Source organism: Ochotona princeps, chromosome 23, assembly GCF_030435755.1.
Source record: "Ochotona princeps isolate mOchPri1 chromosome 23, mOchPri1.hap1, whole genome shotgun sequence".
Lineage (NCBI taxonomy): Eukaryota > Metazoa > Chordata > Mammalia > Lagomorpha > Ochotonidae > Ochotona > Ochotona princeps.
This window is the reverse complement of record NC_080854.1, coordinates 37908333-37980421: the sequence shown is the minus strand read 5'-3', so window position 1 is coordinate 37980421 and position 72089 is coordinate 37908333.

Sequence of the window (72089 nt, the reverse complement as noted above, 5' to 3'; positions counted from 1 at the left end):
CCTTAGCCTCACGGCAGAACCGATTCACTCTCCAGCAGTATTCCCAGCTCCCTCTCTTTGTGGTCCTGAGTGGTGCTGAAGAAAGGCCGGAAGTCGGTTCCTGGCCTTTCTCCACCACTGTGGTTTCAGGAGCCAGCCAGCCCTGAGCGGCGTCTTTGTGAGATGTGGCTCAGCTTGCCGGGTCCTCACGTGGAATGGCTCAGAGAGTGCATGGTGGTTGCTCATATATCCTACTCAAGTGAGTCAAAACTCATCCCAAGCCACACATCCTGCTGGAGCCTAGCAGAAAACCATGTGACTAGCAAGCTTCCAGCTGCCAATGGGCCAGATAGCAAGGAGCAAGGCTGAGCCACTTAGATGTGTGATTCTCGGGACCTCGACCTCTGCACCAACAGCCAGCATAGTCAGGGCTCTGTCCATGATGGCCCCTGGCGTTGGCTTTGCTTTCAGGCCAAGCAATGTGCACACAGCCAGCCCCATGGACTGCCCCCTGCTGGTCAGCCAGTAGCACCTTCCCAAGCCCGCTGCCTCCAGTCAGAGCACACCTGACACTCTGTTTTCACACCACCAAACCTTCCCACTCCTCTCCCTGCCTTTGCATCTCTGGTGAACAAAGCTGTGACTACTGCACTGCTTGCTACAGCAATCTCTGAGCAAACAATCTTTGTGTTCTTCTGTTTGCAGGGACTTTGTGGAATCCAAGCTGTCCTGAGAAGAGCCCCAGTCTTTAACTCCTTTTGGGTCTTGGCAACAGAGCCGCTTCTTTGTCTGGTAGGAGCTGTGTCCCACCAAACAGAGTTGGGAGAGGGTGTGCAGTGAGGCACTGCTGCTTAGGTGGACTGGTGCTCGTGGGCTGCAAGAGTCTCACCCCTGCCTTCACCATCCTCCATGGCTCAGTGTGGCTGCACCCCTGCCTTCACCATCTCTCTTGGCTCAGTGTGTCTGCACCCCTGCCTTCACCATCCCACCAAACAGAGTTGGGAGCGGCCACGCCCCTGCCTTCACCATCCCTCTTGGCTCAGTGTGGCCACACCGCTGCCTTCACCATCCCTCTTGGCTCAGTGTGGCCACACCCTTGCCTTCACCATCGCTCTTGGCTCAGTGTGGCTGCACCCCTGCCTTCACATCCCTCTTGGCTCAGTGTGGCTGAACACTCAGCTTCTGCCCTGCTGTCTGTGACAAATCACAAAATAACCCACAATGACCATCACCAGCAGACGATGTGGGATTTTCTAGGTCCATGGTGTCACAGCAAGCTATTTAAGGGTTATTAATGACCACATGAATATTAATGTCAGAAAATCACGGCAATGATAAAAGTTCCAAAGCCAAAACTTCATCTGTCATGAGTTCCTGATGTATTTACTGGGAGCTGCAGGCCTGGTGATTTCTGTAACGTGGATGTTACTCTTCTAGATTCTTGACTTTATACCCAAGGCAAGAAGGCATCAACTCCACACACTTCCATTCTCCTTCAGTTCCTTACTGTGGACAACTGTCATCTAATAAAAGATGACATATTTGGGTTCTTTAAGATGAAGATTTACCAGTCACCCAAATCCCAGGTGTTTAGGCCAAAGTGGACTGTCTGGGAGAAGTGCCATGCACAGCAGTGTTGGGGTGGCTAGCAGCTTCTAACTGATTTGAACTCCTGAGCCCCCAACAAGCAGCCCCAGGTAATTGGGCAGACATGTTTATCAAGTTAAGCTGGGAGCTTTTGACAGAAATTGGGAGCAGAGGAAAGCATCTCTGGTTTGTAAAACCACGGCAAGAGGAAGATGATCATGCGCGTGTCTGCAGCCCAGCCTCGCCTCTGGCAGGTTGCCCTGAGGAGGAAGAAAGCAGAGGCCTTCGGGGCATGGAAGGGCAACACTGAGCCAAGAGAGGCTGCTTGCCGCTCGCCTCCTGCCACGAGGCCATGCCCGCAGTCCACACCTTCTGACAGCACTGAGTAGTAATATCGGCAGCAGCTCAGCCTGCAAGATGAGCTGTGAGAGGAGGCCGACAGGGCAAGATGGGAGGTGTGAGGATGGAAGTGTCAGACCAGCATGCATTAGCTCCAGGAGCGGTGCCTGCAGCAGGGCCAGGCACCCTGGCTGTCTGGAACTGGAGTCCAGCAGGACTGGACTCCATGACCTATAAGTGGCAGTTGGGGCCTCTGTCGCACACCCCTCCTCTTGAAGCATGTGCAGCCACCCTCTAAGCGGACACCTGCTTGGGGTGCTCCATGGGAGAGCAGCCTGACTTCCAGGAGTGAAGGACAATGATTCCCAATAGAGCATTGTTGTCTACACCCTGTGACAGTGAGAAATGCTTCCAGCCTCTCTCCTGCACACCATGGGACTTGATTGTTTAGTGCAGAGAGCACACCCTCAGCAGAGAGCACACCCTCGGCAGAGAGCACACACAGCTTGGAGCTCTGTCCTCTGTGACTCTGAATGTGGACATCAACCCCTCGCCCGATGGCATGGCTGTAACTGTGCATGCCTGGAATGCAGAGGGGGTATTTACGATAATTCGCAATAATCAAACCCAGACCAAGGAAATAGGTGCAGGAGAATGTTCAGTAATTTGTAGCTAAATGACTTCAGGAACTTAAGGTAAAATGTCCAGGTGGTGCTTACAGGACTCATAAACACTTGATTTAAAGGGGCAGTATTAACATACAGGTTTATGATCAGAGTACTGAAATTAAATTGATTATGTCTACTCCGGCTTTAAAAAAATTGAAATGAAATAATAATTTGGCTACCTGCATTAAAAGCCTGCGAGCTACGAGCAACCCAGCAAAGCCACACCTGCCGATAGCTGGCTCAGCACCAGAGAACACGAGACTGGGGAAAGTGCAGGGGTTTCAGAGCCCCCGACCCCAGCCCAGATGCTGCCCGTCACCTGGGAGACCTTGGCTGCTTTGTCCCCTGCTGGAGGCTGGAGCTGGGATATCTGAACCTTAAGCCTTGGGGGACACCCACCCAATGCGTGAAGGCAGCTTCCCAGTGGAAGCCACTCAGACCCTGGAGTGGGGCTGTCCCACACACTGGTGGGGAGCTGGCCAGAAGTGGAATGAGTAGGACTCCAAGCGGCATCCATACAGGATGCAGGGGTGGCTTTGCTTCCGGGACAGCAACCAATTTTGCTTTTACAAAAGCAGCTCTTTACCTTTTCTCTGTTTGAAAGCTCAAATTCTGAGTCATTTGGGGAAAAGACCTTGTCCAAGCAGGTGTCCTCGGAGTTACCTTGGTAATGTTTTTCTTTCGGCCAAGGCTGACCATGGACTGGCTCTGCTATTCACAGCACCTCTGAAATGTGACAGAGGCGCGTGACATTACCTCTCTTCTGTGAAGTATTTCTTTCTGGGTCCCCTGAACTTGAAATTCCTCTTTAAAATTTCCTATTAATCCTGTTAGGGAGCTACTAGTAAAGAAAATTGCATGTTAGCTTTTATCAATCTGTATGAATAAATGTTAAGCGTTCTCGGTTAGAAGGCCTCTTTCTAGCTCCACTCATGTGCGAAGAGCCTGAGCAGCGGGCACATCAGCAAATCATTCGGAAGACGAATGCACTCGGGCCTGCACAGACAGTCAGAGATGTGTATTAGCATTATAGATTTTAATTTGAAATAATGTCAGTCTTTTCGGGACTGCATTGTGGTGCATGCGCCGCCATCTGCTCATAATAGTGAGTCTGACAAGCCACGTCAATGTGATTTGCCGCTTCTTTTGCCAGCGTAATGGCCGGGATATTGATCCTAATGGTGCAGCTCAATGGAAACAGGACAGGCCCAGGGGCTGAGGCTCCTTGAGGCTCCAGGCACTCCTGTGACAACACTGTGTAGCTCCAGGCTGGACACCTCCAGCCTGGCTGCTGTGTCCCTCCTGGCGCCATGTTTATGTGCTAGTCAGGAAGCAGTCAACCAAAAGGGACACGTGGCTGTGTCAAGGATGCTAAACTTTCCCTGCCTGCCTGCCATTTGCTCCAAGTGGGGTCGGACATGAGATTTGCCAACCCGGGGACTCACAGGGCTCTGTGGTCCAGGAAGACCTTCAAAACTTACTGCCAAATCCAGTGCAGTTAGCCACATGCCACTAGCTGCAGTCAAATTATTTAAAATGACATGAAATTGAAAAATTAATTCCCTGGAACTCAAACAGATATTTGTGCAGCCATGTGCACAGAATGAAAGCAGATCCTGGCACATGCAACAACGTGGTTGGACTTTGAGAAAGTTGCGTAGAATGAATGAATTCAGTCACAAAAAGAATTTTTGTTTTAGGAGTGGATAGAGAGGTTGAGTTTGGTAAGATTAGGAAGTTCTGGAAGTAGAGTGTAACAGCTGCGAGCTCCTAATGCACAGGGTTGTGCTGGTTAGTTCAAATGTAATGGCTGCAATGGTCCAGGGTTGTTATTGCTACTGTTGTTACCTGCATTTTTACCCTGCTCCAACATGGAGCTCCTTGTTTGCTCCACAGTTGTGCACAGCCAGTGGGCACTGCAGTGCACGGCTCCGAGGAGGGTGGTCTTCACCTGCCTCACCAGGCACTCCTGGGCACTGTCACTTGGGCAGAATGCTGAGCTGTCACAGGAGTGCAGCAAGGGGTCTGTGCCTGCAGCCCTGCATGAGGCAAAGGTGGCATCAACCACCACTGACAGCCCCTGGACAATGCTGACATGGCTTGCAAAACAGTTTTACTAGCTCTGGTTTAAACTGCCTGTTTTTCTGCAATGCATTTTGCATAGAAACATGCAAGACATTTGAGCCCACAGGTGCACTAAACAAAGCTCCTCTCATGGCCACCATGGGCTCATGTTAGTCCCAGGGACTGCAGAGAGCTGGGAATGAGCAGGCCACTTTGAGAGCAGCCACCTCAGTGAGGGCTGGGAGGGCCCAATGAATGCCAATAGCACCTTCTACACACAGCGTCTTAGAAATGTAGGCCATTCCACAATGATAAGAAAGTCTACCCAGCTACATGACCCAGTGTAGACAGTGAGACTGTGGGGCTGGGTTTCAGGTTCATTGAGGCAGTCTGCTGGTCTGGTAGGTCCAGAGTCATGGTGGGAGCTTGAAGAGCTGCAGGTCAGATGCAGGGCTTGCTCACTGGCTCTTTGACCTCCCTGGTCATGCTCATGTCAGCCCATCAGAAGCCTCCTCCAGGAATGTCAGCTACATGTTTGCCAAAACCATCACCATCCGTCCTCTCAAAGTGTTATGTGATTGCCGTCACGTCCCCTCTGAGGCCTTGAGTGGCCCTGTGGCCTGGTGGTGAGCACCCACTGTACTGACGCTGAGGTCTCCTCATCTGTGACTGGGGAGAATCCAGCCTGCTAAGCCAGCTGCGATGGACAGCCTGCTAAGCCAGCTGCAATGGACTCAGCAGCATCAGGGTGTTTGTCCATAGCTGACAGGCAGTGGGTACACGAAGGAAAGCCGCCACCATAATCATCTCAGTGTATATGCCGTCTGCCTGCACCTGGGGTGGCTCTGTGGGTGTGGGCAGGTGCAGGCCTCAGGAAGGCTTTGCTAACCTGGGGACCAAGGAGCAAGAGCAGGGTTGTCCCTGGGCTGTGGCATCAGGCATGTGTGATGATTTCAATCTAGCAGGACTGCGACAGGCAGGCATGTTGGTTCCGGGCTGGATGTGCTGATCACATACGCATGCCGTGAAATTTGAAAAAAAGTGACAGCTGTATGCGAAGTAGAGTGAAATAAGTCAAGGCTTGAGTTGGGGGCAGTGCTGCAGAGTGAGTCTGTGCGGGACCTCAGGGGAGAGGGTAGGACTGGGTGAGGCCTCAGAAACAGCGAAGCGACATGTTGTAGACATGCATCAAGTTAGGGTTCCCATGCAGCGGTACAATGTCTGTGTCAGTTTCAAGCAACCTAAAATATGATGCTTTCATGACATCACTTAGGACACCTATGTTCTCTACCAGAGAAACTTGTTAAAATCCTCACTATTCCACTTCGCATGTGGCTCTCCACTAATGTACATCTGCACTCACAGTGGGGAGACCTGGGTTGAGTCCCGCTCTCCTGGCTTCACAAGACCCAGACCTGACCAAGGTGTCCAGTCATGATGTGTCCACCCAGGCATGGCACACGTGTTCAGTCTCCACACATGTGCTTAGTCAAGAGATGTGTGTTCAGTATGACACGTGTGCCCAGCCATCACATGTGTTCTCAGCTATGACACACGTGTTCAGTATGACACACGTGCCCAGTCATCACATGTGTTCTCAGTTATGACACAGGTGTTCAGTCATGACACATGTGCTCACTCATGACACGTGTGCTCATCATCACATGTGTTCTCAGCTATGACACACGTGTTCAGTCACGACACATGTGCTCACTCATGACACGTGTGCCCAGTCATCACATGTGTTCTCAGCTATGACACAGGTGTTCAGCCATGATACATGTGCTCAGACATGATGTGACTGATCAGCCATGACATGTATGCTCAGTCATGACACGTGTGCTCGTCATCACATGTGTTCTCAGCTGTGACACGTGTTCAGTCATGACACATATGCTCAGTCATCACATGTGTTCTCAGTTATGATACGGGTGTTCAGTCACGATACATGTGCTCAGCCATGATATGACTGATCAGTCATGACACACATGCTCAGTCATCATATGTTATCAGTTATGACACGGGTGCTCAGCCATGATGTGTGTTCAGTCTTCACACATGTGCTCAGTCATGACACATGTGCTCAGCCATGACACACGTATTCAGCTATGATGCATGTGTTCACTCATTACACATGTGCTTAGCCATGACACATTGCTCAGCCATAATATGTGTGCAGCCATGACACATGTGGTCTCAGTCATGACACACATGCTCAGTCATCGTATGTTATCAGTTATGACACGGGTGCTCACCTATGACATGTGTGTAGTCATTCATTCTAGGTTGTGAATTAAGTTCTGTGGCATTATCCTTCTGTTTTCCACCTACTTAATTGAAAGATGGATGCTTCCTGGCTCTCTCTGAAACTGTGCCTTTACAGAAATGCTGGCAGGGGCACTCGCTCACCTGCAGTGCCCTGCTTGGACTGCCTCCCACTTCCAATGGCAACTCTTTCACCACAAGCCACCCTGCACAAAGCCCTCTTGGATCTGACATCCCTTTGTCTGAATTCTTTCAGACTTCTTTTCATGGGAAAATTTGTTCCTTTTTGCTTTGTTTGTCTAAAGAGACTGTAATACTTCCAAAAGGGAAAAAAATCTTAATAAGTGTTACAGCAAAATGCCTTTAATTTTTGTAATGAGTCTGAAAAAATTTTTACTATCCTGCAGTGCCAGGCAGCCCTTTTTACAAGGGCATTCTCATTACCCAAATTTTATTGCCAAGAAATGAAGAAAGGAGGAAATTATAGATAGTTGGGAAAATCCACTTTTAATAATGTTCAATCCTGTGTATAATTGAAATGTCAGAATTTGTAATCGAATTGCATAATCAGAGGGCCAGCTATATTTCTATAGGCACGATCATGGCCAATGCCGATTTTACATGCTACACCTATTCTCGGGAATGATTTTCGCCTCCTTAAAAGAGTTTTGAGACATTAGCTCACCACAGCATTTAACCACCTGCCAAGCGTTTTATTAGTCTCTCTCACCACCCAAAGTAATCCTTCAGGTCCTTTTGAATAAAATTCCAGGCATTGCATGATAGAAAATAGTGTTAAGTTCCTTTAAGAGTCTATTCAAGATGGGGCTATAGAAAAACATACTACCTCAGACCTGGAGAAGAAAGGGTTGGAATGAAAACACACTGCTTGCTTGGCACCAGATCAGGGTTGCAAACCCTTCAATTTGGTGCCCCACGTTCCTGAGCACCAGGTGGCAGACACCAAGGCTCAGTAGGTAGAGGCAGGAGTGCAGGGCCCTGTAGCTGGAGCAGAGAAGACCCCAGGTGTGAGTCTTCTCCAGCTCCCTGTGCACACCTCAGTCCACCAGATGTCAGCATGTCTGATCTGCCCTTCTCTGCATCCACACTTGGGGAGGACAGGGTGCTTAGGGTTGAGAGTTCCTGAAGGGAGATGGAAGCACTTGGCACAGCAAGCAGCGAACCTCTCCTCTCCTGCTTCTCCTTTGTTCAAACAGGCTGGCAGTGGATGTACCCTGGTCGCTTCCATTATGCTCAGCTAGAGACCCTGAAATTAATCCGTCCTCCATGGCAATGCCCTGTGCATCACTGGCTGACTCCAATGAAAGGACTTAATTAATTCAGTCTTCTTGTTCGGTGGTACTGTGTGTGAGGGAGGTGAGAGACTGACTGTCATTGAACTCACAGAGCCTGTCTTTCCTCAGCCTGCAAGTCTCCAGGTGTCGGCAGCACACAGTCTTATCCAACACTTTTATTAGAGCTAGCCTAGCGAGTGTGTGTGTGTGCATTTCATGTGGGTTTAGGGATCTGTGATTAAATGGTTGATATCTCTAGAGCTGAGACAATGGTGAACACAAACATGTCTGGGAACCCAGAGGTGACCTCCTGCATGGCCCTGCCACGAGCGGCCTTTTCTCTTAGCCCTGGAGCTGACCAGATGGTCACCTGTCCCACTGATAATCTAGCATGTGGCACAGCAGCTCACAAGCTGCTTGGGCTGCCTGGAGTACATATTGGAGTACCTGTGTGTAACTCCTGGCTTGGCTGCCAATTCCAGCACCCTGAGAGGCACCAGATAATGGGTCAGTGAGTAGGATACTGCCACTTGTGTGGGCAACCCTGAGTGGGGTCCCAGGTCTTGGCTCAGCTGTCACAGGCAGTTGCAGAGTGAACAAGCAGGTGCAAGATCTCAGTCTGTCCAAGTACCCCTCTTTCTGTGCCTCTCTGACTCTCAGATAAATAGTAGTAAAGAAGATTTTAAAAAACTTTAAAAAACAAGCAAAAAGACTCCAAAAACAAAACCTAAGAAGAGCTGACTTTATTTGGAGCCATTTGTACTTCAGGTTGCTTTAAGAGACTGTTCAGGGTAGAGTTATAGAAAAACCTACTAATATATATGTATATGTATATATACATACTACCATATATGGAAAAACCTACTAATATATATATATATATATATGTATATGTGTATATATACATACTACCATATATGGAAAAACCTACTAATATATATATGTATATGTATATATATATACATACATACTACCATATATGGAAAAACCTACTACAGTCGCTTCTCAGCCTTTGGCTAAGATCAAGTGCAGAGAGACACGCTACCTTTGTGATAAAGTCTGGAGCAGTGTGTGCTCAGTGATGCCCTGTGGTCAGAAGAAATGTACAATTCTATGACAGCCACTTTGGGGTTTCTGAGCTGTGCTGCTATAAAGAGAAATCTGTAACAATTCTGTTTTGTGAAAAGTTAATTTGTTTCTTGATGCATCCAGTAGAGATGCAGACAGATAAGAACTAAAAATCTGCAAAGTACACAGGATCGCTCATGGTCATTCTGACTGCTGACGATGAGTGCAGGCAGGATTAAATCTTGTGGTGCCCAGGCACATGTTTGCAGCCTAAGGTGTAGGCACTGCAAAGCTGTTGGCACTCAGGACAGATGCCAGCTCATTTCTTCCCCATTCTTGCCTTTAGAACAAGATTCAGAGCTGCCGACTGAGACCCAGGGTCGCAGTAAAGATCGTGGCCCAGGTTATCTGTCTTGATTTCATTGTTTTAATTCAAGAATGTTTATATTAATGATATCTGTGCCTTTGATATTAACATAGCTGTAAGTCATATTTTTAATTAAGATTTACCTTTTTGTATCTTACAGGCAGTGGAGAGTGGAGAGAGAGAGAAGGAATGAGAGAGAAATAGAGGTTGAGCTTCCATGTGCTGGTTCGTTTTCTAAATAATTGGCCACAGCAGCGGCAGTAAGGAACTTCACACAGGTCTCCCACTCCCTGCTGGTTGGCCGGGTGCACCTGCAGGGGGCTAACACAGAAGTGGAGCAGCTAGGACTTGAACTGCTGTCTGTGGGATGTCAGTGTGCCGGTGGCAGCTTCCCTTGCTGTGTCACAGAGCTGGCTCTGGTTACAAGTTGTTTGTTAGAGCATTGAATCACAGTCTTAATAGGCTTTGAACTCATCCATCAGGAGCTGTCCATGCAGGATCTGTGTTCAGCAGCCCCGTATGAGGAAGGTCCCAAGGTCAGCGGGTCATGCCCCAGGGAGCACTGGCCACCAGTGGCATAGACTTGGGCCACTGGTGGAGCCCTGTATCTGTCACCTTGCCCCGGGGAGGCACCCTCTGTTGGAATGAGCAGTGTCCACACGGCCTGGGAAGTGAGCATCATGGGAGCTGGGCCGGGGAGGGCAGGGGGAAGAGGAGCTGTACTCTTTCTGGGGCTGCCTCCTCTTTCTCCCTGCACTAGTGAGCCGCAGTCCGCAGGTGTACCCCAGACTGCTGTCATCCCATGGCTGTCAAGCATTCATGTGCAGGCTTCTCGTTTATCTGCCTAGTTCACCAGGCAGCTGGCCCCTAGCCCAGCCACATGGTCCTCTGCCACCCAAGTCCATCCCAACCTTCTCACCGGGGAAGTCCACCACAGGCCTTTGGCCTTCCCCGAGTCACCCAATGGGACCTGTTAGGGGACAGAGAGCAAGTAGATCCTGGGGATAATTTGTCCCACTCCCATTCAGTCACCCTGGCCCAACCAGGGCTGGTCGGGGCTGCCGACCCCTCCACCCTGCCCCCACCTCCTCCAGGGAGGAGATAGGGCTCAGGGGCAGGGAGGGCAAGGGGCAAGGTGGTTGTGCCACCTTGTTTCTCTGAAACAATGGGCAACCCTGATGGGGCTGTCAAGCAAAGTAAGACAAATGCGATGTCCCGACTGATTATCCCTTAGATACTGAGTCGGTGAGCTCATTACGTCTGCGATTAGATTACTAATGTCAACAGATGCTGCAGGAGCACGGAAGGTAGCAAGCAAGTGGCTCCTGGTGCTCAGGTCCTGGTCCCACCTGCAAGCAACCTGTGTGGACAAAATAAGGCGGTGGACATAGTGGTGGGCCAGGGCCAGTCATCTGTCCCTCTAGGACACAAACATCATCATAATGACCATTGCATCACTGAACCGAGATGGCGTCCTAACCGATGCCTGAGCATCCCAACCATATGGCTTAGAGGCTGTCCTACTAGCCAGCATTTGGGGACAAAATAAAACATACCTAATGACTACAGCAGAATGACCCCTAGAGACCTGGGGTGGACAGCTGGCCAAGTGTCTGCTTCCTCTTGGGGCAGTCTCAAGTGCTCTCCCAGACACAGGGCCCGTGGGCCGAAAGGGGGTGGAAGCCAAGGAGACAAGATCAACGCTCAGACGCCGGCATTTCAACCTACGAATTCACTTCAAAAACATCTTCAAGTAAACTGAAAACAAATGAATCACAAGCCCACTGCTTCCCAGCATTATGTGCAGGAGAAGCTTTCTGACGCTTGGAATCAGAACTAAGTCAGGGAAACCACGTGCTGTCTGTGCCAAGACTGGCTCTTCGTGTCTCTCCTGCTGGCCAGCTCGTGTCTGCAACATAACATGGGCACAGAATCACTGGTTGCTTGGCAGCCATCTCAGCACCCACAGAGCGTGGCCAGGTGTTGCTGTGCGGCCAGGCTGAGCTGTTCCCACTGACCGTGGTGACCCAGGCCCAGCCCTTGGTGACTGTGGCAGCCTGGGTCCACCTCTGAACGTGAAGATTTCAGCACAGGTTTGTTCTGCGCTAGATGGGCCTGAATCAAGGGGAAACTCTCTAGCTAATGTTCTAAAAGGTTCATTTGGGTGGGTTTTGGTGATGAGGTCAGAGGGGTGACAGGGAAAGGATTAACAGAAGTGACGGGTAAGAAGAGGAATTTCGCAGATATTTGAGGTGTTTTGAGGGGGCTACTGCAGACATGTGGGGAACTAACCAGAGGAGGAAATTCTCTGTCCGTGTAACTCTGCCTTTAAATAAGTGAAACAAATTTTTCAAAGAAGATACGCCTCTTTCGGTGTAAAACTTTGGAAATATGCAGATTGCATTTTTGTAATACTTTTTTATGAACATTTGGAAATGTGTGCGTGTCAATATAGATACACAAAATCACCATTAATATTGGTTTAATAGATTGAATGTCAATTTAAAGGAAAGCAGTTTAGCCGAAAATAGGATTGCAGACTTCCTGCCCTGTCCCCCATGAAACAAAAAAAGATGGAAAATGGAGTAGATGAATCAACCACCTCAGCTTTATGCTTGCAGCGAAAAACTGGACAAGGGGAAACCCTAAGACAGACTATGTCAATCAGTGGACTCTGCACCAGCCTCATCATACCTGGACTGTTGCTGATGATATGTTGGAGCTTCTAATTGATCGAGGTGACGCTCTGCTGGCTCTGCCTACAAACCTGAGAGGGCCTCCCTAAGAGGCCATTGAACTTGAACTGGACAAGTGGGATGCTGGACTCTGTATGGTGTAAACTTTTAATTAGGGAATCTCAACGGAACTTGAGCTGTGGTTATGCATCAAGGTGAAGGAATTCATGATGGGGGAAGGGTTTGGGGTGAAGGGGGGGGAATCCCAGTACCTATGAAATTGTGTCATGTAATGCAATGTAATTAATGAATAAATGAATATTAAAGAAAGAAAAAAAAAACAAACACACTTGCAACAGGTGGGGAAAGTGTCCTACTTGGCCTTTAATTACATTGACATTGAGAACGGCGTGGAAATAACCCCGCCTCGGGCCGTGAGTGGAGGCGTCTTCAAGACACACTTTCAGGAAGCGCTCCTTCAAGGTGGGATGGTTGTACTGTTAGGACCACCTCATCAGCACCCTCTGTGCCCCGGACCAGGAACTGTGGATTCTGCAGCTCATGTCAACCATTGTTTGCACCAGCTGTGTGTTTCAAAAATCGGTGGACAAGTCCTTACCTCAGCATTGACTCAGTGGCCCTGAGAAGATGGGGGTAGAAGGTGGGCATGAGTGATGGGCAGGAGGCTGTGGACACTGCTGAGAAGGGATACTATGCATTATCCCACAGGCCTGGGAGCCAGCTCAGCCCCCCTGCTCTGCAGGGGAGAGGCGTGCAGAAGTCTATTGGGAAAAGGGTGCTATTTTGCTTTCTGCTCCCTGCCTTTGCAGTGCGACAGTACAGCACCTCACCCAGTCCAGGAGGTCGAGGACTCCCAGGAGGCAGGGCTAAGGCCCAGCTGACACAGGAGATAAGCAGGGAGGGGTCCCCACCTACGCATACCATGTCGGAGAAGAAAATCCAACCGTCTCCACTGTGCCAGCACCGACCTGTGGTGGCATCTCCCCAGGGCCGAGGCCTGAGTGCCTTTCTAGGCTCTCCCGGGCCCTGAAGGGCCCAGACAGTCACTGGGTGGCTGTGGCAGAGGAGCAAAGCAGCACACAGTACCTGCACAGCAGCTGCTGCACCTGAGAGACCACCCTCATGACAATGCCAGGGCACCCCCTGCTCTTTGGGGAACTTGCTGAGGGATTCCCAGGTGTAGCCCGAGGGTGGGCTACACGAGTCTCCCCAACTAGGAGGCAGGGATTTGCATGGCCATGAGTAAACATCTAGTGGTTTGCAATCTGAAAAGGAGGGTTTCCGCCAGCAGAGTTGGTGGAATGCCCCGTCAGAGGCCACTCCCTGCAGCTTGTCCAGAGAGCCAGCGGGTCCTCAAAGCCCCAGGTGCGCAGGGCTTAAACTACACTGTCACATCCGAGTTGTCTCTTCTCACCGACATGCACAAGTGCAGACGTCTGGCTGGGTCTTTGTTTTGGAGCCACTGTTCACGCCAGCAAGGGCTCAGCAGGCTCGTCAGCGGACGCAGCCAGAGACACAACGCACCGATCCACGGCGTGTCCAGGAACAGGCAGGGAACGCGGCGTGTGTGACACTGCGTGGCGACTGAGAGGAGGCATCTGACCTCTGCAGAAGCCCAGTGCTGGTGGGGTTGGGTGCACCTGCTTGACTTGGCCTTGGCCTGCTGCCGCCCAGGCTCCTCTCTGTTCTGCTTTGCACTGGGGTTGTGGCGGAGGAGAAAGCAGCACACATAAGTCATGTCTGCCTAGGGAATGCGCCCAGGAGGCTCCTTTTGGAGATTTTCTATATTTCCCCTCAGGTGATGGAATTTCTGGATTTCCTGGGAGAGCAAGCCCTGCCTTGTTTATTTCAAGGCATCCAGATGTCATAGCTCCAGTCAGGGGTCCCAGGCAGCTCTCTCTCCAGCTCAGTGAATGTTCGTGGCCCTCTGGATGATGGAACCTTGCCCAGGGGATGACCCAAGAGGTGCTGGCATCACCATGGTGGGCCAGATTGGCAGGGGTCCGGCGCCCAGGCGAAGAGCTTGCCTGGGCTGCGAAGGTGCAGTGGTCAGGGTGGGAGGAAATGAGGGAAGCTGCCAAGAGGCCCCAAAGTGGAGGAACCTGCCCGGCTCTGCTGCCCCACATTCCTGCAGCCTGACTCCAAGCCACATGCTACCTTTGCTTCTGCATCAAGCAGGTCAAAATGAAGATGACTGATGGAATGAAGACAGACTCATTCTGGGAACATGGGCGTCCATGGGACACCTGTGGAAGCAGCCCTCTACACTGACATACAAGAGACCACTCAATTTGGTCACCCTGGCCGAGTGACCAGGAGAAGCGTCCCTGTGCCCTCAGCTCGGGGCCTGCAGAGTGGCTGCCCAGGTTTCATTTATGAGGGTACTTCCAGAGAGTCCTGGCAGGTGCAATCAAAGGAAAGTTTATTTCAGTGAAGAATCTTGTATCCAATCAGGTTGCTCAAATTTTAAATTTTTAAAGATTTACCAATTTTCATTTGAAAGGCAGATTATAGAGTGAGAAAGAATAAGATCTTCCATCTGCTGGTTCATTTCCCAAATGGCTGCAGTGGCTTTTGCTGAGCTGATCTGCAGCCAGGAGCCAAGAGCCTCTTCCAGGACTCCTAAGTGGGAATGGAGGCCCCAACATTTGCATCATCCTCCACTGTTTCCCAGGCCGTTTGCAGGAGGCCGGATTGAAAATGGAGCAGCATCCCTAACATGCCTCCTCACCCCCTGACACCGTCCAGGTATCACCACTCCCTGACATGCCTCCTCACCCCCTGACACCGTCCAGGTACCACCACTCCCTAACATGCCTCCTCACCCCCTGACACCGTCCAGGTACCACCACTCCCTAACATGCCTCCTCACCCCCTGACACCGTCCAGGTACCACCACTCCCTAACATGCCTCCACACCCTGACACCGTCCAGGTACCACCACTCCCTGACATGCCTCCTCACCCCCTGACACCGTCCAGGTACCACCACTCCCTGACATGCCTCCTCACCCCCTGACACCGTCCAGGTGGCCTCGGCTTCGTTCAGCTGTTACTTGTTAGGCTTTTGTTTCCGTTTGCACAGCTGCTGAGGAGACAAGGTCAACTCAGAGTGATGCCTGAGGAAAAGCTTGCTTAACCATATGCACAAGTGCATGGCCACACCCACCGTTGTATGACACAGCAGGTGGCTGGGTCTTTTTCAGGCTGCTATTTGTCCAGTGCAAGTTCAAGTGCTTTAAGACAAGTGAATTTCATACAATTCTTGGTTCCCTTAACTTTCACACCAGGAACTAGATGAAAAACGTGCTTTTAAAAAATGCTGCCCCGCACTGCTGCAGAAGGAAAGCTCGCTCTGTTCCTCATCACCTTAGGCAGAGTTGTGATTTTATTATTTTATATTGAGAGTAACTGTGTTCGCTTCTATTGAGAGAGAGAGAGCAGCGTCCCGCACCGCGAGACAGGTGCTTCTCCCACACATCCTTATTGAGTCAGCTCTTCACATCCCCACGTTTGTAAACAAAGCACTTTAGGAAGGGGGAGCCGACTGTGGCAGCTTTAAAGGCATCCTTTTAGGCTGCAGTTCTGAATCTAACCCCCTGGGTCTCCAGCCTGCGACGCTTCATATTTTCTTGGGAAAGCACAGAATCACATCATTTTCTGGCAGGTTTGCAAAAGAGTTGGGAAGACTATAAATATTCAGGATTCCTCCAGAGGATTCACACGCTCTGCCCCACTTTCCCTGTTGCTGGGTTTTCAGAGCGATGCTGTGTGAACCCGAGCTTCAGCTGTAGAACAAGTGGAAACAAGGACTGCACATTTCAAGCGGATTTCATCAACAAACCATTCTGACTTCATGTCAGGCAGGACTACGTGAAATTTGGTTTTCTCCACCAAATTTGGCTCCCAGCTGTGATGTGTCAAGTCAAACAGGCACAAGTAATTGTATTCATCCCTTAAAATGCAGCTCCCAGCTGACATCTTGGATCAACACAACACTGGAATGCAGGTCGCGTTGCCTACCACACCAGAGTTGTATGCCCACGTGATGTTTCTAGCACCACGTCCCGCCTTGTACTTCACGGCAAGCCCCCATCTGGAATCTTCCATCTCCCAGAAAGAGTAGCTGCAGAGGCAAAGCCCGTCTTTCTTCTACTGAAACCAATGAAAATCTCAGCTAAGAAGAATGCCCCGGAACAACGTAGAATCTGTGCTGCAAGTGTTGCCTCTGACTCCTGCTTGGAATGGGGGCTTTCTCCCACAGCTGCAGGAAGGGTGGCGAGGCAGTGTCTGAGCAGGCCCAGGAGCCCCTTGGAGGCTTGCCGAGCTGGTTCCCCAGCCCCAGGCTCTGTTTCCAGCCCACAGAGCACACTGCCCAGGTGGGGACACAGCAGCCTGGCCAAGGGCAGATCACAGGCTGGTGACCATGTCAGTGCAGTAGCTCAGGATACACAAAACAGGGGGACCCCCAGACCCCCAGGGACACACTGTGGGGACCCGTGAAGCAAAGACTAGAGGACAAAATTCAGACAGAGGGAAGAACCAGCCAGGAAACCTCAGGAGAGCTGTAGGGGCTGTGTGTCCCACCTCCTGGAAGGCCTTGCTGCTCATGGGGCTCCTCCCCCTACGATGACCCAGTCAGAATGGCACACACCACTAGTTCAGTGCAAGTTAAAATGCAGAGAGGAGAAAAACATTCTCTTTTGGTGTCTAAATGCTGTTTCCCTGAATCACCGTGTGGACATGGCAGTCCACCCCACTTCCTTACTGAGCATCACTGTCGGGCACCCATGTTCTGTGACAACAGTAGCCCTGCGCTAACACAGAGCTATATCATATCCACGTTTAAAGTGACTTAAATCTTCACCTAAAAAGGGGGGAGAAACCCATGAAATGAAGTTTTTCCACAATTCTGTAAATGCCGTGTTTCCAAGCCGCTGTTCCAAGGGATTTCACATTCTGGGGGATGCCTTGAGTTTGACTTAAAAATAAGAATGACAGACTCACATCACCTTTCTAACTTAGTGGTGAAGAGATACAGTTGATCACTTCTACAATTTAGCAATACCAACCTAAAAACAACAACACTGGGGAATAAGATTATGCAAATTACACTGTTAACAGAATTTACACATAAATGAGAACATTTTTCCCCATCAGGGTTCTTATTATAAAGAAACACTGTGAAGTAAATTGCCTGCAGAAGAGTACAGTATAAAAATGTATTAAAAACTGTAAGAACTAAATTGAAATGTCAAACACAGTTATTTATAAGAAAGCTCAATGTCGCCCAACAGAACAGGTGATGGGCCCATCACAAGTCACCCACGGGAGCCAGGGGCTGACAAGGACTCCGCCAGGCCACAGGAGTCCCTCGGCCTCCACACACAAGAACTCCTCCTCCAGGCAGCTTCACTCCTCTGTTTGCTCCTAACCCGGACAGGCCAGTGCTAGTTTGTTTGAAGGACCTAACTGCAGAGCCACTGGTTTGGTAGCTTCCAATGCATTTTCTAGACAAGGACAGCACTGCCAAACATTCCTGGAAAATGGAGTTAGGAGAGAGCTACAGGGTCGCGTTGGATCTGGTGGCTGAGACGCTGGCCTCTGGTGCTGCCCCCACACTGCGGCCAGCTTGCTCTGGACTGCGAGGCAGCAGTGTGGCGTGCAGTGGTTGGGTGCCTGCCACCATGTGCAAGGGCAGGTCCTCAGGACATCCGGCTGAGCTGCAACCCTAGCCCAGCCTTTGCTGTGAGTCTGTGTCTGTGGACTTCAACTCTCAAATAAATAAACAGACATTTTCTTAAAGACAATATAACCTGTTTTGGTGCAAAAAAAAATTAAAACCCATAAATAGCTTTCTTCCTAATGTGCATTTTTGCATATCCTTTCTGAAGGCTACTTGTAACACAGAAATATCAAAATTGGGGGCATCAAAAAAAGTATCTTTTCATTCAATTTTTCAAAGTATGTGCTTGTTTTCTTCTTAAAGTCATAGAGTGGAACTCAAAGACCGTGGGCGGTACATGAAATGTCCCCATGGAGGCAGATGCCAAACTCAGTGTAAACTCTGAGCTCAGAAATAACTCATTTGTGCACACAGCATGTCTTTGGCCCGCCCTCTGTCTCTCGGGCCCCTTTGCCGGCCCTCTTTCTTGTACACTTTTGGGAGCTCAGCCACGCCCCCTGTTCTACCACTTCTGCCCCCAGACAATGGGGCCTGGAAGCAACCAGCACAGCCCTGTGACCCGGGGTCCCACCCACCGGAGCTTTTCAAGTCAGCGGGAAGGAACCAGGCCTGGGCGGGACATGGTTGGCTGGCTGGACCCTGACAATCAGCTCTGTGTGCTCCAGGATGTGTCTGACCTTTGTGCATGCCCGGGGCGGCATCTTACAGGGGTGCCACCGCTGGGCAGCTGCATCAAGGAAGCCCACGAAGCAGAAAGGGCTCCCCCAGGCTGGCCTCTGACCGCTCCCATTGAATTACCCCATATCCGTTTCCTGCCCTCATGGAGAAACTGGGACTGCCCCACGCACCATGGAGCACTGGGGAAGCACTGGAGGTTCTGATAGAGCCCCTGGAGAGAGGCACAATAGCTGTGCCCCCCTGTGCACGGGGAGCCAGTGTGGGCTGCCCTGCTCCAAGGGTCTTCAATGGGAGACAAAAGGGAACTCACTTGCAAGTGTCAGCCCCAGCTACTAATGGAAAGGAAAACTTCATTTAGCTCATTGCACCACGCCACCTCCAGGCGGGGGAGAGAGGAGCTTCTCCATCTCCTTGGAGCTAGTAACACACCCACTGAAGCTGAGGTTCCCTCACACCCCAGGAGCAGCCGTGTGCCCCCTAATCCTGTCAGGTGTGCTTTCACCTGCAAGTCGACTTGAGTGCACACGCCAGCTTCTGACGTCTTCTGGAACTCAGGGATGAACATGGCTTCCCAAACATTAATGGAGTTCCCAAAAGACACAGTCATGTCTGTACATTTAGACAGAAAACATGGTGCCACACCCACATTTGCAGAAGAGTCCTGCGCAGTGCCACAGGACAAAGTTCAGTTGACGGATGGCAAGGCGACTTAGGTGGCAAGCCTGGAGAAGCCATCTGTCCTGGCCCGGGGTTGAGACTTGGGCAGCAAGCGCGGTCACCTGCCATGCCCCTGGCTCAGCATCTCTCACTCTGCAGGTGCAGGCTGTGCCCAAGCTCTCAACGCTAACAACTCTCAAGGAAGCAATTAATAATCTCTATCACTCTCCAGCTATGATGCTTCCGTGGAGCCTAGAAACAGACACACACAGATCGGTTTGTGTGTTCATTCTGCCATCAGATGACCCCAGGGCTTGGTCCACAACTACAGTAGACCAACTGTCATTAGGCAGCTCCCTGCAGTCCCTAATGGGCCAATGATGTGGAGGGGCTGTGGTCCCTGACTGCAAACAAGAATCAAGCAGGAATGACGTAGTCTTCTTGAAAAGGGGGCGTAAGGGCCATGAGGACCTTTTTGTGGGTTGAAAGAGAACCTTCTTGGGCAGGGGTAGGCATACCTTTATCTGGAAGGAAGTAGGAATCCCACAGTTGAAAGGTAGCAGGGGGCAGCTTGGGGTAGAAATACGGGCAAGCTTGTGGACAGGAGTGCTGGGGACACTGACGCCTGAGGGACTCTCAGTCTCTGATTGCTGGGGTCTGTGTGTGTTTGTAGAGTCAGGAAAGGAAAGAAACTGGGGTATTTACCAAGAAGAGACCGTCTTACCGCTCGGCATCAAAAAGGCTTGATGGAACTTGGTTTTCAAAGTGGAGAAATGTGGGCTCTGTGATGAGTTGCACGCGAGCGCCTGCGGAGGCCCCAGGAGCAGGGCGAGGCTGTGAGCAAGGCGCAAACCAGACCCCAGAGCACAGCTTTGCTGCTGCAGCTGGAGACAGGAGCCAGAGCACCTGCAGAGAGAGGGCAACCAGGCACCGAGCTGGACAGCTGAGTCGACTCGGAGCAGGCACACCCTGGGCTGTGGTTGGCATGTGTCTGAGCTGAGGGTAAAGGTTTGCTAGTTGAACATGGACTCGTGGGCACAGAGCTACAATCTTGAGGTTGCCATTTAAGAGAGTCGCATCGTCCCTCTAGAGCTGCCAGCAGGGCCTGGCAGAGGAAGAGCTGTCTGTCCAGAGCAGCTGGCATTTCCTGACAAGAGAGTGAGCAGGCACAGTGGAGGGGCTTTCTCCCGGTGGGATCCTTATCCATTCCACGAGAAAATTCAGCCCTGTTCTTGCAGAATTGTAGTCAATGAAGAAGAGCCATTGGGGGCCCGTGGACTGTTGGTCCTTCACAACAGGCAGTGACAGAAGAAAGGAGGACTGGAGGGGCCTCTGGTGAGGATCTGGACACGTCCACTGTCTGATCCTGTGTCCCAAGGGTCGACATGCTGCAGGAATACGGCTAAAAACAAAAAGGCCATGGCGGCCTCCTTCTTGCAATTGTGATATGATCTGAAAAACAGATAAAGGAAGCAATGTGTGATATGAGAGGGAGAGAGAGAGAGAGAACTGTAGCAATACTGGGGTTGAGGAGGACAGCAGAGAAGAGGTGAGGTTGGAATTTTGCAATAATAATAATAATAATAATAATAATAATAATAATAATAATGTCATAATCTGCCATACAGTGCTGGAAGTGTGGTGACGTTCAATTTCCCTGAAAATGTAGAAACCAAGGCTTGCGTGCTTGCAGTAAGAAAGGCCCTGGAGGCCCTGCCATGCGAGGTGAGGGCCCCACGCGGCCTGGCCTGGAGACCCAGAGAAGGGCTCTGGATTTTAGTCTAAGAGGACAAAGAAAGCTTTAGATTGCATTAGGAGGGAAATCTGTAAGACACATTGCTGCTGTTGAATGAAGATCAGCTTCAGTGGTCAGGGATGGGTACGAGGATGAGAGCTGAGGGCAGTGAGAGACACTCAGCAAGGCCATGCCCCAGGGACCTTGTGCACGGGCTTGTCCCTGGTGGGAGGACCCTGGTGGGTGCCTCGCTCCTCAGCGCACTTCCTGTGACACTAGAAGCACCTCCGCCACCGCAGAACTGCCAGGTGCCACGTCACTGCCCTCTCCACCACCCACCCCCTCCAGACATGCCCGGTCCACATCACAGCCCTCTCTGCCCGCTTCCCCCAGTCATGCCTGGTCATGTACTGCCCTTTCCACCTCACCCCTCTCCAGACATGCCCTGTCCACGTCACTGTTCTCTCCTCCCCACACCTTGAGAACTGCCCAGTGCCACGCCATCACCCTTCTGGTGAACACCTGCCAGCCTGTCCCCCAGGCTCGCTCTTGTCTGCCAACTCTGTCCAGAAGCCTGGCCCTCCCCGCTCCTGCACTTTTGGGAGCCCCTTGCCAGCCCTGCTGTGTGGTTGCTCTGCTTTCTGTCTTGCCAGCTAAACTTCCTGCCATTCACCAGGGTGACCCCAAGACCTCAGGAAGCTGAGGACGAAGCTAGATCTCTGTCTCCCCTGTGCACAGGCTGTCCTGCACAGACTCTGCCCTCAGCCTCCTCTAACAAGGTGGTTGTCTCTCCTCGCCGGCCAGGAGGGCGGAGGGAGCCAGTGACTCCACACGTTGCCCTGGCCAGAGACTGGCCATGGGTCTGCAGTTCTGGGATGCACACATCCTGGAGGTGCGGCACAAGGGGCTCCATGGGTGTCTGCTTGTCTGCCTGCTCCCAAACTGTCTGCGATGGCCAGGGCTGGTGCCTGTGTGTCTTCCCTGGTGCTTGATTAGAGTTGATCTTTCATGGTCTGTCCTTTGCCACTCCCCTGACGCAGAGAGCTCACCAGTAACCAGCAGAATTTGAAAGTCAGCTGCACAGCCAAGCACCCCACGGTCATGTGAATGGAAGCCCTCCCTCTAAAAACAGCAGTGAGTTGAGGAAGAAGCAGAAGGGAGAGATCGGACAGGAGCCCAGGGAGCCCCTAGGTCCGGGGCACAGGGACACACCAGCACTGCCTTAAGTTTCAAAGAGGGCCTTTAAGCAAAAGCCACTTCACAGTTCCTGCCCAGTGCATCTGTTTTGGTTTTTCTTTCTGCTTTATCTCCAGGAACTTAAAGTCTAAGAAGCCGCTCTCCACCCCAGAATCCAACTTAATCACTTAAAGGTAAGTGGAGTTGCAGGGGAGCCCAGCACGCCTCTTCCAATTGCAGTACAAACCAGCTAATGAGGTGATTAAGTCATTGAGAACCCCGTCTCAGCCCTGGGGTGGGCGACAAAGGGCAGCTCCCTACCTCCTCCTCCACAGATTAATCCACTTAGCGGCGGCCTCTTGACTGTCTCCTCTTCCTCTTTGTTCTTCTGGCTTGCCCAGTTTTCTTTCTGGGATAGAAAAGGAGTGGCTGCAGCAGGGCAGCTCTTTGGCTGAGGGTTTGAATCCAGAGGGTCACAGATGCCTTTTTCCCTCGAAGGGCGGGATCCACAAGTAGCTCCTGGGGACAATGGCAGCCCCATCATTACATGATTGCTTCCCCTGTGCCTTCTGGTGGATGCCACCCCTCCAGAATGGACTTGCTGGAGTTTCTGGGCTTTTTTCCTGCCTGGAGACTGTCTGGGCCTTCGCGTAAAGGTAGGCTCTCGGTCCTGGTCCTCATCCCTAGGTGCCCATCCATGGAAGGAAACCCTCTGTGGGCGCAGGGGCAGCAGGAGGAGGGGCAGCAGAAGGAAATCCTGTGATGTTCCGGAGGCTGGTTCTGTCGTGAGCTGAAAACAGCAAACCCATTCACAGAGGATGCTCATTGGAACTTCGCTTGGTCTGACAGTTGCAGAGATCAACATAGCATTAATAAATATGCTTCCATCTCCAACGCCAGATGCCTTTTGCTGTACAACACGCAAGTAAGTGTGGGAAAGATGTCTCCAGCCATGTGGGAGACTGACCGGCAGTTCAGAACCCCCTCTCCTTCCATGGCAAACACGACAGATGCGTGCGCTACGTAAGCACAGGCTGAGACACCAAAGTGTAAGAGTGTTTCTGATGTCCAACCTAGGTTCAGATGGACATGTTCTTCTCAGGCCCTTGGTCCAGAATTTGGCCCTGAGTGACTGATAAAGTTCTGAGCCTGCTTGCAAGGCCAGATGGGAATGCAGACTAGGGCAGAGGGGCAGGGACGCATGGACACACTGGGTGCTGGTCCAGGGCTACCTGTGTCACGCACTCCCTGCAGACCACATGGAGCTGCAGGAACACAGCACGGGTTTGAAGCACACAGGTGGCATCTCTTAATGACGGTTCACTGTAGACAAGGGCCGACTTCTCTTGAGATGGACGCGTCATCAAAACCATTGCTGGGGCCTGGCGCGATAGCATAATTGTTAAGGTCCTAGCCTTGAAGCTCCGGGATCCCATATGGCAGCTCCACCTCCCATCCAGCTCCCTGTTTGTGGCCTGAAAAAGCAGTCGAGGACGGCCCAAAGCCTTGGGACCCTGCACCTGCGTGGGAGACCTGGAAAGAAGCTCCTGGCTCCTGGCTTTGGATCGGTGCGGCACCGGCCATTACAGCCGCTTGGGGAGTGAATCATTGGACGGAAGATCTTCTTCTCTGTCTCTCCTCCTCTCTGTACATCTGCCTTTGCAATAAAATAAATAAATCTAAAAAAACAAACCCCAAAACCAAAAAACAAAAACTGTTGACTGCTTCCTTCTGCCCCCTACCAGGATGGTAAGCAGGAAGTCAGTTCTCACCCACTGCTGTCTAAGCGTCATGACAGGCGTGCCGTACGGATGCACAAAAACATGCCCGCTCTGTGTGGCCTTGTCAGACCCACACGGGAGGTTCCCGGGGTCCAGACTGTACCCCAGGCTCCTCTAAAGCATTGGCACCTTGGAACCTTGCTGTGGGAGTCGCTCAGAGGCACCTGGGTGCAGTGGGACTTGGCTGCCTCACTCTGTCATCTAGCTTCTTGCATCAGCTCTGTTTGGGTTACGAGGGCCTGAGAGGCCACACCACAGAAAAGACAACACGCTGGGGAAAAGGGCTGCACTGTTTCTGAACTCCACACCCATCACTCCTCGCACTGCCAATGGCCTGCCCCAGGATGGCCCAAGACCACCTGCTAAAACACGTTCCAAATGGCCGTTATGTGTGGCCCCTGACACTCAGTGAGAGACCCCAATCCAGATTCTGGCTCCTGGATTTAGTCTGACCCACCGCTGGCTGTTGTTGCCATTTGGGAAGAATCTCTCTCTCTCTCTCTCCTTCTGTCTCTGCAGTTCTTTCTTGCTCTACCTTTCAAATAAGCTAAATTAGCCTTACTTTTCAAATCTCACTTGTTGAGGTGCCCACACCCTCCTAACCCAGCTGGGTGCCTGCAGTGCACCCAGCCTAGCACGGTGCCCACAGCACAAGTGTCTGCCTCTATGGCATGAGTCCTAGGAGTGCCAACCACCCTTCCACATCCACTGCTTGTGGCAGGTGATTTCTCACCTATATGATTTTAAAGGAGGGCTGCTTCCCCAAATGAAACCGATGGAATGGATCAATAGTATCATGTGATACTGATCTATCCCCAGGACTGAAATGCCACCCCTGGGGTTTACCTGCCTGGCAAGTTGCCACGCTGACACCATCTGACCTCTGACCTGTGTGGCCCAGGAGGATACACATCTTGTGCTAGAGGCATGCGTGTTTCATGCAGCCAGATGGACACTCCACATCATGAGGCTGTGCTGGTTTTTATTTCAAGCCTCCAGTGAATGTCCTTCCTTTGGACTTGCCTGTGTTCCATCTCCATGGGCAGGGCGGGAGCCTGAGGACGGTCACGCCCCCGAGGTTCTCACCAAGCCCCACATCACTTAGCACAGGAGCCTCCAACCGGGAGCCCACTGCACCCTCTTCCTGCAGCCCTGAGCATGCCTGTCCGTGTGTCTGCCTCAGCCCCGGGCGGCTGACGACCAGGTCTTCTCCCAGAATTTATGGGCCCTTGGCTTCTTCATCTTTTTTCACGGAATCCCAGCAGTTTTAATGGGAGATCGTTTTTCATGCAAACCGAGAGCTGTTTTTTTTTTTTTTTTTTTTTTTTTTTCTCCTCGAATGAGTTACATTTTATGAGTCTGTCTGGAAGGGTTTTTAAGGGTACTTGTTCATGCTGCTGGAAAATCTACCATAAATTTTCCTGAGAGGAGACCCTGGTGTGGCCTCAGGTCCCACCTCCATGCCCCGCAGTGGGTTGCAGGGCCAAGGGTCCTGGCTGGTGCTCTGTTTTGGTTCCTGTTGCCTTGTACTGTGTGTTGGAAGGAAAAATGGAAGGAAACTGCTTCCTGTGAGCTTGTGGAAGGGGTAAGGGCAGCACCCCCGTATGACACCCTCCCGCTGCAGGGATCATGGGGCCCAGAGCCCAGGGCCGACCCCAGCTGAGAAGACCCCACCGCATCCACAGGTGGTTCCAGATCCCAGCACAGAACGCCCATCTCTTGGGGAAGCTGGGGGCCCAACAGAGCTTTCCAAGAGATGCTCACACCTGAGGGCTGGCACGAAGACAGAACCAGGCAGCAATGCCAGTGACACGGGCTGGGCTACTGTGCACCCAAGGGCATCCCACTCGCTCCCTGTATGGAACCTGCTACAAGCTGATCTCCAGTGTCACAAGACTGGAAATCCTGCTTGCTCTGAACAGCATGGCTGATGGGGTACAAAAGTGGGAGGACCAAGACAGCGCCTGCAGAACCTGGGGGGTAGGGTGGAAGGGAATAGGGAGACAGGACCTGAGCTCCAGGTCCCTGTGTCCAGGGTGCCAAGGCCCTGTCCTTGTCCCTGGGACCAGGACACAACTTCCATGTGGGGAGCAGTGGGGTTATTAAGCATCTTCTATTTTATTTTAGTATATGTTTGTTGTTGTTGTTGTTGGTGGTGGTGGTTCATCTGTTTTTAATTTTGATAGGCAGAATGATGATGAGAAGAGAGAGGTTTTCCACTTGCTGGTTCACTCCCCAAATTTCCACAATGGCTGGGCCTGGGCCAGACTGAAGCCAGGAGCCATGAACTCCATGCGGGCCACCATCTGCTGCTTCCAGGGAACTGGACTGAAAGCAGAGCACCAGGACAGGAACCCACACTCCTGTGCGGCACCTGAGCCACAGGCTTAGCACTCTGCCACACTGCTGGTCCCTGGCCCAGGAGGAGGGCAGGGAGGCACCAGCTAGTGGGGGTGGGTACTTTGGGTGAGACTCCGAGGACTCTGTGGACCTTCCCATGGCAAGAGCTTGCTCTCTGAGGTGTGAGCCATGAGAAAGCTGCCCCCTGGAATGCATCCTTTGCTTTCTTCCTCTGAGGGACACAGGCTTGCAGTGCAGGGCATCAGTGATTCTCCCTGACCTGCCTGCTATGTAGGTCTTGGGACTTCTGGGCAGGGCTGGAGCCAATATGGGACTGCGACCCTTGTTCTACTTCTGTTCCCTGCTACGGCGGATTCTTGCAAGCACACACGTGCGTGTGCAACGGTGTCCATCTCTCCTATGTGATCACACACTGTGTGTTTGTTGCATACGCATTCACACACCTAAAAACCTAGACGGCACCAAGCCCCTGATGAGCTGGAGATTGACATGCATAGTACACGCTCCCCGAGGTCGCTTCAACTACACTGTCCTCCCGGAGCAGGCCATGCACGGAAATGCTCTGTGAGATTCTCCAAGATGACATGGGAGCCTCTTGGGTGCTGCAATTCAGAGAGGAGGTCCCAACATTACACTGGGAACAGTATCATCAATCCACCTAGAACCCTGCAGAAGTCGCCAGACCAGCAGGCAGAAGCAGTCGGCTCCACACACTGCCACACACAGCTGTGGCTGGGTCCTTGTCTCCGTGGGTACTGGCACATGGTTGTGAAGCTCCTAAGGAGGCCCCATGGTGCCTATTGGCCAGAAAACAACGTCTACTTCACCATAGACCTCAACTAGCATGGCAGGGAGCAAGCCTGCCTGCAGGGAATTTGAAGTCCCATCTCGTGTGGCATGTGGCGACACGGAACGTTGGAATTCTTCCTGGGCTGATTCCCCATTGTAGCACTCCTAAGGCCATGTTCTCAGGTGTGCCAGCCACAGAGGCCTGCATGGGGAATTCATTGCTGGCGGGCTGGAGGGCTTGGCCACTTCCGTTGCTCCCAAGTAACCAGTGTTCCAACTGGGAGCCAGGAGCTGCCCTCCTAGTCATACCTGCTGGGTTCTGCAAGTGCCCACGAGCTGGTGTGTGTTTCAAAGACTCAGAGTTCCTTATTCTCAACTAAAATTTATATGATTTGCTAATTGCCTGCATATAAGGAAGGGCAAGCATGCAATTTCCTCTGACTATAATTTGAAATCCCATAATTATGGTTTCTCTTTATTCACCAGAGAACAGAACCCTTTAGCAAGTTCTGGGCACAAGTGGGGGCACACTGCCTTGGTGCACTCCTCCAACTTTGTACTCAAAACACCTCTGCTGGCTGGAGCCTTTTGACTTAATGAAAGACTAATAATTCCAGAAATTCAAAATTTAAGCACTCTCCTTTCATTTTTTTTTAAAAACTACCGGGAGTAACAACAACCAGTCACTGCTTTGAAAACATAGAATTCAACTGAATTAAGTGCACAGACTTTTTCTTGGACTTATTTTAATTTGCCTTAAATGTTACAAGTCTGAATGTTCAAACATTCATGTCTCTGGTTTCAGTTAAACTAATAAAATATTACTATATTAATAATTGCTACCCACTTTATTAAGTACTACAGACATCAAATCCTTTATGCTCAAAAAGAGAAAGCCCTCCATGTCTAGATAGTGTTGCCAAATATGTCCTTAAGACATAATTGAGTAAAATACAAGGTCTGGTTGGAAACAAGAATTAACATGAAGGACATCAATGCTATTTGCAAATTGTTGAAGGGCTGACCAAAGAGACTGCTGCTTGGGAGGCAATGCAAGCAGGAGGAGGAGTTCAAGGTGTCTGTGTGAGGCCTGTTACCTGCTTCTCTGTGCAGGTGGCTGGATCCTCCAGTATCCCTGAGCTGCTTAATGCAGTTCCAAAGTAGCCAACATAATAAACAAAGGTGCATAAAGGAAATGACACACCCAATTAAAACAAGCCATGGGGGGGGGGGTGGGAAAGGGCCCTGATGTCCCATCTACATCAGGAGGGGAAAGGCCCTGATGCCCTGCCAGACAGTGGTAACTGCCTGAGGGCACAGGGAAAGCTGTCTGGTGTGAGTTCTGTATTTCGGGGAGAGATGTGGAAGGAAAGCAAACACGAGTGCACCTGTTACTGCACATGATGCTGCAACCTCCAGTTCTCTCTGGCCTTACTTCATCGGATAGGTGATTTGAGACAGTTTCTAAACATTTCAGATTGAGGCTTTCCAATATTCTTTCTGTAGTTTAGTGTTGTTGACAGACTTACACAACTGGAAAACAAGTCTCAAGACACAGTATCCTATTCTAACAAAAACTTCCATAGGTGGGGCAGGCAGTGGGTGCAACAGCGAAGGCCCAGCTTTTGAAACCCATATCCTATGTTGGAGTGCCCTGGTCCCAGCTCTGTTCCCAGTACCAGTTTCCTGCTGCTGTGCATGCTGGGAGGCAGCAGGTGGGAAATTCATGTCCCCCACACCATTATGAGACTTCAAGAGGTGTCTTCTCTGTTGCTGGTTTTCAGCGCACCCAGGTCTTCCCTCATGTGGGCATTTGGGAACTGACGGCAGGTCTCTGCCTACCTGTTGTCTATACCGTCAGACGGAGCACGACATTCATTTACTGGATGGTGATGAATTTACAGTCTTAGATGGCAGAAAGAAAGGGAAACAAAGGCTAACTCCCAGCCCTGGAGGGACACTGTCCAGAGGCTGCTTCAGGGTTCCCAGTGTGCAAGTCTGGATGCCTTTCTCCAGGTCTCATCTCATCTTTTCAGACCAAGAAGCAGCCGTGGCCTTGTAGTCAGGAATGCCTGTCTGGCCTGCTCTCGCCACCTGTGTCCGTCCGATGAAGCCCTGCAGCATGGCCTGGCTAGCTCAGTCACCACGCTGGTGCACTGTGATGAACAGCTCTTATCGGCCTGGAGCAGGTGGCCGGGAGGACTGTGACTGACACCCAGCCACACACAGAGGGAAGGGCTGGTTCCCTGGGATGGTGGGGGCAGACAGGATGCCCAGGGTCTGAGCATGTCAGTGCAGGAGGCTGCTCAGCTGCCAGCTCTGTGCTGGCATCCACTGCTCCTGCACCACAGACACAGCACCCTCTAGAGGTAAGGGTCTACAGGTGTGTGCAGAGTTTAAATGCAGCCTGGAAACTGCACAGAATCAGAACTCTGGTGTAGACTAACAATCTTTGAGGGTTACACGCTTGGCCTAGGGGTATAAACATCAGCCAGGATCCCATATGGGTGCCAGTGGCCCCACTTCCCATCCAGCTCCTTGCTTGCAGCCCGGGAAAGCAGTCGCGGACGGTCCAAAGCCTTGGGTCCCTGTACCCATGTGGGAGACCCGGAAGAGGATCCTGGCTCCTAGCTTTGGGTCAGCATAGCTCCAGCCATTGAGACCACTTGGGGAGTGAATCAATGGACAGAAGATCTCCCTCTCTGTCTTTCCTTCTCTCTATATATCTAACTTTGTAATAAAAATAAATACATCTAAATATCTTCCTGTCTGTTTTTCCTCCTCTCTGCCTATCTGGCTTTCTAATAAAAATAAAATAAATCTTTCAAATCTGCTAGCTGGTTTTCTGGGCTTGATTCTTGGCTCAATCCCCAAGCCCAGCTTCTTGCTAGTGACTATCTTAGAGGGGGCAGGGAGTGTTCAAGTGATTGGGTATGCACCACTCACATGGACAACCTGGATTGAACTCCTGGCCCATCCTGGCCATTGTGGCTATCTGGGGACTGAATCAGTGATTGGGTATGCACCACTCACATGGACAACCTGGATTGAACTCCTGGCCCATCCTGGCCATTGTGGCTATCTTCAAATAGACACATGGAATTGAGTATTTTAAAAGCCCTTTGAAGTAATAACTGCCCCCCAAGAGCAGCTGGTCGTACTCTGGACTGCGTTCTCGCACGAGCTGTCAGGTTCTTGGTGAAATGGCCTCCAGCTGTGTAGACCACGTGTACCCACACCTGCGTCTGCCTACCCTCGCTGCCTGCTGTGCCCGAGCCCAGCCACCTGCAGCTCACAATGCCTCCTCCTGTGGCAATGGAGGCCAAGTGGCAACTGGGTCTCTCTCTTGCAAATTACAGGGTTGTAGAACTGAAACACATATCACATCTGAACAGAAAGTGCATTTCATCATCTCTCTTGACACTAGGACTGGCAACCACTGGCCCCAGGGTGTGCACATTTGTCCATGACCAGGTGAAATCCAACAGGACACATGAAAACAGAACATGTCGAAAGGGTTTTGTGCCAGGTGTAGTGTTAGTCTGCATTTTTCTTTCATCTATTCAGAGAGTCATGCTCCTCTTGGCTCTGAAGATGCATTCCTTTAAAGTTGACTTTTTTAATATATTTATTGAAAGGTAGGATAATAGACACACACACACACAGAGAGAGAGAGAGAGCGCACTCCCATTGAGTGGTTCACTCCGTAAGTGCTGCAACAGCAGGAATTAGCTCAGGCTACAGCCAGCAGACAGGAACTCCATCTGGGTCTCCCACATGAGCAGCAGGAATCCAACCACTTGGGCTACCACCTCCTGCCTCCCAGATATATAAGCTAGAGGCTGGACCTGAAGCACAGGTGGGACTCTCATTCCAGATGTAGGCATCCCAGGTACTGCCTTCATTAGTCGCACCCCGATGTCACCCTGGTGGAAACTTTTAGAACAGCAAGCCCCTCAGAAGATAATTTAGCAGCTAATGCTCACTGCCCAGCACCGTCTCTCTCTCTCTCTCTCTCTCTCTCTCTCTCTCTCTCTCTCTCTCCTCCGTTGACATAACAAAATGACAACACAGGAAAAATGCCCCCCAAAAGGCTGTGCGCATCAGCGCCATCTTGCTGGTTTTGTATAACAAAACCACAAGCCCAGGAACACCCAGCTAGGATGCCCTTTTGGCTCCCAGGTCACCTGTTCAGAAGGAGGCTGCTGCTCAGAGGCAAAGCACAGATGGGCATCCCCTGGGAAAGGCCCTGAATGGAACTGGCTTTCTGTCTACAGTGCCCAGCCCAGGGACTGTCTTAGAAAGAAACAAAGGAACAAATGAGGAACATCATCCTGAGTGCTAATGGTTTCAGTTGTCCTGGGAGCCAGCAAGACCACAACCACCACAGCCTGCTGCACAGTCAAGGGGGCAGCCTTCCCGGATGGCCCACGCCCCAGCTATTTCTGAGATCTCTAGTTCAGAATGCACCTCACCATTGCAAGCCACGTGCCACCCTTGGTCCTACCTGGTGGGGAGTGATGAACTCTCGATGCATGGCAGGGTGTCTGGCACATGGCAAGCATTCAGTAGGTCTCACATGTTTCTAGCCATGAGTCAGCTCACACAGGTGAATATGGAACACTCTCTTCAGACATTGCACTTTAGGAAAACACCCCAAGAGAGTACTGATCGGGAGGAGACCTCAAATGTGCCTTTTACAGTTCAAACTTCCAGCATATAACCTGCAAAAAAACTGTTCTAAGTGTGGCAGCAGCATGCCCCTTCCCGCACACACACTCAAGGATAGACAAAGCACACCAGGCCAGCAGGCCTTGGGCCAGAGCCTGCAGGGAGGTTGCCAGGGCTAGACAAGGTGCAGGATGCAGTCACTGCCATCCAGTCCACCTTCACTGCTTGGTGGTGCTGTCCCTGCACTGCGTCCCGGGATGGTGGAAAGCCATGAGGGGGAGAAAGAACTGGGGCTTGAGCTGGGGGTCTACATGCACGTGACTGCATAAGGTGGGCAGGTGGACAGGTCAGGCAACGGGGAAAGCTAGAAACCCTGTGGTCCCGAAGACAGTTTGCAGGCTGGGGTGGGGCAACCTACAAATGGTCATCACAGAAGCCCTCAGCTATCGCCATGGACTGGTACAGTTGGGGACCCAGAGTCCCTGCATGTACTCACCAATGTGGTGAGCACTGGGGATGCCAGGACTGGAGGGCAGGCGTCTGTCTGTCTCTTCTCTAGCTTAGAGAACAGGAGTTGGCCCATGGTGGCGGAGACGAACTTGCTGCCTCAAGGCGCAGGTGACACAGGGCACAGAAGGAACCACACATTCTGTACATGGCTCAGCACAGCTGGCCAGCCCCACAACTGGTTAGCAGTGTGGGTCACCAGAAGACCATGGCACTTGCTTTCTTTAAAATGGCAATGAATCCCACTTACCCCCTGCCACCCCTGTGTTAACCCGGGGCCATCACATACCCTTCCAATCCTCTGTTTTTCTCTGTGTCCCCTCCTGCTACCAGGCCCGCTGTGGACATGGACAAGGTCTGCTCCCCTGAGGATCATCTGCCAGGGACCTGTGCACTGCCCACAGAGATGCAGGGAGAGAGTTCCCGCTGTTCTGCACAGGTAGGTCAGATCCCTGAGTTCAGCACTTCCTCAACTAATCAAAGTGTGGAGTCTTCCTCTTGCAAGTGCCTGAAGGACAAGGGTTTTTCACAAGACGTAGGGGAAATATCCATTGCGGGGCAAACCGTGGAGACAGACGTTACAGCATGGGAGTTCAGCCACTGCTTACAACGCCCACATTGAACATCGGAATGCGGCTTTGCCTTCTGGCTGTCGTGCTTCCCATCCAGTCTCCTCTTCATGCCTCCTGGGAGCAGCACAGGACGGCTCAAATGCCTGGGCCTCAGACTCCGCATGTGCAAGTCCGGGGTGCAGTTCCTAACAACTTACCAGAGTGACATTGGATAAACACCAAGAAGGAAAGCTCAGGACCCCCTACCCGCCCCGCCTCCCAATCCAGGCAGATAATGTCCACCTGAACTCCGGAGAGCAACAGTGCTGTCTCCGTGACCTGAAACATGTCTGCTGCCGCATGCTTCCTAGCCCGGCCCCTGTCTTCCTCAGGTTTAAATCTGTGCTGGCCAGACTGGCTACAAGAGGCACTTGGATTTTCATTGCTAAAAGAAGTCCTCATCTTCTGGGAAGGCTTTGCCAAACCCAACCTGGACACCACCTGCATAGTCGCTGGGCCCTGGGTGGGGCTGGGGCCCTCTGAGGTCCCCTCTGCTGGATTCCCAGCAAGGGTTGACAGCAGCCTGCTTGCTGAGCAGGTGGTGGCAGCGCCAGGCGCTGCACGTGTGAACCACACACAAGGTGGCAGCGACGCTTGTCACTTGCTCACGCTCAGCAGCCTAGTTGTGGGGGCCACATAAGAGATAACCCATCGAGGCTCGGCATGGGGACTGGGCCGCTAGGTCTCTGCCTGGAGCTGCGTTTCCCTGCTGCATCACAGAAGACCCTTTGGAAGCACAGCATCCAGGATGCACCGGCCTTAGAAGCCACTGTGCCCCCAGATTGTGGAGGAATGTGGCTTTCCCCTCGGAAGCGCCCCCAGGTTTCTGCATGCAGTGGGCACGCACAAGGTATTATTGTACTGTGTCCCTTTTATGTGGGACCCAGCGAGCCCACCAGCCACTAATGCTATTTTTAAAAGCTTTCAATGATGGTGGGGAGGAGGGGGCACACAGACTAACCCTGTGCAGTTGGTGAATTGAATAAACAGCTCTGGGATTGTGGAGAGGGCAACAAACCTGTCCCTGACCCTGACCACGACCCTGATCATGCAGACCCACCGACCCTGAGGGAGGAATCCCAGGATCTCACCAGGCCCCTCCCAGCCTGGCACCCTGGGGCGCCAAGCTTGCTCTTTCACAACCCTCCTGGGAAGTGACCAGCTTCCTGGTGGGGTCCCTGGGTTGTGTTCACATTGTGTGCTCAGCTGCACTTGCACTTGGTGTGAAATGCCCAACCCAGGGTTGAACAAGTGGTCAGAAAAGATTTAGGGCTGGGCATAAATGGCAAGGCTGAAACGCCTCGTTTCAAGTCATATCAGGTTCTCTCGGTTTGCTTGCCATTTTCCTTCCTCCGGCTGGAAAGGTCTGTGGGGAGAGAGATGACTCGAAGGCACTCAGTCTGTGCAGGGCCGCCTGGAAACCTCGCTGCTGGTTTTGATTTACAGGGGAGCCCTGTCTGCTCTCTGGGTGGAGAAGGTCTCCCTGTTGTGATGGAAGGGTGACAGCTGTGGGCCGGTCACCAGAGATCCCTGCCTGTGTCCCTGAGAACGATGCCTTGAGGGGTGACAAGCAGGTTAGCACTGATGTTGGAGAGCCTCCAGAGGGGCACTGAGTGAGCTGGGTTTGGCCGGCTCCCAGGGAGCTTCCGAGAGCCACACTCTCACTCCTGGCTATACACAAAAATCCCATTCTTTTTAATTTTCAAATATTTATTTATTTATTTACATTTAAAGACTTGTTTTATGCTTATTGGAAAGGCAGACTTACAGAGGAGAGACCTTCTATCCTCTGGTTCACTCTTTAGATGGCCACAAGAGCCAGAACTGAGCAGGTCTGAAGCCAGAAGCTTCTTCTGGGTGCTCCCCTTGGTTGCACATGGGCACTCTGCTGCTGCTTCCCACGCCATGAGCAGGAAGCTGGATGGGAAGTGGAATGCTGGGATTTGAACTGGGGCCAACAGTGTAGGTGGAGCATTTATGTGCCATACTGGATTCCATGTTAAAAGCTTAGCAATATGAGGTCTGGATGCAGCAGAGCTGTTCCTTTGAAGAAGCACTCTTGAGCATCTGATGATGTGCTTAGAACTGCTCCCTCCGTCAGGCAAGGAAAAGCCTTCAGGACTCAACGTCACAGAAGTATTCCGTGACTGAGCAGGAAAGGCCATTCCCACTGGCCAGTGCTCATGTCAGAGTCAGTTAAGACACCCACTCTTTATAAATAACATATCAGTAGCGAGGAAAAACAGACCACAAGCCAGCAGGCTGCACTGCTTGGCAATGATTGCTTCCACTGTTGACACAAGTGAGTGCAACCTCGTGTAATTAGTATGTTGAAGGCGGATGTTGTTGTTCCAGAGGGGGAACGGTGGGTTTGCATGCCTGCTCCTTCGGATTTGCTCTGTGTCATGCACCCACGTGGTTCTGGTGGGCTCCCTGGGCTTCCTTCTGTTCCAGCAAAAGCAGCCCTGACATGAAGCTTTGGCAGTAGTGATAGGCAGCTATGGTGGTGGTGTTTGTCATTTAGGCCCCTTTGTGGCACGACTGCCTTGAGCTAATGATACCTGCTCCTTGAAATGAATTGGGGAGCAGGGGGCATACTCCATGGTTCCAGGCTTCACAGTGGCCATGGATGGCGGAGGTCATGGTCCTCCCCCTGGTGCATAGTCCTCCAGGCAGCTGATGGGGAGTCGGGCCATGTTGAAACCCCTTAGGAATAAACCAGAGAATTGTTCCCTTTCAAGTTTCTAGCCTGTGGCCTGATAACATTCAAAAGCATGGGTGCATTTACAAAATTTCCTGACAGGCTTTCCTGGTGAGTTGGGGTGGAGGCAGGGAGCGTGTATCTTCCTAGACCCCTCCTCAGCAGATGGCCCATGGACTGCACAAGCGAGGCCAGCATGTGCCATTTGCACCATTTCATGGATGAGAAGTTAATGACCATAGCAGGCCATTTTCCCATCCTGTCCTTCCTCCTTTCCACAGCAAATTTTGAATATATCAAATTGTATTAAGCTGAATGAATGCAAAATATTCTCTGAGGATACAAAAGTAAATGGATGAACCAGCTTGCAGAATCTATTTAACCCCTTTCTTCCTTGTGTAAAGAAGTTTATATTTAAAGAAGTGCATTCAATGGTGAGATTCAGAAGGGAAGAGAGGAGTGCCTGGAGGCTGGGGCACAGGAGAGGGTATCCTTGGGGTCACTGACTAGAAGGCCAGACTGACAGCTTTCCAGGGAAGCAGGAGACAGACAGGAGACCCTCCTCAAAGTGGCAGGCAGGTCAGGCTTGATCACAGGGACCCACGGCTCCTTCCATCAGCTCTCGAGACCAGATTTCCATCCTTCGAGGACAGGGAGAGTGTCATTACTAGGTAAGAGGTTGAACAAGAGGAAAACACAGGTGCACACACGCAGTTGGCACAGGAACCCACCATTCAACCCCCACAGCCACATGTGGTCTGCAGGCTCCATCAACATCATGGCGAAGACGGACCAACTCCCCCAGGAACAGAGCCACCCAAGACAGCCAGGAAAGACAGAGACCAGAACGAACTGGGATGAAAGGAACGTGGTGGGCTTGGTGACAGAGCACACAGAAGCCGACTGCAGGGAGACATTGCATCCAATACCTATGAACCAGATGGTACCAAAATAAAGCTGCAAGCTCAAGAGAAAGCTCTGAGACACTAATATATGCATGCACAATTTAAAGGTCTTAATATGTAAATTGCATTTGAGGATGTTTCTAAAAATTCATGGAAAATGGAAGGAAACAGCAAGTCCTTTATTTCAATGCTGTGGAACGCAGCTTCTGAGATAGACCCAGGCTGCGGGAGATGGTGTGTGAGCAGAGGTGCAGGGCTGACCGACAGCTGCTCGTGGAGAAGTCTGCGGCCATGTCTGCCAGCAGTCACGTGAGAGAGACAGACACGGGCAGGTGTTGAGGTCACCACATGTTCTCCTGGTGATTCTACTAGAGATACACAGGCAGGGTCTAAGGCAAGTAGAGAATGAAGGTGTGCATCTTGTAGACCTATGGAGCCACATTTCAGAGAGTGATGGAGAGAGAAGCAGAAAGAGAACAGAGTGCCTGTTGCTAGAGCATCCCTGCGGGAGGGGAGACACAGGGAGTGTCCAGCTGGGAGTTCCAGGTCACCCGATGTCTTTTGGAATATGCGCTTGTGTATCATTTCTCTCCCATGCTACTTGGATGAAAATTAAGTTAGGAGCAATGGAAAGGAGAAACAAACATCTTACATTTTGAAACATTTTAGGCCAACTGCAATTCAAGGGAATGGGCTACACAATTGTGCTCATTTGTGATATCAATCAAAGTGTCAGTCCCCAGGGCCACTCTTACACTTTTCTCAGTTATTTGAGAGGCAGAGACACAGACAGTGCGAAAGACACACACACACACACACACACACCCCAGTGGGGGACAGGCAGCTTTAGACAGGCAGAGCTCCCCTGTGCTGTTTCATCCCTCAAATGTCTGTAGTAGCTAGGACTGGGCTGCAGCTGGGCCAGGAGCCTGGAATGCAATCCAGACCTCCCACTTGTGCAGCAGGAGCCCGGTTCCTAGGACCAACACTGCTGCCTCTAGGGTGGGGGTGGGTGGGAAGAGGAACTAGGAAACAAACTCTGCTGTTGCTGCAAGTGTTGTTGGTCAGTGTTTATAACCACCAGGCTCAATGCCCTTGGGTTCAGTGATTGACCAGCATGGCACATAGAGTGGCCTGAAGGGCACTGAACTTACAAACAGCATTTATGATGGGGAAAGGATACAGACTGCAATCAGCAAAGAGTGGAGACACTGTGAATGGAGTCCCGCAGGCTTTGATAAACAGGTCTTCCAGGTGCCAGATTCCCAGGGAGTCAGAGCGGGCTCTCTTCCTGTACCGATGCAACCGATGACAGGAAGTGTTGCTGTTCAGCGAGGCCTTGAGCCAGAGTTCTCACCAGCATGTTGCTGTGCAGATGTGTCTGATGGGTGCAAGTTGCTTTGTCTTCAGACTCCAGCAGCTGAAGTTGTGGCCAGTGTGGTGAGGGCAAAAGAATCCTGAAAACAAACCGTCCTGCTGGGCATCTCAGAGACCGCACACAGAAACCCCAGCACAACCCGGGCCTCTTCTTGGACAAAGCTAAGCAGGTCACACAGGCTGTACCTGATGTGGCCATTCAGTCACGTGTTTCCCAGCCCTGCCTTTCTCTCGCCATTGGCGTCCTGCTGTCAAGAGGCCTTGCCAGGGGAAGGAGGTTGAGGCATCAATGAGAAGTGCCGTTCTCCTCTCCTTCACCTGTGCTTTCAAGACCACAAACATCCTACATTTTGCGCTGATGGAATACTAGCGATCTGGTAAAGCTTGATTCTACTTCATGTCTCCTAAAGCTTGACTTCATGGGAATTGTGGGTTACTATTCCATTCCGAAGCTTTACAGCACAGGCGAACGTTGTCAGCACTTGGTTCTAATGGTCAGCATAAGAAGCTGACTTTCTAGAAATTCCTGTTTGAATCAAGAGCTTTGTCCACATGCGAAAAACATTCTTCGTAATCCTTGGGCCTAATCGAAGCATCGCTTCGGCTCCACAGCAGGTACACAGACATTGTCCCTTCAGGAGAAGCTCCAGTGTGTGTGGGTGGTCGGCGACATGTATTAAAAGGAAAGCAACTGCGTCCCCGCACCCAGAGATGCACAAACACATAGCTGTTTTCCCTCATTTATGGTCGTTCTCCTATCTTCTTACTGGATCCAACATAAAGTGAAGATGATCTGGTGCAACAGCGTGCCTTGACTTCCCGCAGTCTGTTCTGACTTCCTGTGGAGTCCTGTTGGACCTCCCACAAAGCTCACCCATTTCAGCACTCTGCTTTTCCACCATCCTCTGTCCATCACAGGATTCCTGGAATTTTATTTGCAAGGTGTTTTCATAGCACTTATGCAACACATACCACAGCAGGCCCCACTGACCCCGTCACACATTGCCAAGGAGAGAGAACCCAGGCACGCAGCAATGCCTCATTGGGAGCCTCTCGGCCCAGGAGCAGGGCACTTCTGCTCACAGCAAACACAGAAAATCAGAAACAGCAGGAACTGACCTGAGGTCTGTGGCCCGTTCACATCCTCAGAGAGCAGCAGAGGCCTCACCCTCTTAAGAATCCTCCAGAAGGCCCAAAAGGAGCAACTGTGCCCTCAGGCTGCAGTGCTACAGTTGGTCCAGCCTAAATCCCCTTCCAGTTAACGCACTTACCCCTTCCCACCATCTCCACAAGCCTCTGACGACGTCTTGTTGTCTAGGCACAGAAGGTGTCCACCCCTTCCTAGAAGTGGTTTGCCTATTTCTAACATCAGCTGTTTCCCAGGGATCCCTGGTGGGGTCTAGGAGCAGTGCCGAGAACCTCTGATTGTGTATGTTGTCAGTTCATTGCTTCTGGGAGGTGTAACTCCTACAGACCTTGTCCAACAACAGATTATTATTATCATAAAAATTACTTTATACGAATGCTTCTAATACAAATTAGTATTATAGGACTTCGCCCTTGATTTGACGTGTCTATTTCTGCTTTACTAAACATTTCATTTCTGAGACGGCTGTTGAGCCCAGCAGTTAGGACACTGGGTAAGTTACCTAAGCAGCAGAGTGGGCCTTGAGTTCCTGGCTCCGTCTGTTGACCCCAACTTCGTGCCATGCAGATCTGGGAGGCAGCTGCTGATGGCTCCAGTGGCTGGGTTCCTGTACCTGTGTGGAGACCTCGGGTGAGCGTAGCCCAGACCCAGCCTTTGGCAACATTGGGGCAATGAATTAGCAAGTAGCAATTCTCTCTCTTTCAAATCAATGAACACATTTTGTAATTTTTTTATTTTATAATTACTGTTCATTATAATTTGCTTTATCTCACAATACACACATTAGCTTCAAAATAATGATACCTAAATGACTACTAAAACTAAGACTGGCTGAAGGCTGTGTTTTCTTTGGAGAATCATGTGTGTTTAGCACATATTCTAATAAGACTTTAGAGTCAAAATATTGTCTCTCAAAACAAGTGGGCTCTGTCAACTCTCACTTGGTTTAACAATTCTCTGTGTGATTAAGAATCAGCTTATTGTACAATGAGGTTCATTAATTTCTTTCGTACAGAATTATAAATTCTTTGGAATATTGCTTTTTATGAGGTGATCATGGTCTAACCACTGATAGGATACATTTGATTAATTTAATAATATGTATTAATACTTCCTCCCAACGCCCCCAGTGTCATAAACTTAGAAATTGTGCAGACTTATTTCATTAAACATTTTGGGTTCGTGCATTTATTAACATGTGGTGTTCACAATGACATGCACTGAAAGTATTTTTCCTAAGATATACATGAACCATGAACTTAATATTTATTTTCAATGAAAACAAAATGATAATTATTGAGAAGAAACAGAAAAAAGTATTAGTGCCATATGGAACCTACAGTCCTGGAGAAGTGGTTTGGGTCCTGCCAGCACCCCTTTGATTGACAGGTTACTTGGATTCCCTTTCTGTGTCTTAGGATGCACAGTTCCCTGCTTGTCACGGTCAGTGCAGTGCACATGCATGCCTGTACGTGTGTGCGCTGTACTCATTCAGTAGGCAAGTGCGTGTGTGTGAGTGTGTGTGCTTGTGCTGTCCACCAGTGACCCTGACCGCCATCAATGCACTGTACCCAAAGGTGTTGCCTATGCCTGGGCTACTGGGAACTCACTGTGAATGCAGCCACGTGCTGGACATCGGAGTCGTGAGCCCTCCTCTCCACTCCCTCTTTTCTGATCATTTCTCCTGTATGGAGAACTTGGAGAGACTGGGATGGCAATGATGCTGTTCAAACAATGGGAAACAGGCACGTGTCCGATTCAGTCTGTGCGCGGTCCTGGCTGGGATCTCATCAGTGCTTTGAGGCAACTTCGTTCTGCGTGGGTACCCGAGCTTCTCCTCATATTGCTCTACCATTTGGGGTTTGATAACTCTTCCGCGCATTTGGCCTCGAGACTCCAACATTGGAAATCAGATGCAGTGTCTTCATAACATCTTCCTTCTGATGTTTGGCCTGGTGTAAAATTAAGGAACTGGTGTTTCTGCCTTGCCTTCCTCGTTGCTCCAAACTCTATCAGTGGCTCCCGAGCCCCGCATAACCGTGTTTCCCACAGAGATTACACAGATATTTCTGTCCAGCTACATGTCCTGCAGGGCTGTTCTGTGGTCTTCCGATCAGTAAAAATGTAATAACATTTTCACATAGTCAATATTTAATTCTGTAAATGCAACTGGTAGTTGTAATCTAGGTTATTAACCACACAGTGATTTATGGTGGAGGGCAGACAGTGGTGGGGGGTAAAGCAGCAGGAAAGTCCTCTGGTGACAATAAAAAGGTTATAAATTTCATAGCTCTGCCTGAGAAATGTATTTATATCCTATATTAAGAACAGCTTTTTATAAATTTTAATGATCTCTGTTATTAATGGGGCTGTCATCATCGTTGCCTATATGAGACTGCAGTCCTTGTATTTTTTCTTTTACTTTTCCATCAGCTGAAGGTCTTGTGAAGAAAAAAAAAATAAAGAGCAGTTATTAGCTATTTGCAAGAAAAAAAATTCTGTCAGTGTTATAAGCCTGGCCTTGTTTCCCTGGGCTGCAAAGGCTGTGAGCGGTAGTTTGCATAAAGTTTTATGACCAAGCCAAAGGTTGAGCTAATTGGACAGAACACAATCAGTGCTCTATCATATTCACAAAAGCCGAGTCAATGCACAGGGCCGTACCGAGGAGAGAGATGAATGCAATGGGTGCGCTGCTTTGGCTGCTGCTGTGGTCACTGAGACTCCGTTAGTTCCCAGGCACATACATGCACACACACACGTGCACACATACACACACTCACTCCCAAATGTAGTTCTGCATACCCCACAACAATCCCCTTCTCCATGTGTATGTTATAAAGCAAGGGATGAGTAAGCCCACGAAATGCTTAGCTGGTGTCTTAGTCCGTTTGCTGTTTCTATAAAGAACACCCCGGGCCGTGGGCGATGAGCATGGAAGCCTGGCTTGGGGAGGCCTGACAGCCAGGTGCTGTCACTGGCTCTGCCTTTAGCGGGAGCCCTGTACTGCACGGGGTGAGGGTGGGTGCAGACATTGGGGGAAGACGCTCTTGTTGAGCAACCTGCTCCCTGGGGTCTTTCCTCTTCTTCAGAAGTAACTAAGGCCATTATCGGCATCCCCGCTTGGTGACCTGGGTTTTTCCTGCTCACTCTTCAAAGACCCCACTTCTGAGGATTCACACATGACCTTGGGCACTGAATTTCGAAGCTGTGAGCTTTGTTTCGGGGAGGTGGGACACCGTCTGGGCACTGATGGCACTGGCATTGAACTTGGCTTTGCAGTGCTTCCTGTACTCAGACATTTCCTAAAGCCAGGCGCCTGTGACGAAGCCCCGGGTAATCCACACCGGTTTAGCTCCCCATCCACGGACGCTCTGAAATAGCTGGACAGACAGCTTCCAGGTGCACGCCAAGGCCTGGCTAACTACAGAGACGGATGGGAACAGGCACAGGCCTGTCTCCTACAGATTGCTTCAGTCAGCTCTTACAAAGCTGGCTTATGCTGGTATAACTTCCAGCAGAATCTGCATGGCATGGCAGTGAGGAGTAAGTTATTTTTAATTGCATGTTGTTAAGTAGTTTATTCTTACAAATAATAAGAAAAACTTTGAAAAAAGTTTTCTGATATGGGCCTTCTTAATTGCAGTAGAAAACTTTTTAATAAAAGAGTACACAGGGATGTCTTTTCCCCCTGTTTTTCCTTCTTGTACATTCTCTTTCTTCTCTGATCAACACTTGGTCAGTTTATTTTTCCAGATCCTTCCGAAGGTCTGCCAGTGAGCTGCCTTCTTGTCAGTCAATGGTTCTCTGCTGGCACAGAGAAGCTCTGGAACACGCTGTGTCTGCAGCACATAGTCCCATACAGTGTCTTGAACCTGTGTCTCTGCCCTCTGTGCGCTCTATAATCTAGAGAGTACCGTCCCAGGAGGTGCTGCAGTCCGTGTCACTGGCCATGCACCTCCTAGTCAACGACGTGAAGGCACACAGGGCCAGCTGGTCTCCTTGCTAAGCTCAGAACCATGCAGTCTTCTCTTGACAGATCCACTGTTCCCCATTTGAAGCACATAGGCCACGGTTTGGACACCGACTGAGCAACTTTGCCTGCACTAGCTATTGTTTGGGGGTTGGAGCAGTGATAACTGTGATTATTTGTAAAGAATTCCCCTCCGTCATCAATGGTTAGACCATTTTTCCTCTTGATACAAGGAGATGAGCAGCAGTCCGGGTGCTCAGTTCTTTATTTACTCAGCTTTGCAGCACCTTAAGCGTGCCGGTGAACTCCACCATGGCCAGCTGAGCACTCTGTTCCCTGCTTGCGCTGCGCTGGATTACTGTGCTCCGATTACCTCTTGCATTAATTTTACATTTGATGCCTCAAACCTTCCTATATGGCCAGGTGAGCTCATCACTACTCTGTGCCTGCAGGTCCGTCCAGGCTTGTTTCTCTGCATGACCAGGCATCAGGTGCACATTGCATCTTGTCCGTGCCCAGAGTCTTTGGGCCTGGTGGGGGATGTGGGTCTCCTGAGCAGGGGTCACATGGACACACTGAAAAACCGGAGCAGAGCATAGCCTTTGCTCATGACAACACAGCTTCTGGAGTTGTCAATGCATAAAATTAGCAAAAACACACAAAACATTTTGAACATAATTACTTTGAACTGTTTTCATTAATGTCTTTGATTTTATGCTCTCATTTACTTTCCTTTGTACATAAATTCATGGTTTCAAATACTAGTATATATTTGCTCATTCTGTGTGAAATACATGAAATAGTTTAAAATTCATGCAATACTATTAACATGTTCCATAAAATCAGTGCGTGAAGTTAAAGGTAATTTTTAGTCTTTATTTGTCCTTTGAACGTGTCCCCTGAAGATGCGATGGGGGCCCATGCTGGGCGAACGCTGTTCGCAGCTCTGTTCTTCTCTGCGTGCCTATGTTGTCAATCTGGCATGTAATTGGGGCTGGACAAGGGCACTTCAAAATGTGGATGGAAAAAATGAAATTCAAAGATACTTTTATTTGATACAGACACTTTGAAACACATGCATGATGTTTTTCATCAGGCTCATTTTCCATGAACTAATTGAAGATAGATCCTGTGCTTCTATCTTCTTTAATTTTAGGAATTAGGTTGTTCCCCTCTCTTTTTGCCTTAATTTGCTGAATGTCATACATTTGTATGCCTTAACTAATAAGCTTCACGGACAAGGATTCACAGAGGCGCCTGATGTGTGTACCAATGCCTCCAGCCACAACCACCAAATAAGAACTCTAGCTTCTGGCTTGTGGTCTCCCTGTCTGCCTTGTGTGTCATAGACACTCTGCTTCCCACCCTGGCGCAGAAGTTCACCATCTCTGGGCTTGATTCAGCTCTCCTGTCCTGTGTTTCACTCATAAATATCAGAATAATCGAAAAACAAAACCAAACAGTACCCATCAACTGGCTGTGATTGGCAATGTTTCTGGCTTTGAGAGAGGCAGAGAATGAATAAGTGAGAGATAGAGAGAAAGACAGCAGTGAGAAGAGATGCACACAGAGAGAGATCTACTTGCTGGCACACTCTCCATATGGCCACCATGTCTGGAACTCCATTTGGTTCTCCCATGTGAGTGACAGGGTCCTGCATGGTTGGGCTGTCATCTGCTGATTTTCCAAGTGAATTAAATGAAGCTGAATCAGAAATGGAACAGCTAGGGCTTGAGTTGGAGATGAGGACATGATCTGAGATGAGGGCATCGAAGAAGGCTTTAATCCTGTGCCCCATGGGGGTGATTTGATTCAGTCAGTTTTGCCAGGGCTTAGAACAGCACCTGAAGTAGAGTGACCACTCAGCACCATAAGCCAGTATGACCCTCAGCAACACTTCCTAACCTGTAGAGTCCAGTTTGTTCTCCAGGGCACACATGGGCGACTCTCGAAGCAGTTTGAGCTGTGACAGTTGCAGAGGTCAGTGGTACTGCCACCAACATCTGACAGTGTATGGCAGTCTTCACTCAAGGAAGACGTGCCTGGTCCAAGGCACAGGGAGTGCTGATGTTTGAAATAACAGCGAAAGTGAACCACTTCTCTGAGGGGTGGACGTGAATAAAAAACATATTTCTAGTAGCTAAGCAGAAGTTTGTTTGATCACATCATATCTCACTACAAATAATTACTCAGTGAATACAGCAATCCCCTTCTCTTGAGTTATTCATGCATTTATTTAATATTTATTTATTTTCAAAAGTATCGTTTTTGTTTGAAAGGCAGAGTTACAGTGAGAGAAGGCAAGACAAGCAGAGAGAGGGGAAGAAAGATCTTCCATCTGCTGGTTCACTCCTTAAATGGCCACTGTGGCTGGAACTGTGCTAGTTTGAAGCCAGGAGCCAGGAGTTTCTTCTGGGTCTCCCATATGTGTGCAAGACTCTAAGATCTGAGCATTGTTTGCTGCTTTCCCAGGCACACTAGCATGGAGCTGGATCAGACTTGGAACCTCTGGGACTTGAACCAGTACCCCAATGGGATGCTGACATCACAGGCCAAGGTTTAACCTACTGTGCCACAGGGCTGGCCCCACATCAATCTGTTTTAAAGATCTCTCACTTCCCTTCTCCCTGACACAGTGACTGCGCCCTGTGTCTCAGACCAGCTAACACGGGAATGTTCCAGATACCCACCCTGACACAACTGGCTCTGCAGAGAATGTCCCTGCCTAGTGAAGTTGTGACAAGGACGGCAGCCTTGTGGTCTAGAATTCTCACTGCTTTGTTCCTTTTTTTAAAAAAATGAACGTCAAATCTGTATATTGTTACTGAATCCTACTTATCTGCACATCTTGGGGACTAGGAAATTATGTCCCCTAGGGGATAGAAGCAGTTCCTTTAGACGGTTGGGAATTCATGTGACACTTAAGGGTGGCATGGGTCAGACTGCACTGAGGTTGAGTCCCAGCACGCTGGAGAGCCATGGAGCCCATGCCTTGGGTTTGGGTGCCTAGTGGCCTCAAGGCACTCTCTAAGGTTTCCCATCCCCCTCAGGTTCTCCAGGGGCATGCTGGAGAGAGGACAGCTGTGAACATCCTCACCCCTTCTCCCTCAGGGTGCCTGACCCACAGCAGGAAGTGTGCAGGCACCCACACTTGCACACGGGTGAACAGGAGCTGAGGGAGCCCTGCCACCTCGTGGGGCTCACAGGATCATGGCAGTCGTTAGGAGAGACTCACAAGTAAAGGGGGAGAGAATCAGAACCTGACCCCCACGGGGGCAAAGTCGGGACCGGGAGGGCACCTGAACCCCACGATGGCAAAGGACACTTCCTGGCCAAGGCGGGGAGGGCAAGCTGCTCCACATGACCGCACAGTGCATGAAGGAGCCAGGGCACACACTGGAAGGCCGTCCTTTGGACCTGTGAACTGATTTCTGTGAGTCACCGCCTGCCCTGTGTCCTCCCTGGCTCTGGGTTCTTCCGGGTAGTGCGGCAGTCTGGGCCTTCTCCATGAGCCCCAAGAGGGGCTCATGTCCTCCTGGTCAGCAGAAGCTTTTCTTCACTAATGCCAAGGGAACTCTTGCACGTGCATCCATTCGCCTCCCAGCCGCAGGAGTCGCTCTTGCCGAGCCCCAGCTGTGGGGACCGCCTCTTGGCACAGGACAGTCACTCTCCACAGGTACTAGGTGCCCCATCAATCCTCGGTGGTTTGACTGATCTCCTGGCAAATGTACATTCAAAGCAAAGGAATAATTTATGTGTACTAATGTGAGCACAGACTCTAGTTTGAAAAGCAAATACAGAGAGAAGCGAAAATAAATGCCAAGGAGACAGATTTGAAGCAGAGCTCTTAAAGTAGTAATCTGTCGTCATCATCTTTGCTATGACATTTCTTTGGAGGTTAAGAGGGGCTCACGTAAACAAATAATATTAGCCTCCCATCCAGTTCAAAGCTCCAGACAAAACTGCCAAGCCCCACATGCAGGCAGTGTGCCAATGCTGCTGGGTGAGCTTGAGCTGTCTTGTGAAAGCTGTGCACAGGGAAAGGCTCTTGTGAACCTGAGCAGTTCAGTCGGGCTTTCAGTGACTGCTGGGTGACAGCTCAGTCATGGGCTCTCCAACACTGAGCACAGACAGTGGGAACGCAGACTATGGGAACACTGACGGTGTCAGCTCCCTCCAGGTGTGAGTTTGAGAGGGCTGGCTACCCCGGAAAGTGTCCTTGTGCACAGCTCGCATAGCCTGAGCTCTACGGTGACTATGATAAAGAACAGCATCACTCTCCTCAGTCAACGTCACCAGATTTTGTTCAAATAAATCAAGTTGGGGTTGTGTTTATTGGGCTAACTGATGTTGGCATTGCATTCAGATTAAACTGCCTTTGTGGAGGCGTTGTCTCTGACCAGGTCACATGGGTCTTCTGCACCCTTCACAGTAGATTGCCAATGATAGAAACATTTGTTCTTTTTGTTTGAAACATTCGTTCTTATCTGTAGTGCACCCCCATTGTCTGTCTTCTGTTTCCTCTTTGCACTCCCCATGCAATTAGGCAGCTCAATACTCTGAAACGTATCACTGAACCACTATGTACAAATACTGTCATTTTGCTGCCTAGCACATAGGAAAATGTTCTAGCTTATGCCATGTGCACATTAACAAAATTAATGGCATTCCAGGCATGTAAATTAAAAGTATTTTGGAGACACGTTCTACTCTTGCATGAACAGGGGTTGAGAATCAGTTTTTACCCTTAGAGATGGTGCTTGAAGTTTTATCCTTGGAGAGCTAGGTTCAGCTGTCAGACCAAAGGACTTTTGATTGCCTGGTGCCGGCTCTGAAGAGTCTGTAGTAACATCTACCTCCAGTGATGTCTTTCATGAGAGCTGTGATCAGAGAACTTCAAATAGGAATGATCTGGGGCATGGACAGGGACCATGCTACACTAATCATGTCAGCCTCGCTGTCTCCATCCACCTGGCGGCGATGCTGTGTAAGAGCTGTTAACCCTCCCCGACATCACACGTATTGGAGTGGACTCGAAGGAAAACATAAGACTTAGCAGAACCTGAGAACTCAGTGGAGCATGCAATCTAGGGTGGACCTTGGAGGAACCAGTAGGCCCTACCTATCTGGAAATGGTTAGTGACATGGAAGCTGACCCATTACTGGACACGGCCAAGGGCTAGCTGAGAAAACTCAACTGGGAACAGCAGCAGGGTGGGAGAGTGCTGAGGGTGGAGGCCAGGCCCTGACAGGAAGACCGGCAGGATGGGAGGAGCCCGAGGGTGGCAGCCAGGACTGGAGGAGGCAGACAGGACGACCAGCAGGGTGGGAGAGTCCTGAGGGTGGAGGCCAGGGTTGGAGGAGGCACCACACTGAATTCGGCCTAGTTGGAACACGCATGGATCTGGGGTACTACATGCATGATTTGCACATGTGTCCCTGGAAAGCAGGATTCTGTGAAGGTGTTTGTGCAACATACTTGGAAATTGCATCTAGAAACACCCACATGGTTGCATCCTGTAGGTTGTGTGGACAGGAAAATGATGGTGAAAGCCAAGAGGACCATGCCAAGGGAAGAAAGGACTGAAACCATGCACAAGGGAAGGGGCTACAGGGAGGGTCACTGTGCTTGAACGGGCACCTCAGGGTAGGCAGGACGGGGCAGAGCCCAGTGGTGGCTCCAGACCAACCACAGTACCTGGGATCTGAACCAACATGAAAGGTGATCCATAGGAAGGTTAAGATCCACTGAAGTACTAGAAAGGGGCAGGGAGGTGGTGACGAGAGGAGAGACTGATGTAGCAGGAAAGAGGTTTGGTAAAATAATGAAGAATGAGAATTGTAAGCAAGGCTACTCTGACAGGTCCTGGTGAGTGGCGATTCCCAGGGGACACCTGCTAGCTGATGCATAGTTACTGTGTGATTTGTGGAATCAAATCTAGTGCAGGTTTGGGAATCTGCAGTCTGTGGATGGCGCTCAGGGTCCTGCCATGCTCTGTGTGTGCCAGACCCCGTGTGGTGGGAGAACCGAGGGCTGCAGCTGGTGGCAGGGGAGGGTTAGACAAGGACACAGTGAAGGAAGAAGATGTCACAGACAGAAGATAAAGGGGACAGTGTGTCGTGCTACCTGCTACCCTGCCGCTGTGCACAAGGCATCCACAGAGTGCAGCAGTGTGGCCACTCTCAGTCTCCATCACGCCTCGTCAGAACCCCACAACCATCTTCACCTGGCTGTGGGCTTCCCAGGTCCTTTCTGGACTGTCGCAGTACACATCTTCACCCCACTCTTGCATTCCCAAGCTCCTTTAAGTGAAGGAGATTTCTCTACCTTTTATGATTTATTTACTTTAATATGAAAAGATTTACAGGCAGAAGGAGAGACAGAGAGAGAGAGAGAGAGAGAGAGAGAGAGAGAGAGAGAATCTTTCATCTAGTGGTTTACTCCCCAAATGGCCATGACTGCTGGAGCCGAGCTGATCTGAGCCAGGAGCCAAGAGCCCCTTCATGCTTACAGGGACCCAAGGGCTTCAGCCATCCTCTGCTGCTTTCCCAGGCCATATTTAGGAAGCTGGATCAGGAAGTCAAGTAGCTAGGACATGAACCACTGTCCAAATCGGACACTGATGTTGGCAGGCAGAGATTCAGTCTGTTGAGGCATTGAGTCAGCCCCACATGCCATTCTAGTGATTTCTTCAAAGCTGAGAGAAGACAAGCATGTCAAAAACTTCTCCAAAGCTGTGAATGCTGATGGACCTGTCTGAGCTAGCTACTGTTCATTACATTGGATTGTAATAACACCAACAGTGATCGAGACACAACAGTAGTTGAGAAAAGGATGTGTATTGCACCACTGGCTGCTCTGAGTGCCTTGATAACTAACTCACGCAGCCCTGCCACAGTTCTGTGAGATACGGCTCCCTACCTCCCCTCTGTAGCAAAGATCACAGTGGAGCACAGGAACAGCCTGGAGATGCAGCCAGGAAAGCGCACCGAGGAACTTGGGCTACCCACTGGCTACAGAGGTCAACACTAAATTTCACGGATCAGGTGAAAAGCGGTGAGTCACCCCTAATGCAGAAGTTCAGGACTGCTGGTGGCTGTGAGTCAATGGCACAGCTCTGGGCACTGCTTGATTTGCCTCCACTCACCCTGGGATACCCACCTGCCTGGACTGCACTGTATCCACCTGCGACCAGTGAGACACCCTCTCATTCTACTCTGCTTACCCAGCTCCTAGTGAACCAGAGTAAAGGGAAGTGACTGACAGAGTTTTCTCTCTGGATTTTATGCTCCATTCATTTTCAGAATGTCATGGGAGAACTTTCCAAGGAGAAATGAAACACTGCTATGAGGTAGTCAGGTGGCTGGTGTAGGGGCTGTGAGCCCCTGCCCCTTGGGTAACACGATCCATTTCCTGGGATTCATTGGCTTCATCCGGGACTTGTGAAAAAGGAACATGAAGGTATGTATATTAAAATCCATGGGACAGGGGAAACCACACTGAGGTTCCTCCTAACTCCAGTGGGATGGGTCTATGTTCAGAACTCTACTAACAACACCTGCCGGCGTGGATGTGGGGAGGATACCCTTCCTTCACTGTTGGTGGAAGTATAGGCTGGTACAATCACTATGGAAATCAGTATAAAGAGTGCTTAGAAAACTCCAAATAAAAACTGCCATATGACCCAACTATCCCACTCCTAGGAATATATCCAAAGGAAATGAAATCTGTATGTGATAAAGGGCTCTATAATCCTATATTTATAGCAGCAATCTACAAGCACAAAGTCATGGAAACAACCCAGATGTCCATCCAAACAGAAGTGGTTAAATAAACTATGATGCATCTACTTCATGGAATACTACTCAGTCACTAAAAACAACGAAATTATGCCATTTGCAATCAAATGGTCCCAACTTGAGACCATTATGCTCAGTGAGCTAAGTCAATCCTAAAATGACAAATACCGTATGTTCTGTTTCTAAGGCAGCCTTCATGTAAATTATACGATCAAGAACTCTTTCAGTACTGCTTTTCTTGCAACCCATGGGTTTAGATAATGTTTTTACTTTCATTTCTTCAAAATAGTTTCTTTTCTCTTATTAAATTCTTCACTGACTCGTAGATCACACAGTATCATCATTTTCTCCAAGATTTTGTGTTTTCTTTTTCACTTTTCATGGACATATTGGTTATTCAATAGCATGTTACTTAACTCCACAGTGCTATGATTTTTTTTTTGTTTCAACTTTATTCCTGTTATTGATTTTATTTTAAGGCTTCTCATCCAAGGGAATGTATAGTAACTGTGTAATAGAGACTATCATATCCAGATGTGAAGATACAATGCAATATGCATGTCTACTTCCAAATCAAAGATGGACTCCCAATGGAATTGTTGGATATATCTTGGCAATAGGATGTTGGACTACCTGCCATTGTCTGTACCAGCAATGTCAGGACACACGTAAATAACAGAATGATGGAGTTATGACTGCTTATGAAGGACTATACTATTGTAATAATTATGGTGAAATTCATTTGAGAAAGGGAATTTGGATAGGGGGTAGAGCAAATCCCAGAGCCTATGAAATTGTACCATAAAACTAAAAATAAATAAATAAATAAATAAATAAATAAATAAACCTATGGGTAATTTTATGGAGGCATCACAAAACTCATGGGGTGTTGTGTCTACAGGGGTACTCCTTCTGAACTCCTACATGAGGCCAACAACCGGGGCAGCTCTGTCTCTTGCTGGAGAACACTCTGGGGTGCTGGGGTGCTGGGGTGCTCAATCTGTTTACTTCTCCGCTTCCACGCTCACTGCCCAGTCATTACAGGTGGGTCCCTGAGTGTGTCTGCATTTACCATGCTTCTCTAGGTCCAAAGCCAGAGGGCAAAAGACCATCACCTGCTCCTGTGCTTCAAAGAGAAATCAGCATATTCAGAGCCTGAATCCACTCAGCAAAGTTGGCCAAATGTGGCCTCTGCCCACTCTGCTGCCGTCCCGAGGAGACAGCCACACCTCAGCTGTGCAGAGTTCAAGCAGCAGACCCAGAAGTCTGCGTGGAAGTGCAGGAAACAAGTGAGCTCAGCCCAATGGCCCTCTGTTCCATCCCCAGTCATTCAGCCCCACGGCCATCTGGCCCTTCCCTAGCTGTCCCCAGTCATTCACTGTCACAGTGATTTCTTCTAAGACATCCATCGTGCACTTCTGAAGCTCTTGTACCCTGTCAGATGAGTGAAGCTTAGAGTATTCTAGCAAGCACGAAAACCTTTCTACAGGCAGATTCAGTTACAGAATCTCAGAGGCATTTGGAAATTCATATGAGCTGTAAATATGGATGTGGGAGTGATGACTAAAAGGATGAATGCTTTTATCGTTGTAATAAACATTTTTAAACTCACATTATTTTAGAGAAAGTTAATACATTGGTAACTATGGCAGAACAGTGACATTTGATTATGAAAGTGAACGAATGAATCGTGTGGATTTCATTGTTTACATTGTCCTCACAATGCAGTGTTGCACTGCTGTTTGCTTAGTGCGAGCTTTGTCCCATGTCTGAGGGGCAGCAGTGTTTCTGCTTCCGCCTTGTCCTGCAGAGCCAGGAGCTGAGCAGTCGGGCCGCTCTCATTCTGATGATTCTCTTAGAAGTTGACAGATGGCCCGGGAAGTTAAAGCAGAGGTTTCCTTGCTGTGTCTGACTTGCCCTTTACCACAAAAAGATACGCATAGAGGACTTTTTACCCCATGCTGAAGGGTTGAGGCTGCCTAGAGCCTGCCAAGACTTCCCCAGCGGTGCGCACAGAAGTAGGCTGAGTGCATCTGTAGGAGAACAGTTATCTCCATGACTTCTATGGGCCTGGGGGCCGTCAGGGCTGCTGGAGCCGATGCAGACCACTCAGGGATACAGTTAGGGGACAAAGCCACCCACCCGCTCCTTCCTACTCCTGTTCCTGACAGCAGGCTTTGCTACATATTCCTTCCCCAGTGGTATGTGCTAGCTTTCATTGCTGTCACTTGGTTTTAGATTTGAATATTGGTAAGGATGGCCTTTGATGAAAATGTGCTCACAATTAGAAAACCAAGCAACATGGAGAAAGTTACTTGGAGGTAGTTACTTCTAAATTAGTTTTTGGAGCACACTCTCTCTCTACCCAAGCCAGAAGGCAGCATTTTCAGTCTGCCGGGCTCTCTGACCTCAGGCTCCAGCCATTGCGGGGACCCCTCTGTGGCCTGAGCAATCTGATAACATCCGTGCTTGTGGCCACCCTCTCTGCTCTGGACCTTCGTGGAATGGGAACGCCCAGAGGGCACATAGCTTGGCCATGGCCACTCTGTGGGGCTAGTGGCATTTTAAGTTTGTTAATGTGGGGGAACACCACACTACAACTTTCCAGATTAAATACTTATCACTTATGTTCAATTTATCAGACTAAGAAGGTAGTTTTGCTTCTGAAAAATAATGGGAATATTTTGTTTTGTTTTTAATTAAGGCCAGCGTACAGATTGCCACAAACAGTTAATCTCCTGCTGCTCCGCGGCACCAGGCAAATTACTGCATGTGTAAATTGCTTCAGTGCTGGCATCCCCTTTCCCGAGCACCCCACGGTGATTACCGAATGTGGTGAGGACGGTAATGAGAAATGAATTTTTCTCTATCTTCATGGAAAATCGTATTAGGTGTAATTGGATAAAACTGAGAATAAACAATCCATCATCCCTCGTTTGGGCAGCACCACCCTGCATCTTGTTTTGAGCCCCACGCTGCACTAATTACTCGACCAGTCAGGGCCTGAAGACATGCCTTGAAGGCGTGAGAGTTGAGACTGCCTGAGCTAGAATAACTGGGAGAGCTCCTTAGCGTAATCAGTATTCCACGGGTGGACTTGCTCCCTGCCTGAGACAGGTGGGTTTGCCCAATCTACCCCTGTTCGTATTTACAGAAGGACTGGGTGTGATGCAGGAGGTTTGGGCGTAGATGGAAGAGGTACCATGCACTTGGCAGAACCAGAAGCAATGAAGGAATGCTGGTGAAATCTATCCCTTTCCTGTGACCTGTGGATCCCCCAGCGTCTCCAGGCATGGCTCTCACAGCCACCAGCCCATGGGCAGGTGAGTAGGCATGAGGCTGCTGCAGAGCCAGGATCCCCAGGACAGCTGCTCGACACAGCCCGGAGCTGCGATCCGAAGAAGAGTGTTCCCCTGCACCGACACCAGTAGACCGTTTTAACCAGATATGCCCACTTTCTACATAAAACCTGAGAACAACTCCTGATGTGCAAGGTCCCCATGTGATTCATTCCAGCGCCGGTTACAGAAGAGTCAGCATGGAAACCTTGTGGTTGCAGCAGCTACTGTCAAAGGCACAGAGCAGGTCAAGATTCCAAGTTCTCCCTTTGGGCGTAATTTCTGTGATTCAAGGTCTGGTTATCCTAACCTCATTCACATAGAGATTTGTGTTCTAGTTCCTGCCAGGTAAGCCCAGCCTAATCATGGCCCAGTCCTTCGAGGTGTCGTTCAGATCAGTGTAAGATAGCAGGACCTATGCCTCTTGTTCTCTCCACTCTGAGGGACGTCAGAGGCTTCCTCAACCCCGTGGGCCAGCAGGGATGAATCTGGGTCTCCTGTGCCCTCTGCCAAGGCTGTATACAAATCCTTAATGTTTCTTATTAAGTGATAACTGTAGACCATGCTGTTCTGAGAATAATATAAAGATCCATTCTTGATCAATATCCACAACCTAAGAGATGGGCTCTACTCACAGGAGTGCCAGGGGGCAGGGAGCTTCGCTGACTGCTCACATCCTTCCCACAGCTGGACACCTGCGTGATGACCCCAGTCTTGTGCTCTTGAGGACTCTGGGACCCAAAAGCCCTATCCACTACATTGTGGGTACTCCACCCTGCTGGGGACGAGTGGAGCATCACCGTCCCTCAGCCACACCATTGTGTGCCAGACCCAGTTCCTTAGTTACCGCACTGAGCTTCTGTTTAGGGCAACAGAGGAGGCCTGGCCTTGATACACAGGAAGACAGAGCAAGTCCTCTGAGCCCCTGGGCACTAAATCACCTCCTCACTGTGGATACACCTTCACAAAGTTCTTGCCAGGACCCCACTCTGCCACCCTTTACCCATCATGTTCAGGACACACATGGAGTAAATCTCTCCTCCACTTGCAACGAGAGTGGGTACCAAACTTTGCAGAAGTTTCTCAGAGCATCCAAACTCTACTTCTTGCAACTCTCAACTTGTTGGAAGCATTACATTTTGTTTTTATCCAAGTGGTTTTTCTTAGGATTCAGTAATGAACACCCCATCTTGGCAAAGGGAAGAAGGGGGTGAATCAGTGCATCTCTGTTGTAACCCTCTGACACATGCCTGGCCTTCACAGACGTTTTCTCTAAGCAACTTGATGAGGAGGGGCTTTCATGTGAAACCCGGGGTTTATTTAGGAGTACATTTTGGCTGGTTTTGGTGTGTGCACACAACCATGAAGCCAAAGTGGAAATAGCTGGTGTGTGTGTCACATGCCTTGTTTCTGGCACAGTTCCATCCATGACATTCAGTCTTAACAAGCACTGCTGAACACAGATTTGACCTCTGCCAATACACGAGAGGCATTTGTCTAAATGCAGTTCCAACGCATATACTGTTCCTCTTCTCCACGCCATGATTATTCTGAGAGTCATTCTGGTTGTGCAAGTCAATGCTCACTCATTTTTTGTTCCAGGTAGCACTCCATGGAACGACTATACTGCAATCTGCTTGTCCACTCACCTGCTGACCGGTATCTGGTTGGTTCTAACTTGGGCTGCTGTGGACAACCCCTGATGACGGGAGTAATTCTTTACTTTGGGTAAGTGCTTAGTAAAGAACTGCTCCGCGTAGTATAGAAACATGCTTTATGTTTTAAGTGTTTGCCAAATGTTTTCCCAAAACAGTTACAGCCTAGACTTTTTATTTCCATTGTATTTGAGAGGCAGAGGGGACACAGACCTTCTAGCTGTTGGTTGACCCCTTAATGCCTGCAACAGCCAGACCGAAGCTAGGGGTCTGGAGCCATGGGTGAGTCCCCCCAGGAGTGACAAGGAGCCAACCAGGCGAGCCATCACCGGTTGCCTCTTGCGTGTACACTAGCAGGAATATGGTCGGGAAGAAGGAGGTGGCTTAACCAGACACTGATTGGACACATGCAACGTCACATTCACTTTTCACTCTTACACTTTTTTTTTAAATTTGTAGGTGCTAGACTCAACATTTGGTGTCTGTAACACATACAGTTCTGTTTCTGCTGTCTCCTTTTTCTCTAGAGAGGCTTGGAGATTTGTGCATTTCCAGGGATGTCCCGTTTCTCTTATGTTGTCAAATGTTCAGCAATCTTTTGAGACAGTCTCTTTTGCTTTCAGTCTCTGCAGAGTGCGTAGCAAGGTCGCCTCTCTCATTCTTGATGGTAGTCATGTGTTTTTCCCCTTTAACTTTTTCCTAATGAGTCAGGCTTAATAGTTACCAATTTACTAACCTTCTCAAATAAAGTTTTGACTTCACTAAATTTCAGTTGGTTTTTCTGTGTGTTTCATTTAGTCTGTGTTGATCTTTATTGCTTCCATTCTGCAGCTTGTTTTGTGCCGAGTTTACTCATCCTTTTCTAGGAAAACATCAGCCACGGATCTAAGGTTGCCCCATTACAACAACATCTCCCCGGCACCACAGTGCTGCCCCAACCTGTGTTACTGATGTCATGATACGGCCCCTCCACTTGGTTGTCCTATTTGCCATAATTCTGTACTTCGTTATCTTAGGGATTCATTTAGGATTCACAGAATACTTTTAAATTATCATAGCTGGCCACGTTTTATAAACTATGAGTCTTACATCAATCAGCCCACATAGGCATCTCTCGATTCATCTGCTGACTGCGTCTCATCGTGCTTGTACCAATGCTGTTCTCAGGAGGCTCAAGCCATAATAATCAACGTAGACACAGGTGATCACCACTTCTATCGTCTCCCATTTATAATCCAGCCCTCTAACTGGTATCATTCTTTTCCCACCAGAAATGCTTCCTGTAATGTTTTTGGTAACGTATCTATGCTGAGCAATTCCTTCAAGTCTCCTGAATCTGGAGATGTCGTTGCCTCCCTTTGGATCTAGGAGAGTTTTGCTGGGTATAAAAGACTCAGTAGCCAGTTCATTTCCACTGTGTTGCCAATCTCCCAGTGGCCAGTGAGGGGAGCCCCCATCTGTCTTAGCTTTGTCCCTATGTGGAGTATTGTTAATCTGAGACACTGAATTTTTTTTTTTATCTTAGCTAATGGTTAATTTCACTACTTTTTTTTTTTTTTTTTTGATCTCCTGTGTCTCCCAACATTTAGAACTTATGGAATATCATGGTAAGAGTTGCTTTAATGCTTTTACCCTCTAATCCTGACACTGGTATCAGTTTTGGGTCAACTTAGAGGGATTGGTTTTTCCTTTCATTGTGGGTCATATTTTGCTGCTTTTTGTGTTCTTGATGATTATTTTCTGATGGCAGCCTTTTCAAACTTTTCTTTGTTTGGCCTAGGATAATTTCACTTTTCTGTAATAGTCACTGAGCTTTGTCACTGAATACAATCAAATTGGAGAGTTTAATCCTTGGGCGCCTCAGTTTTAAAACTTTGTATTGGGCTGATCAGCTCCAGTTGCCAAGAGAAGGACTGTTTCTTGGTGCTCGTTTTAATGTACCATCAATTGCAAGATTCTACCTTCTGCTTGGCAGAAATGAGTGCAGCTCCCATGAAGGATACACTTTGCTTTCTCCTTTCTTCTCTGATCGTGGTCTCTGCACATGTAACAGTAGAGGCTGATGAATCCATAACAGACATTGTGCGGTGCCCCTAAAACTTCCTGTGTGCACCCCGTGACTGCTGTCGCCCCGTCTTGGAAGCTCAATTGTGTTCTCCCTGGACCTAAAGCTCTACCTTCCCTAAGTGTTGCTAAGATTAAAAGGCAGAATTTCACCCAACATACAGTCGCATCTTCTTGACTCTGTTCTGTCTATGAAGGCAAGTACAATTTAACCTGAAAATTATCTTGGGGATGAAAGAGACTTGTGTGTCTTTAGGAGGCATGAGGATTGTGGAGGGACCCACAGAACTTTGCCCATCCTCTGGTCACAGGAAATGTGGCTTCATACGTGGCTGGCTACTGTTTTCAGCAATGAAATAATGCCCTTTAATGTACTTCCCCTCTTGCCAAAAACAAAACAAAATGAAACAAAAAACACACACTTGGTGACATGGCCAGATCCCTCAGATCTCTGGATAGTTCTGCTTTCCATTTGTTTCATATGTGTCTACAAAAAGATGTTAATGAGACGTTTATTGAAATATGATATCTGCTTTCTAGGATGAATAAAGATTGATGAAATATGAAGATTGATGACTTTTGATAAAGGAGCTATTTAAATCTAATTATTCATCTAAAATGTAGGAAATTAATGGGAGTATTCCACTTTGGGTCAATTCGTATTTTTACTTGCCAGTCTGTTTTACCAAGATCTGTGCTAAATTCTGCTGAACTTGGTTATTTGAAACTTCCACAACTGGTAGATGAAGTCATTCTCATAGCACATTCTGCTTTCTTATCTTCATGCCAAATATTTTTATTTTTAATATTTTACTTAATATGAAAATGCCTTAAGAGTATATATTACCAAAAAATTAAAAACAACTGACAGCCCTGATAGGACTGTGTTCTTTATTGTAGTAACCCTTCCCCGACTGCAACGTCCAGCTGTCCTCATCTGTCAATGTCCAACTCAATAGATCCTAATCACTGGCACCGAGTTTATTTTAATTAGAACTTTAAGCTGGGTTGTTGCATTAACTCTTGCATTTATTCGTTGTTTAAATATCTCTAAATGATGAAACTTTCAAGGCATTTCTTGACTGTAAGGTGACTAAATTACTCTAATGGATAGTATGCAACAGAGAATTAGAGTATTGCCAGCCAAACACTCAGGACACTGGGAAAATTATTTTACATAGTATCTGGGGACTTGGTGTGAAATGTCATCTAACTCTTAGGTTTGAAAGCCATGTGTTGGACTCATGTGTCAGAGGACTATAGTCAAACTGCTTTCTCTAGACCTTCAGGCATTTAACTCCAAGCTCACCCGCAAAGGAGAGAGTTCAATTCCCCTAAAATGTTTACACCATGCCAAGCCAGTTCAGCACAGAGACTAGAAGGATTAGATTATCAAGTTTGTTTAGATGGATCCTTGAGTGCCTGCACTGTCTGAAACAGGAGGATACTGGCCATGTGTGATAGATGCCAACCAACACTGTCCTCTTCTGATGGTAGCTGAGCCAAGGACGGCAGACCAGCAGCCACACACTGCAAGGCTCCCTGACCCTTCCACATTGTTGGTTCTGTTGGCTTCTCCCACTCACAGAAACAACGGTGTTTCACTCCCATCAGATTAACAATCAGCTTTGGAGGCAGCACACACTGAAACATACAACTTATGTCACTTGCCCAATACAAAGGCACACAATCCGTCCCTTTATTATGTGCTGTTCATCTGTTCCCTCAATGACATAGGCACATCAGACAATACTAGAAAGAAAATGCTAAGTTTTTTGTTGTGATTATTGTTTTGTTATGTTTTCTTGTTTATTGTTTCTTAATAGAGCCAATCCACTAACACATATGTCTGCAGTTACTCTTTAGGAACAATGACATTTTCCCAAGTGTTGCTGGGCTCAACATCATGGCACAGTGGGTTAAACTGTTGTCTTTGATGAGGGAATCCCATAGAGGTACTGGATTGAATCCTGGCTGTTCCACTTCTGATTCTTACTAATATACCTGGAAAAGCAGCAGATGATGGTCTTAGTGTCTGAATCCTGACACTCACATGGGGGACCCTGGTGGATTTTCTCCTGGCTCCTGGCTTTGTTCTGGTCCAGCTGTGGCCATTGCAACCATCCGGATAGTAAACCAGCTATTGTACTATAACTGTGTGACAAGATGGCACCCCTCATCACAGAGTCCCATGGACATCTAAGGGATTGGGTCTTAGGGGGGCATCCAGCCAGTTTGCCATGGAAGGAAAACGGACTTGGGAATAGACAGATCTCAGAGCAGTACTCAGCCTACACAAAGAGGCAACTCCTGAAGCTGGGGTGCACGTGGAAGACCAAGTCAGTGGACCCCTTGTCTTTGTGCTACCCACTCAACTGATTCATAATTGAATGTTTTCATGTAGATGCCATAGTCAGGCACTCAGTGGTCTGCTTGTTTGCCCAAATGCAAGATGCAAGCACATACGGCATTGCTGGAAAATAGTGTCAGTGGTGTTTGAAGTTCTGGGGTTTGTTTTTTAAAGATTTGTTTATTTTTATTACAAAGTCAGGTATACAGGGAGGAGAAGAGACAGAGAGGAAGATCTTTCGTCTGATGAGTCACTCCCCAAGTGACTGCAACGGCCGGTGCTGTGTCAATCCAAAGCTAGGAACCAGGAACCTCCTCCAGGTCTCCCACATGGGTGCAGGGTCCCAAGGCCTTGGACCATCCTCTACTGCTTTCCAAGGCCACAAGCAGGGAGCTGGATGGGAAGTGGAGCTTCTGGGATTAGAACCGGTGACAATATGGAATCCCAGCATGTTCAAGGTGAGGGCTTTAGCCGCTAGGCCACACCGCAGGGCCCTAATTTTTTTTTTTTTCAAATCAGTCATGAAACTCCTCTCTAACCTGGGGCTTCCAAAGTGAAATCCTGACTCAGTGCCATTGATGGAACAACAGTAAATTGAATAGTGAGTCTTTCTGTTGGGTTGCAGACAGCCTGAAGGACTGGACCTGAAGCCAGCCATGTGTTCCTTGATGTTCCCAGCATGAGCCGCGCACATCATAGGAGCTGAGTGAACACTTGGCAACAGTGCTGGTTTGTCTTGTTGATAGTTTCTCCCTATGGCACATACACTCTAATTCATGTGCTAATGAGCCAAACCACTGCAAGACTCTGCTAGCTGATGGCACCAATGCAAACCCTACACTGGTTATTAAATGGCATATTTAACAAGCATTTCACTTGTCCCAAGTCTCTGCCCTCCCTGCCCTCTCTGCTTTCCTCCTTCCTTCCATGTATTCACCTGTATTCTTCTTCCTCTTCCTTCTTCCTTTCCCTCCAGGCTTACTGGCCGGCTCTTATGCTGGCTCTCTCACGCCTATGGGATATGTTTTGGCTCATTTGCTGTCTTTGGAGGAAGTGAGGGAAAGGGAAGACTGTAGATTCATCTGTTTATAAGAACATGATGTTGAGTTCTCTTGCAGGGGCTTTCTTAACATTTCACTTCTATTGTATAGATGAATTTTCAATTTCCAATCTGCCTCCTCCCTGCCAGGAGTGTTTCATGATTGCAAGAACGAAAATGCTCATTGGGGGTTCTGAGGCTCACAAACAGTGGATTTATACGATTTTTCAATGTCCAAGCTTTAGGCACATGTACATCTCCGAAGAAAGTCATTAGCATGGATATTAACTAAGAACACCACTTTTTCTTTCATTGGGTCAGGCTGTTTTCTACTGTTTGAACCAAGGAAAGAGTCTAAGAAAAACTGCCCTACCTCAAGTATTTTGTAGCAACTATCAAGTAAAAATGAAAGATCAGTTAACGGATGTTGTGAAACACAGTGTTGTGATGACACATGCTCTACTTCGGAGACATCTGGGCACTTGCTGTGTAATGCTATGTGAGAGAACTGTCCTCTGCTGGCCACGTCCTGCTCAGGAGTGGTGGGAAGCAGTCTGGCCTCCTACGACACACTCTATGAAACTTGATCTGCAAATTCTTGCATGGAAGATATTTGGAGGTGGGTCTTTTGGAAGCCAATAGAGACTAAATAAGGCTATAGGAATGAACTCCAAACAGGGAAAACCGGGAGGAGATGAGAAGTGAAAGAAAGCTGATATGCCCTTTCTCTGTCCCCATTGGTGTGATGAGGAAGTCCTCCCGGATGCCATGCAGATGCCAGGGCAAGCTCTCAGATTCGGCAATCTCCGGAGGCATCTGTTCTTTGTTAGCTGTGCAGTCTGAGGCACTTGTTCAAGCAGCAGAAACGGAGCAAGAGAGCGGATGACCGCCTCTCCTGCTGATGCAAGCTCTGGTTTCCCCAGGCCTGCTCTCCAGCCTCACAACTCTTCAGGTTGTGGTCCTAAGGCCCTGTGAAGAACAAGAGATACTTTAAATACCTAGGTACTTTGCGTCTGGCACAGAGATTTAGGGTATTTGAACTTTTATATATTTATAGAGAAGCTGAGCTTCCACAGAGGTTTTATTTGGGGGGGAGGGGTGGGAATTTTATCAAGAATCATGGAACAACATGTAAGTGAATGTGAAGTTAACAGGAAGCGGTATTTGGTGTCTTACACAATCGCAGCACTCTGAAGGTGGTGAAGACCTACTGTCGGATGAAAACAAGCTGGACCTCTTTCTAACAGTGTTAGAAGTATCAGCTATCCATATGCACAAGCGCACGTGAGAGAACTTCAGAAAGCTCAAGGGAAGTTGAAATTAAAATATAAGACTATTTGTGTGTAAAACAACTTTGAGATCCATGCGTACTTCTTCACGAGACGTCTGGAGATTTGTCCTGTGTGAGCTTTTTAACTGTACTTCTGCATTCAGACCTCTCCATTGTGGGGTGACCGATGTCTGGGGCTGGGTAATCGCTCAAGGCAGGTGCCCTCCTGCTCCCGGTAGGAGTTTACCAGTATCTCGGATCCCACTCACTCTGGACAGCAGTCCTTCTCAGGGAAGGGAGCCTCTGATTGGGAGACCGGCGGGGGCTGTCACTTTCATCCTCAGACTTTGAAGAGCTTGGTCCTGGACTTGCCCTGAGCTGGCATGGACCTGCCTGCTCCTGACAGAAAGTGGTTGCTTCGGCTCGTGTGGCACAGACTTCTCACAGCATGGTTCATGTATCTGGTTGCTCGTGTTGAGCAGGCCACCCTGCTCAGGCCACACTGTGCCACAGCCAGACTACCTGCATGAACAAGTGGTCTGAGCATCAGCCCTGGCGCCCACCACATGCTCCTTTCTACCTGGGTGCCCACTTCCTGACTCCCCAAGAGATCCGAGCCCAAGTCAGTCCATGCTGCTCAACTCGTTCCCACGTGGCTATTCTCTCCTGGGCAGGTGCCACTTGTCTCCGTCCTGGGCAGGTGCCACTTGTCTCCGTCCTTGTGCGGAAGACACGCGGTCACTCACCGTTTTCTTTCGTACTCATGATCTCTAATGAATTTTATTTACATAATGCACATAGATATTTAGATTTCTTAGATATTTAGATTTGCCGTGGCCAAAGTATACAATACAGTTTGCTCAGTCAAGAGTTAGTTCGTCCCCACATACGTCAGCAACGTTCTGGAGGTGTTTATTACTCTCCATGAATGCTACAGAGACACACTATGGCACCTGATGCGAGATGGACATGGTGCTGCTAAGTGCACAGAGCTCCCACAACAAACAGCTAGGCCCCAAACTCCCTCTGACTGTGACCCTGAGGTTGGAGTCACTGACAGTTTGGTCACACCAGACCAGCTGCCTTCAAGACCCAACTCCATCACCGAGTTGAACTCAGGCACAGCATTTGGTCTCTTGCGACTGCTTTCCCATCTTATCAGTGAGGCCCACAGCATCCATCTAGTTAGGGAATCGTGGGACAGACTGCACTGATGAATGTCGAGTGTTCAATGTAGGAGCTGGTTCTTCGTCCACACTCAGCAGGGCGTGGTGGACGCTGTGAACACACGCAGGTACACAGTGTGAGAACGCCAGCAGTTAGTTGTAAAACATTGCAAAGGATAAAGTGAGGATTTTTTAAATCTTATTTTCTCCAGATTCTTTTACAAACTTCAATAGTATCAAACTTTAATACGATATCATTGATTAGGTTTGTGTCTCTGCTTCTCTTTCCAACTGACTGACTTCTCCTCTCACAGATAACCTGCTCCTACAACTCAGTACATTGTTAAGCCATTATTTTGGCTTTTCCTCAAATGTGTATAACCACATGGCAAACATTTCCCTACCTACATTCATCATAATCATCATTTTATAGTTACTATTATGTGTATTTTTAATATCCAAAGAGGTTTGTTACTTGTCTAAAGTTATTTTTTGAACACCTTCAGAACAAGGTAATAGCCCAGCTGACTTCACCTCTTTGGCAAACAACCTCTTTACTCTTTATATTCTGATTTATATGACCCATGTTTCATGTTGCTTCCTGTGAAAGGTTCATAAATTAAAACATTACTTTAGTTTGATGCAGATTTTTAAATCTCACACACAAGGAGTCTCCAAAAACTTAAGAGGAAAGTGCATATTACAAAAACGTTAAGCATGGGTCAATCTTCTGCTTACCAAAATAAAAGCTTACTTTCTAAATCTCATTTCCATAAGCTTTACGAAGCTCCTTCGTATACATAACGGATCCAGTTGTTCAGATGATGTGGGCATGGGCGCTCACCCTCCGCTGACCCTCACAAGAGGTCATGTGCAGGTGCACTTTTCTCCAGTCTTCTTCCTCCTTGTTCTCTGCCCAAGGCCTGTGGCACATTTGACTGCACTGTAGGGAACTACGGCATTGACTTTTTGAAATGTTAATAGATTGGTTTTCATTTTCTCTCGCTTGATCTGAACTTCTCCAGAAAGTCTGGGATGTCTGGGGAGACCTTAGGAAGCAGTGATATCTGGAACAAAGAGTTCCTTCCCCAGGGTTGGACAGGGTGGGCAGGGTGGGCTCCAGGCCCGTGCACCTCCGGCCCGCTGGTCCATGCCCAGCAGGCAGGAGGGGCTCCATGCCTGTGCAGCTATGAGCCTCAGCGCCATAGAGGACCTGCTGTGTGTGCCCACAAATCTAATCTCTCAAAACATTCTTTCCACTGACGTGTTTCTATTACCCCTCTCCATTCTTAGTATGAGGTGACTTTATTTCTATTCAAATTGAACTCAAGTGTTCCTTGGAAATTCACAGATGATTTCATACCACAGCTCCAAAAGCGGCATATTTAACTGAAGCCTTGAAGGTAACTTCCATAAAATGTGTCATTTGATAGCATGGAAACAGATGGGAAGAAGCCATCTTCGTCTCCTCCTTATGGTGCCCTGGAATAAAGTTACAGACTTGTGGCGAGATGAGTTCTATAATTAAAACGATTTAGGTTGATTTAACAGTTGGTTAAGCAATTCTTTCAGTTCCTTTTTTGCATCATCATTGACTGAGACAGAAGCTTTCTCTTTGATTGTTCATTATTCTCTTTTATTACAGTCACGGCACCTAATATGTCCTTTGTGTTTCCGTCTGCTCTGTAATTCAATGTTATGGTTAACACGCATATTCCTGCAACCAAAGACGTCCTTTCAAAGCTTCTAGTGGGAAAATTACCTCTACTTCTCATTGAAAATTGAGAGCCCAGCCAGGGCCTCTGCGACGGGCACTTTCACTGCCCTAGTGGCCACAGGATGTGCCCTCCAGGACCCCTACCCTGCACACGCTCACTGGTTTCCTGCCAGGGCTGTGCAGTAGGCACGTCTCCTGCCACTCATCGAGTCTTCAAAGCTATTTCTGTTCTCAGTATCATGCCATAAGTTTTCCTTCTGGAGTACCTGGAGAAGACAGACACGTAAACAGAAGAAAATCAACTACTGCAATTGCATCATTGAGAGGAAACTGATTATTTTTAGAGGTGCAGCTGCTCCCTGAATATGAATCTTGAAAACCAGTTAAACCAGATTTTACTGAGTTTTATCAGCACTTTACATTTAAGGGTTCATTTTTTTTTTTCCTTAGACCAGGATCAGAGTGCACTTGATTAAGAAGAACTAATGGAGGGCAGGAGGTGTTGTGTTGCCATGGCTACGCATCCCCTCTGGGAGTGGCCAGCTCAGGTCCCGGTTCCTCTGCCTCTGCTCTGTCTTCCTGCTCCTGCTCGCTTTGGCAGGCAGGCTGTGGGACACCACGTGGAGCTCCTTGCCCCTGGTGTCAGCTGCTCTGCCCTGGCTGCTACAGCCATTTGCTGACGCAGCCAGCAGATGCGTGACATCTCTCCCTGCCTTCCATTCAGGCTTTTCAAAGAAAACTGAATAATGTACATTTGCAGTGTCTTTGGTTTCTGAAGGTTTTTTAGAGTGAATCACAGCCACACAGTGTGAGTTGCTCTGCTCACTGTCTTTCTTCTCCTTCTGGAATGTCTGCTGATGTGGGTGTCACAGCTGCGGAAGCTCAGCAGAGCAGGGAGCCCACGAGGAGGCTGGGGAGTGTGTGAAACTGCAAGGCCATGGGACTAGGCACCTTGCTTAATGTGGGCCGAACAGTACTCCCCAGCACAGACTGAGCTCCTAATCCCAGATACATAAGCTCATAGGTTTACTTGGAGCCAGGATCTTTTCTGATGTAATCAATGGGGCTGGAGTCCGGAGGCTGAACGTGCGTCTCCTGAGAGAGTGTGCTTAGAGGAGGGAGGGACCTTGGATACAGTCACAGGGACAAGGCTGTGTGGGGAGATACAGAGCCTGGAGTGATGTGCCGGGAGTTCTGTCAGAGCCACCAGGAGCCAGGAGAGAGGCTTGGGGCAGGTCCTGCTCCCAACGTCGGGCCTTTCCCCTTCATCCTCTGCCTTTCTGCCTGCTTCCTCCTCTTCCATGTCCCAAAATAGTTTGGAAAAAAATTTGCAAACAATCTAAAAAATATTTGCACAGGAGTGGTAAAAGACTTCCAAACATCTACCAACCACTGTGAGAGAAACAAGCGAACACCTGTGTTTGAAGAATGCGTACAAAATGGATCATTGCTGAGTTCGTCCCCGTGGGCCTTGCAATGCCTATAAAATGGGGAAAAAATACACGATCTCATTGGCCATGCCATGACAGACAGTGGCAGTGGGAGGACTCATTAGAAATACACAATTAGGGCCCGACACGATAGCATAATGGTTAAGGTCCTTGCCTTGAACGCACCAGGATCCCATATGGACACCAGTTCTAATCCCGGAAGCTCCACTTCCCATCCAGCTCCCTGCTTGTGGCCTGGGAAAGCAGTTGAGGACGGCCCAAAGCCTTGGGATCTGCACCCGTGTGGGAGACCCGGAAAGAAGTTCCTGGCTCCTGACTTTGGATCTGTGCAGCAGCGGCCATTGTGGTCACTTGGGGAGTGAATCATCGGACGTAAGATCTTCCTCTCTGTCTCTCCTCCTCTCTGGATATCTGCCTTTCCAATAAAAATAAATAAGTCTTTTAAAAAATACACAATTATTGCAGTAATAATTGTAAATTGATCAAAGTCAAATTCCTACTAACACATCACTAAAGAGCCTACTTTCTCCTTATTTTATTAACATTCTTCTTTACAAACTGGGAAAAAATATTGAGCAGGGGTTCAAAATAATAGTTTAGGCTTGGAGCAGAGTCTGGGGAGCAAAAGCTTGGCTACAACACCTTCCAGGGTTCTCACGCACCGGTCAGAAATCCTCAAGGCAGTTTTTGGATCTTCAGCTGAACAAAAGCCGTATGGCTAGGGATGGAATTCAGAGACCCAGCTCCACCTAAATCATATAAAACCAGATTTCCACAGAACCTATCAGCATGCCTTCCCAATGGGTAGCACTGCTGTGTGTGTTGAAATCCTGGGTGGCAAAGTGGCTGGGGTAGCCTGGTTCTTGCCCCTCCCCAGGTTAGGGCTGCTCTGGCTTTGCACCTCTGGAGCAGACACTGTGTCTCTGCCTTCTCCCCTGGGGCTGGAGCAAGCCAGGAGCCCCTGCACGAGGCTCCCTGTGGGGTAGACAGGCTGGTGGTCACAGGTGGGTTAAAGTAACACCGTCCAACCAGCATGCTGCTCAGAGAGAAATTTCCAGATAGCAACAGCGGCCATTAGGCGATGGCAAGAATGTCAGTGTGATACAGAGAGTTCCCTGGGAGTCAATGATTCTGATCAGGAAAAGTATCAGGGCATGTCCCAGGTGCCGGAACTTCCTCAGGGTCAGTGCGAAGACGGAGGGGTGGGGGCCGCATGTCCACCACGGACAGATATATGGACATAAACATGTTGTGTCCTGCTGTCCAGGGCGGGTCAGCAGCTGCAAGTGCTGCCTGGGAGAAAGCAATGAGGCTGTTGAGCAGCCCGGAGGCAGAACTTGAGCAGAGCTTCTATAAGGACTGCACGGAGCCTGCACTGTTGGAGGCCAGGGCGCAGGTGCCAGGGAGAAGCAGGATCTGTCAGCATGCCCTGCTGGAGCAACGTGAATGGAGACTCCTGGCTCTGTGTGCTGAGAGCCCCTGGCAGCACGCCTCGCAGACACCCAGGCCCAAGGGACCTCACTGTGCCTCACTCCACCTCCAGTGGCTGTGGGCAGAGCCCGAGCGCTCACCTGCCCTCACTTACCCCTCCAAGGAGCCTGTATCTTTGCCGAAGTGCTGGCTTCTATTGCCACAAACACAAGAACCGCCTCTGTGTGCTCCTTTCCCACCACTGTGCCTCCCATGTTGCTCTGTCACACTGCCTGGCAGGAAAGCCTGGCATTCACTGGCTGCCGGGCTTTCACACTGGAGCCCTTGTCCCCACCGTGTGCTCCTCAGCAGTGAAGAGTCCAACCGGCACCAGAGGCCCAGGTCAGGGACCTGTGCTCTGGGGGTCCAGGACCTACTGTCTTTCAGGGTCGCTGGGGCTTCCACACTCCCTCTGTTCCGGGAAGCAGCTGTCTGGCCTCCCAGCGGTGCTCTGCATTTTGAGTAAGCGTGCAAGGACAAGGATGGCTGCAGATTTTCTGCCAGGTTCTGCAGACAGCAGGGGTCTCATGGTTTCCTGTGTTGAGCGCATCCCGCCCCCGCAGGCCACCTCCCTGCAGAGCCTGCTGTGCAGACAGCGTGGGCCCTGCAGCTTCTAGCAGGAAATGTGGGCCCCAGGGATTGTTGCGGGGCGAGCAGTTCTCAGGACCCGGACAAGCTCGCTCCTGTTCCGGGCTCTGGCACGCAGCTTTGAGTCAAGGACTGAAGCCTACCCTGTCAAAACGCCCGCTGACTTGATCCCCTTTCTTAGAGGGCTGGCTTCTCCGCAAAGCCGCCCCTTTGCTGCGATAAAGGCCTATTCAACGTGGGGTCTGCCCCATGGCGACGGGCTGGCCGGGCTCGAGTGGAGCTCTCCCACCCCCTACAGGCCGCGGACCGCCAGTTCTTCACACGGTGACCGCCAGGTGCGCCTTTTTTTTGCCTCTCTCTTCCTGCAACTGAATCCTTGGATGATTTATTCATCATGCTGCATTAGCGAGTTTAAGAGGACTTTATTTGTGGAGGCCCCAAAGCCTCTGATATGCAAACGAGGGAAGCCTTCGCCTTTGCAGGGCTCAAGGCCCTGCTGCTGCCCGGGTTCTCGGCAGGCTGGACGCTGCCCCCAGCAGGAAGGAACCAGGAGGCAGCCAGCTGCTGAGGCAGCCACCCGAAGTCACATTTGTCTCTGAGCCAGGCAGGGGCCTAGGTCTAGGGGAACGGCCATGGGTCTCGGGGAATGACTCTGGATCTCTGGGGATAGCCGAGACCCAGGGTCATTCCCTAAGCGAAATTTTGATAGAGAGCAGTATTCCAAACCACTTTTGTATATCTTGGTGTGGCAGAGAGGAAGCGGCACACAATGTTACAAGCCTCTGGGTGCACATGGAACAGGGCTGTTGGTGTTAGTGACACAGAGATGGCGGATCCCTACAAATGCTGTTCACCAGCACAAATGGGTGCCTTCGTCTTCCAAAGGCCATTGAGTACTTCTAACACCATCTATGGGCCATACAGAAAGTTAGCCTATGTGTGTCTGTTAAGCTTGAGTCCTGCCTGCTGCGGTCTTGGTCACACCAAATGGTTTTGTAGGCCTTTTATATTCTCACCCTGTGGTCTCTTCTTGGAGGGTTGGGCAACCTTCAGATGCCCTGATGGTCAATGTACGGAGTATCGCTTCAACAGACATCTAGAAAAGAGAGGTGGGTAGAACCTCTGGTGGCCAAAAATGAGACTGAGCTTGTCTTTGTCAACATGTGGCTGTGGTCCTGTGTTTTGTTGTCTGGCTCCTGGGAGCGGTCACTCCATCAGAACAGAGCCGTTCATCTGTGTTGTTTGTCGTTGCCTTGACATGACCTCCAGGGCTGGCTGCGCAAGCTGTGCTCAGCATGCACCTGTTGAGTAGATCGAAGGATAAATCACCACCGTGCTCTGGACGGAAAGATGGGCTATTTTTATGTGGTCAGAAACACGCTGTGTCACGTCCGTGAACAAAGCAGTCTGTCCTCGTCCACTGATGGCTCCACAGCTCTGTTCAGTGGGATCCGATTCCCAGAATAGGTGGTGTTTCCCCCTTGGCTCACTTGCAAGTGAGGGTTTACCTTAAGCATGGGAGAGGCAATTGAGGGCACTTGGCCCAGATCTGAGCTGTCATCTCACCCTCGCGCCAGTGGCCTAAGCTGCAGGGGATAAAGGCAGAAGGGACAGCAAGTTAGTCAGGATATCCAGAGGCTAAATGGACTTGGTTTTGTCTTCTCCTGGGTGATCTTGACCCATATGACCTCAGAGCTAGGTGTCTGAAGACTCTGCAAGCTCACACCGGTAGGGTGTTTTAGATCGATTATCTTTTCAGTCAGTCAGATAATGATCCTTTGTATTGAATTGACATGTTTCTGGCAGCATTTGATAAGCTATTTAACCGACCTGTCTGGAGATCCTGCCAGTGCCAGGCATTCTGCTAGACATTTTCCAATCTTTTTTTCTCATTCAGTTTTACTGAATGTGTTGATGGAAAAGAATATTATTACCCCTTGGGCACGATACAACTTAGGACTGTACTAATGTGTAAGTAACAAGTAGGTGGGAAAAAACCCAAATTATAGTGGCTGAAATTAGATTTTTATTTCTTATTCTTGTTGAGAAAGTCTGGAGGGGTGAGTTCAAGAATGAATCCCTGTAGCATGTAGGCAAGGAGCACTGTGCTTTGAGGACACACTGTGGTCCAGGACGGCTGCCTGCTGAATGCCAAGCAATGTGGTCGCACGCCTGATTTTTGTGAGGAATGCTGCGAAGTGTGGCCTTTGCTCTGGGCTGCCAAGCAGGGAATAAAATCAGTACAGAAAATGAGCAAAGTAGACATCATTGGGTAATGAGAGTTGTTTGCCACAACGTAAGTAAACATTTGACAATTTAATGCAAATGCATAAATCAAATAGTCTGCTATTGACTTCTGCTGTGATACGGACACAGTTTTTAAAAATTCAGTGTTGATACTTGTTACAATACCCAGTTCACTAACTGCAATTCTGTCAACAGAAATACTGTGTATTTTGAGGAATTCTCTGCAATATAAAAATAGTACTGAAACAGTAACTTTAGTATACTCTCACAATCTATGGACACCATATGTGGAGTGAAACGGAACAACGCAATGATTTATAGGAAGGGAGGGAGAGAGGAAGGAAAGAAGGGAAGAGGGAGAGATGAAAGAAATTACTGATGCGTTTGCAAAGGCCCCCACTCTGCTGGAGCAGAGCTGATCAGGGAGCATCTCTTCCTTCCTAGAAGATGCTTTCCTGGACTCTGTGCTCACCACACTCCTTCTCAGTTCTACCCTTAGCAGCAGGGTTGGCCCAGGCATGCACGAGGCCAGAGCAACATCACTTCCACTCTCTGAGCAGAGAGACGTTCAACAAGACCCGACATCCTCCCCGTCCCGCACAGGGGGCTTTCACACAGACATGGTTGCTACACCCTGACGCTGTAACACAGTCCCAGGCCTTTGGCCAGCAGTGAAGTAGTACTGCTTTATTTATCTTTTTGTTCTGATTCCTTCACTCTGCTCATAACGCAATACCAAACATGACAATGGCAACACAGATGTGCATGAAGCCCTGGGATGTACTGGAGGCTGGCTCTGTGTGGAAGAGGGGAGCTGGCTGTGTCTGGAAGAGGAGAGTCTTGAACCCTGGGCTG